Source organism: Trichoplusia ni, chromosome 14 (genome assembly GCF_003590095.1).
Source record: "Trichoplusia ni isolate ovarian cell line Hi5 chromosome 14, tn1, whole genome shotgun sequence".
Classification (NCBI taxonomy): domain Eukaryota; kingdom Metazoa; phylum Arthropoda; class Insecta; order Lepidoptera; family Noctuidae; genus Trichoplusia; species Trichoplusia ni.
Window position 1 is genome coordinate 8,825,925 of NC_039491.1, and position 72,089 is coordinate 8,898,013.

General features: G+C 33.7%; 2 protein-coding genes across 2 annotated transcripts; one reads left to right on the plus strand and one right to left on the minus strand.

Moving 5' to 3' along the window:
- Positions 1–3,057: 3,057 nt before the first annotated feature.
- Positions 3,058–60,426, minus strand: LOC113500612 (tachykinin-like peptides receptor 86C). Its single transcript, XM_026881465.1, has 10 exons — positions 60,196–60,426; positions 57,449–57,560; positions 42,155–42,256; positions 36,798–36,932; positions 31,422–31,499; positions 22,426–22,576; positions 17,263–17,459; positions 11,665–11,805; positions 5,885–6,028; positions 3,058–3,701 (listed from the first exon to the last, which is right to left on the minus strand). Exons 1-9 carry the CDS (start codon positions 60,368–60,370, stop codon positions 5,920–5,922), a joined length of 1,200 nt encoding a protein of 399 aa, XP_026737266.1. The 5' UTR covers positions 60,371–60,426; the 3' UTR covers positions 3,058–3,701; positions 5,885–5,919.
- LOC113500611 (lactosylceramide 4-alpha-galactosyltransferase-like) lies at positions 39,325–40,362 on the plus strand. Its single transcript, XM_026881464.1, has 2 exons — positions 39,325–40,137; positions 40,205–40,362. Exons 1-2 carry the CDS (start codon positions 39,431–39,433, stop codon positions 40,344–40,346), a joined length of 849 nt encoding a protein of 282 aa, XP_026737265.1. The 5' UTR covers positions 39,325–39,430; the 3' UTR covers positions 40,347–40,362.
- Positions 60,427–72,089: the final 11,663 nt, after the last annotated feature.

The window sequence follows — 72,089 nt, forward strand, 5'->3', positions numbered from 1 at the left end:
AGGTTTCACATTAATTATTTATTTATTATCTATTTCTGATAGATTACTGTACATTTTTTCTTGTTTCACTAGTATCTTAGTACAGCTACTAAAAATATGTTGACGTTTGTCTAGACTCAGTTTTATGAATGCGTTATTTCAAACTATTTTTACTAGTTTTGAATTCGCTTACAGAACGTTTTTGTGAATAACAGTATTTGCGAACTTTATTGTAAAATACAGAGTATATTTAGGCGAAATTTCTTAGCGTTTTGACTTTGAATATTAATCACGTTAATGCACTAACTACTTCAAAAATATGACCACACTCTGTTTTGTAGGATAATTAAATTGAATTATATGAAGACAGGTAGGATAATTTTTCACGTTCTTTTATATGTAAATACATACACATATTAATTAACATGAATACTTAATGAAGAGATTCGCTTGAACTATCAAATATGAAAATAATGATTTACAATCGACATTTTGTATTTAAAATACAATATCAACGATCAACAATTTCAATCTTATATCTAATTACTATCTATATACATTTATTAATAAATATGTAATATCATATAATAATTGAACATCAAAAATGTAATACTGAGCTCATAATTTCTTAAGTCTAATGGGTATTTTATGATAGAATATATTTTCTCGGGATTCTCTGAAATGAAATATTACAATATATGATAAAATTTCAGTAAATGAGACATCATCATCAATATATAGAAGGAGATAGAGATAGCTAGATATGTTTTAAATACATTTTCTTTCTTTGTCGTTATTTGACACGTTTATTACCGGTACAATTTGACGCAGAATCACAATACTTATCTTTTGCTTATTTCTATTTTTGTTTCGTTTTGCAATAACTGTCACTAGGTTGATTCCTCGTTGAAATAATTGATTAGTTTTTCATTTGTGTATTACAAATGAGTCTTTAATACAGATTCTTTCGAATATTAAAAAAAAAAGCTTATTCAAAATTAAATTCATTACAAATACCTGATATTAATAATTTAAATAATTCTTTAGATGACGTGACATTATACGTAAACACTCGATAAGCTTTCATCATTATTTCAAATATTTTTCAATAGCTATCAAGATTGCGTGGGCGGTAAGCAAATTGACCACTTAACTGGAGATTTATGGGAAACGGGGAGGGAGGAGAGGGGGCTTTCCTTTCAGAGGGTCTACTAAGATTTCTTAAAGAAAGTCAGATGTGATTGTGGGAGCGAGAGAGCGATCTACAAGCTGCAGAGTTGCATCTTTCTCCCACAACTTTAAGAAGTGGTAATAGGCGTTGATTGAAGCCTATGTAATCTGTTTCTATTGAAAATGTTTTTCTTATTAGTTGACTTTAACAATGTAAAATGTTTTGTTTTTCTTCGGTTGAATAACTATTACGACTGTTTTTTTTGTTTAAGTTTTTTTCATCACCATTCAAATTAGTATAAAAAAGAATATTCTTTATTTCACATTACATTATAACAGGGTTCGACAAACACAGGCAACAGGCAACAAGGCAGTATTATCGCTAAGAACAATCAAAGTTGCTTTAAAATAACTAACTGCGTCGATATCCAGTGTGAACATCAATAAGGTATAATGAAATAGTTTTACACTATTTGAAGCAACTTACAGCATAAAAGTGTAATAAAAATATATCAAAACGATCCAAAAGATATTTTTTCTTTTAAAATATTACATCTGCTACGTCAACCCTTCTTGACACATCATTTAAATAACGAATTGCGTCTAACGTGCCAGTAACCTAAACGTCTAGTCTGATGCGATACGAAAAAATAAATTGACACTGTCAAAGGCAGGATTCGAATTCTAAAAATGTTAATAATTACGTCATATTCGCTATTAATTCAAGTGTAATAGAATGTTAAAATAATGCTAATAAGATTTATTATTGAGAAAATAATTCATAGATATTTGTACGTGCGATTTATTAAAATCTGTTTGAATTGATTGAAACGAAATTATGTTTTTAATCACGTTGTAAGACCAGACATTTAAAAAGTAAACATTGATGAAAAGTAAATAAAATTCTGAATATTTTTTTAAAATTCAAACTGTTTGATTTTCAGAAGTAAATAATCTGATTGAAGTAATTTAATTTTGTTTGATTTTTTTTTTCAATCGTATTATCGAAAGGTGGGACATTCGAGTACAGTTTTCAAAGCTTTTTAAAACTATTACTTCATCAATATCTTAATACATTAAAAAGTGTAACACAATCTCATCTATTACTGTTCATATCACTTACAGAAGAATGCACTAAAATCCAACTCTCAAACTATGACATGAGATTGCACTTTGTTGAAAAACAAAAAGACGGACATGAATAGTTTTCTTGGGGGCATACAACCTCCTCTTACAGCGAGGAAAAATCCTACATGAGAAGAAGAGATAGCGCTTTACATCATATAGCACCCCCTCTCGCTTCAACAACTACCACAGTAAATTAAAAAATGGTGGTACCCTTGTATACACTCCGGGTAGGAATGGAATCTTCAAGACAAAACAATTGAAGGGGAACTCCGCTATATAAGCGTCGGGTCGGTTGTTCTTACAAATTACATCTTGAATTGAGCACTTTTACGGTCCAAAACAATTGCCGGTCGCCTTATTTGCCCCAGTTATTATATCTCAACAAGTTTTTGAGTGCTTTAGTTGGCTGTAAACATATTTTGTGGGTATGAATGGAGATCCTTCAAAAGCTGTCCTCCTCCAAAAAGTTATCCTCCTCTATCCTTAAAAAATTACGTAGTTTTTGACTGTTTTGAGATGAATAAACCTTTAATCTAGTGATAATTTGTGTTATTGTTCTACTAAAAATCCACAGTTTTAAGGTAATATTTTTGCTGTTATGAAAGTGGCGTGGCTCCGTGGTCGAGTGCCGTACGCACCGGTTTCAAGGTTGCTTGCTAGCTCTGAGGTCCCGGGTTCGATCCCCGGTCGCGTCAATGTAAAAATTCACGTTTCTACATTGTCTCTGGTGTGGGTGTTTGTGGTACCTTCGTTGTATCTGAATTCCATAACACAAGTGCTTTAGCAACTTACTTTGGGTTCGGAACAATGTATATGATGTTGTCCGCATTTATATAAAAAAAGCGTGATAGTGTACGGCACGGTTTAGACGCAAGACCAACGCAGCGCTTTTCCACAACAAGATGAGATCTCTCTATTCCGTTCACAGGTACAGTCGATAGTAAAATGTTGATAATCCAATTTACGAAACAAAATAGTTTATTTAATGTTTTTGTCATAAAAAAAATTATAAGCTGAAAGAGACAAAAACTAAATTGGACAATATAAGAGTAAATTTTTAACATAAACTATTGTGTGACGGTGTGTTCATATTTCTTTGCAACTTTACATTGGACAAATATTTGACTGTTTCAAACATGTTACCACTATGAAACACAAAGATTTAAATATTATATTTGACTTAACATGCTTCTATTGAGCTTAATTTAACACATTGAAATGCAAAGAGTCACAGAAAGTCAGTCACAAAATATTAGTGACTTCAATCGATGCATAGTTTTACAACATATATCTTATGTTCTAAGTAATAGAGTTTATAATACACTGAACGTTCACTTACACTATGATCACTGTCGTTTACAATCGCTTGACGTTATTGTCAATGTAACAATGAGATATTTACACTTTCCTTCCGTGGATGTAGGCTGTAACAAAAAAAAATACAATAAATTATCTGTCATATAACAATAAACAGATGTCACTGTACACACAAACATTTCACAAAGCACACGTGGATCTCACGAATGCTTGTCCTATGCGGGGATCGAACCCGCGACATTACGTTATCTGAGGGTTTAGCGTGGTGTCTTCAACCATTCGGCTAGCAGATTGAATTCATTATAAAAAGCTCCTCCGATTCCCGTATACGTAAACTCCAATACTAAAATCGCATTTTTATTTCATAGTCACGTGACATCTGACTTCAACCTGTCACTTCTATGCATTTAACTTTCATCTATTCGACCAAAGTGAACGGTTGAACAAACGTTTCTGTTTTATTGGAATCGAAACATACACGATAGGACTTGAATAGGCTTTTTGAATTGAGAATATGAATATTTTGACGTGACAACGTCTTAAATTAGGTTGCGGCTGAGAGTCACTTATGAAAAAGTGTAACGCCCGGTAACGTTACGATGAGTCACCGAACGACTCACCACTCAACTATGATCGGTCATCGGTATTGAATCGGCGCTTACATGTACAATGTTTTAGTAAACAAAATATATTTCTATAGTTAAAATTTGTGCAATTCTTATTTTCATTCGATTCCTTGTTCCTATTGTGCAATTTAATTATATTCATATCAATAAATATTCTACCGAGAAAAAGACCTTGTCACGTAAAATCTTCGCCCGTAAAACCGACTTTACAGGCAACCATTTTTTTTTTATTCTAACTTCTTGACTTGGATTAAATGAGAAGTGTTTTCATATTTTAATGAATTAGGTTAATTAATAATATTGAAACAGATACAGACATTATGTCTTACCTATTGACGAAATATTAAAAGAAAATATATAATTATTTTTGCCTGCAAACACATTCAACCTACTTCAAACAGAAACTACTGAGCCAAAATTGATAAAACTTCTATGGGACAACAGACAGCCGGTTCAAGTAAATCGGTTCATCCAGTCAAATTCAGAGGTAACGAACATAAAAAAAAATCAGACGAATAGAGAACCTAATTCTATTTGAAGTCGGTTGAAAATAAAAGGAAAGTATCTTCTATCAGCGTTTTTAAATCGCCTCTGGAATGCGGAAACCTTTTTTCAAAGGTATTTCATGGATTTTATTGCGAATTCGTTTCAGGGGTTTATGAGAAAATCAATGTGAATTTGGAACCATCTGAAAAGTTACGGAGAACCCTGTGTCAGTATTTCCCGGTGTTAACTTTGGCTAACTTTAAATAAAAGTATGGATTTTTTTTTTCAATTTAAAACTACTTTTTGTAAAACGCAGCTTATTTACTTTAGACCTTTAAGAGTCTAAGACAAAAGTGTATGACTTAAATAATGAAGATATAAATAAATAATAAATATATTTTATTTTTCCAATTGATTGTTTATATGTATGTATGACAAGTTAAATCAAAAAAAGAAAGTGGAGCGTAAAAATCCACTTTATTCCCATGCATCAAGGTTGATTGTCGTTTAAATTTTATTCTTGACCGTACTTATAAGTTAAAGAGGGAACCTCTTTTATTACAATTTTCATTACAACACTAATATATTAAGCCTCTTCATTTGCATCCGTCCGATATTTGCGGTATTTAACAATGACGAATAGGTACATTTATTCTAGCTAAAGAAATTTACACTGTGATTTGATGTGTATAGAGTTCAATTTGTATTGTGCTTGGCTACCATTCCATTATCAAAATGACTTCAGGGTGACAAATGGGTATCATAAGTCTTGATATTAAAGGATTCGCATTATTGCCCTTTCTTGTCGCCACTTATGTGAGATATTAGGCTTATATATTAAGGCAACAAAGACAGTTTGACTGGTTTGATCAGTCGTCACAGAGAAAGCTCGGCCTTTCCATACCATGATCATAAATTGCCTTGTACAGTTCCAATTGTGACTTATGTGTATGCATTTGTGCGTATATAGCTTATTAGGCCCACTAAAGAGAAATTAGCAAAATTTTTAACAGTGACATATTTTTAAATCTAACTAACTTTGTACTTTGTTCTTTCTTCAGTTCGTATTTAGACAGGCGTTCGTCAGCATTCAATTCAGTGTCACAGTCACACAAACCGTCCATAAAAAAACAAGACCATCTACACGTTATTTACCATGAAGGTTGTATATCCCTTACCATCATAATAGGTCCTATGCGGGCACTTGGGGCAGCTAGCAAGCGAAAGCGGTCTCCGCAACGGGAGGTCGTTGTACGTCCGAAACGACGAGCGCGGCCATTCTGCCACTGCACTTCCTCTTGAATTTCTGAGTTCCTCGATACCTGTAGAGGCGAATACTTTAAGGGGATTATTTTTGTAGTTCATAGCATAAAAATACGATACAGAAAATATGCAATTTGTGCCTTAAATGAAGAAACCGTAAGTAGAAGTTTGTTTGTCTCGCTAAAATGTCGTCCTTTGAGCCAGAACGTAAGTTTCGTTTTTGGAATTCGCAGACACAAAAATTAAATACAATGTTTACTTCCATATAATTTCAATAAACTTATTCCCTCCTCTGCATCTTCCAGATTTAGTCTTTTCCACTCCATTCATTTCTGTTCATCCCGAGGTAGGTAATAATTTAGTGATTCCAGCCAGTTTTCTCAGGCTTAAGCCAAAACGTATGATGTCTTTGCCTGAGGCGCAAAATTCTAACTCACTGAGAATTTACTATTGAATATCAGTATATGTCGTGTGTTCTTAGGCGTATATCTAGACTAGATGGTATGTTTAATCGATGTTTCGAATATATTACAACATACATATTTTTTAAACCACTCCCACACTAAATATGTTAATAGTCGTGAGGGTTTCATAAATATTCTAGTCACATGCACAAGATACTCAGACTCAAAACAAGTATTCGTGGAATACACTAATACTTGCCCTCCGCGGGGATAGAAATCGCGATGCGTGGTGAATATTAGGTTTGGCGTGGTGACCTTTTACCGCTTGGCTGTACGGGTTCTAGTTAATCCAGTAACTACTTATCACATGTTACAGAGGGCACAGTTATTAACAAAAGTTTAGTGTAGTTTATACTACAAGTCTGCTACAACTAAGTATTCTATTTGACTGGCCTGTTGATACAGTGATTTTTGGCCCAGACTGCTGTACCGGAGGTTGTGGGTTTAACTCTCACCCAGGACAATTTTTTGTGTGATGAACACGATAATTTGTTGTATGAATATATGAGTGGGTGATATATATATTGTATGTTTATCAGTTGTGTAGTAGGTGCTCATAGTACCTACAAGCTTTGCTTTGAGACCAGGTGCCTTGTTTGAAATTTGTGAAATATATTATGTACGTATATTATATTACACTATGGGTACAAGTCATATGATAACTTTAATTTTTTTTATTTTGACACCGAGCTTAATATAATGTTAGGGAAAATATCGAGGGTCCCAAATTTACGATTCACGGTCGCCATAAAAATCGCAACGCTTGAATAAATATGCAATGATTTTCGTATGGGTTTTATTTTGTTATATCCGTAATATAAGAACAAGATTCTCATCGAAATATGGATGAGGTAAGCCCTTATAGTCGTCTTTGAAATTTTTTGAATATAATTATGTCGATATTGCCTTCTGAACAAGCATATTAATGACATAGAAAATAGTCTGAAATCGTGCAAAATTTATTAAGAACCATCCTACTAATATTATAAACGCAAACTTTGTAAGTATTGATGTTTGTACAGATAGTTTGTAACCTGGATTAACACTGAGGATAGGATTTTTATCCCGTGGGATCATTTTAAATTTGTAACGGGTGGGCCTTCGGACAACAGCTAGTAGTAAATATATAAAGAAAAACTGACAGTAAAAGAAAGAAATGGGTTTTTCAATAAACAAAGACCTATATAAATACAAACTCTCAAATACTCAAGAGATTAAAAAGGTATTATTTTAGTATTATTATTTTATATTCAGAGCGAAAATAAATCATTTTATCTGACCGGACGGACCCACGGGATTGTGCCTTTTATTATAAATTACAAATGTCGGAACGTGAGCTGTGGTTCAGACCTCACCTGGCTGATGTATCCCTAGGGATTTTGGGAGTGTTGGTTTTATAAGTTTCTTAGTAGGTGCTTTTTATTAGGGTGCCCTTTTTGAGGTTTTATACCCAAAGGGAAAAATTGTAACACTAGTACAGCGACCCTGCTACCTGTCTATTCTATCCGTTCTTACATCATCAATCTGTATCTCATTAACTGTTATAGACATACAGTTTTTACAGGTTAAGATCTGTGAGCACCTTATCCATAAACTTGTCACGAAACTTTTGTCTTTTTTATAAGCGGTTAATATTTGCAATTTAGAACATAATAATGAAAATGAAGAATGTTTTATGCAATAACATTGTTGGGTAAACAATATCGAGGTTGACGATGATCGACGTCGCTCTCCCTTAATTTGATTACATTATTTATCTAAATAACTTAATACTACCGGATACATGGCGGAGATGGATTCATACACAGGGGACTACCATATGATCACAAAGAATGACTATTACCGTCATGAAAAAGAGACGCCGCTCTTATTTATTTAATACTTAACAAGTATAATGGCCTTCTACATTCCAGAACATTTTAAATGTGCTATCACACTACCACAGTTTCACTACTTAAAAACTTTAAACCCGCCTTTGAATGGAACATATACATAGTTAGACTTGTTACTTTAAAAGGTAGTAAAGTAGAGGCAACAGGACATTGCCGCGTTCGGTGTATGATGTATTGCAATTTTTTGCCATACACCGACCTGACCAATGCCTGAAACATTGCACAATGCGGGCTATTTAGATTTCAGATTTACTCTGTAGAATGTCGACACTACCCGCTTTCTCTAAACTCTGTATCTATAAGAACTCGCGTGATCACCCTCGTATGACACTGTTCCTTTGTGTTTTGTGACCCGACTAATTTCCGGAGACGTGTTCCGAGTGAAATTAAGAGCGGAAAGCGACCGCGACGTCTTGAAATAAAGTCTCTACTCATTGTGGTGCTCTTGCTATATGTTCTTTGATTACGATGCGTACCGTGGAACATATATAAGTACTCGTAGTTAGTTAATGAACTTGTTACAAGAAAATATTTTTGCTTGATTGACATTTTCAAATGCTTACTTGTGATGATTTTATAATTTTAACTACCAGTAGCCCACTTGCCCGCCTCCTAAAAATAACAACAGTAACATAAAATCGGAATAAAAAATATTCAAAAGAGTAACAAACATCCATACATACAAACTTTCACGTTTATAATATTAGTAGGATAACAGTTTATTAGCACGTATTTATCAGGCTTGTTTTACTAGTTTCGGACCCAACCGGAGTCTTTAATCATAAGCTGATGAGGGGCGAACTTTGAACTTCGAACTGCGATCCGGCGTGGAGTGAACCTTCGGATTACGACCTCACTGGCCGTTATTAAATAAAAGTGTTGGAAACAAAAGTCTAGCTAGTAATTTTTTCTAGTACCTACCTACTTGAAACACGAATGTATAAAATTTTGGCGTTGTTTGCTTTAAATTTGCTTGAACTTGGCTTGACACGCTGCCGGCTGTCTAAATCAATAAAGGATACATTTTATATCTAGGCCAGAGTATAAGTAGTCAACGAAGCCTAGTCATAAACTGTAACAGACTCTCGGTTATATTCTAAGTCACCTGATCCACGAAGTAAGTGATTTTCACAGTCCATTTACTATAAAAACTCTTTGCAAGAAATATTAAGCTCACATATTTTATTTCTTGGAAAGAAGAATTACTTTTATCGTTTGTCATTTGTCAGGCATTTTAAAATAACTGGATTCTTTGTTGCTAGGCAGACAGTACACATATGATAAGAAATAGTTTCTTAGGGTTCCATACGCGAGGTGAATCGGACCATAACAAACACACACGTGATAGATTTGACTATTAACGCTTTTGAAAATGTGTTTCTGTTGCTACTATAAGGAGAACTAATAAAATAAAAATTAAAGAGAGCTTGATTAGAGAAAATAAAATTGATTAGTTTTTTTTTTTATTTACTTGCTACGGAATTTATCGTACGGGAGTTCAACTCGAACTTTGCCGGTTTTCTGTACTTGAATGGATTTAATCAGATTTGTCTAAGCTATCAAAGTGAGTGATGCAGAAAATATAAAGAAGTGATACTTAGTCGTAACTCACTGCACGATAAAAGATATTTTGATGTAAAAATGTGTGAAAAGATAAGGAATATATACGGGCCTTTTTTGACCAACTTTTTTTTGATAAATTGTATTAGTCATGTTTTAAGGATCAATTTTGTGTAGAAAAAATATTCTGAGAATTTATTTCAAAATTAAGTTTGTCCTCCCAGACTAATACTGAGACTAATAATGTGTTTGCCACCATATGTTTCATGAAACATGACAGCTAGACATTTGAATGTGTGACAGATATATTTCTGATGCCGCCATAACAAAAAATAGTAAAAATCGAGGATAAGGAAATTGAGTTGTTCATAGCCTTTATATTCGGTCAAGCCGCTTGGGCGTGAAGGCGTAACAAACAAACACACATACATACACAGACACACACATACAAACACACTCGCTCACTTTCTCATTAATATTATTAGAATTATTTGTGGGTCTCTTTATACAAGTTGTTTATAGAGTCTACGACATTTTCTCTATCTGTGAATTTCTTTCCAGTAATCTTTCAAGAAGTTTTTCAGAACCGTGCCGACTGCTAGCAAAACGCAAGATTGCTTCAAAGACATTCATTCCTCAGATAAAGTTTCCTTCATTTTTCTTTGCTTTGTTCCAGCTTGTAATTTTCATTAGTTGCGTTTCAAGATAAAGTTTTTGTGAAGCGTTAAATAAATGTTCAGTAGTAGTGCAAATATGTTGTTTTTATGATGTTAGCGAACAAGACTAAAGTCACTCGTAGTTTTTAAGTATTTTGGTATGGTTTTATGAGGTTTCAAATAAGTATCGTCTTTCAGGGTTAACTGTTGTACTAATCGATCAATATTTTTTTTCTATTAAAATATGAAGAAGATTTCGGATTTTAAGTGAAACTCATAATACGAAAATCGCCAAAACTGTTCACCTTAAAACGTATTTTTTTTCTAAGCTTCAAAGTTTAACATTCATTATTTCCCACCCATAAATATTTCACGAAGTATTTTATTAATCGCCGCGAAAACAAAAGAAAAATATTCCTATTATTTAATTTTAGAATAACTCGTCTGGCAACGGAATAGGGGGAACCCTTATCAAATTAATAAGACCGAGATATTAGCTGCTAAAGTCTTACATAGATGTATTAAATCATAATGTCAGATATTAATTTTAGGGCAATCTAGCTGAGACAAGATTGAGCTTTCTTTTGTTTCAGTAAGTAGAACTATAACAATAACTAATAAGAACACTATGAGAATGATTTGGTTGAATTTGAGGGTTGAAGATTTCGGCTATTTCTAGAATTAAGATAAAAATTACCTAGTACATACTTCAAATTATCAGATTTCTTTTTCCATGTTCTTGAATAGTTCTTAAAGTATGCCAGATGTGCAATTAGCGTGTTTTCTTTTCCGTAACTGCATTTATATCACTATCAGAGGTAGAGGTAGGCTCTTTGACCCCCTCTATAGTTAACTCAATAGTTCAGGCTAGAGATAAATATACTTTTTAAATATCTCTTATACTAAAATCAGTATTCAATCACGCAGTTATTTTGATGACCACAGCCACTCAGCTATTCTTTGATCGCTCCACTATGATTTAACTAAAATTGTAAATTATGACACAAACACATTTATACTGTAGGTTCCTCATTCGAGTGCACGTAACGACAGTCCACAAGAAACTGTCGATGAAAATGACGTATGTTCATAAATGATACCAAAGATCACTTTTAATAATTACGTTAACGAGTAAAAACCTGATCGGGATCGACTCCCGGACTGTGAGATGCAGTCCGGCGGCGACTCGGGCAGCGGGCGCTTGCGCCGGCGCAGGATGTCGCGCCACCGGCACAGGATCGCCGTGCGGAAGTATGTTCGGAACCTGCGAAAAAGAGAAAGAGATTATTTGCTCTTTCACATTGAGCACAGTTCTATTTGTATGCTAATAGAACTACTACGTGGATAACACAAGTTCTCCTGAGCAGGATCGACCTTGCGAACGGCATAAATAGGGATACCTTATTATTGAAGTATGAAATACGCTTAAGAAAGTAAAGTTTCTGCATAATCTGTTCGTGAATACGATTCAAATGATTTGAACTGAAATTGGAATTCATTTTTTAAACATTGTATATTATTAATGTATAAGATGTGTAAATCTATACTAATATATAAAGCTGAAGAGTTTGTTTGTTTGTTTGAACGCGCTAATCTCGGGAACCACTGGTTCGATTTGAAAAATTCTTTTTGTGTTGAATAGACCATTTATCGAGGAAGGCTATAGGCTATATAATAATCACGCTGCGACTAATAGGAGCGAAGATACAATGGAAAATGGGGAAAATTCTAACCACGTGGACGAAGTCGCGGGCAACAGCTAGTAAATAAATAAAAACAAAAGACATTTATTGAATACCAGTCCAATACAATTTAGATTTATCAAAATTGTATTTAGATGAAATGGAATTAGGGTTTAAGGTCTGTGTAATGAAACTGTACCTACACCTCTTTTTGTCCTTTTATAAGAATATAAATTAGATTAAGCCTTTCTTATAAGGCTGCTATTTTCATTGTAACGTTTTATTACTTTTGTCATTTAAAATACCTTTAATGCTAGATATTTTTAAACCTTTAATTTAATTTTCCGTATTATGGATTGTAGGCAGGGTATTTTTTTGAAACTTTTGTATTTATTTTGGTGCGTCGTGATTTCAAGTCATTCACTTACTAAAATGCTTGTTGATTTAATGTCATTCGTTTTACTTTCATGTCTCGATTTAGAATTTGTTTCAAAACACTTTTGATTACTTGACGTGCTGCAGTATGCGTAATAAACTTTTTAATTTCAAGTTTTAACTTGGCTTCGGAGAAATATCAAAGTCATTTTTGTTTAAAAGACTTGGAACTTTGTCACTCATTGCAGAACTTTTAAACTACAAGTTAAAGTTAAAGCAAAAGAAAAAAGATAAAATCTTGGCTAATTTAAGCTTGAAATTGAGATCTCAGGTAAGTAAGGGTTTGTACACGAGCCGCACCACGGTGAGCAAGGGAGTGAAGAACGGACGGACTCAATGCGCGTGTGCCAGCATCGACTATTAAAAATTACTATTTTAAGCGAATGTGCTAGAGAGGCTAGGCGAAGACAGGCCAGTACTTGTTTTAAGAACCGCGGCGGTTATTTTAACATGAGAAATAAATATTTTTTTTATTCTAATTATTTCACCGATAATTTTCACCAATTCCCTCACACCAATAACAGGTAAGTATTTAAAAAAAAATTGTACAGAAAAGCACTTGAAGCCATTCATGTTTGAGAATAAAAAAGACTTCGCCAAAACAAGTTAGGTTCTTAATAGTCTATACTATCTCTTCTTTACGGCTAAATGCATCGATTTCAAACACCCTGTATTTTTTGTCTATCTGAACAAACCCCGTATCTCGACTCGTTTTATTTAATTTGTATTGAAGAAGTTAAACATAAGTATTTTCATTAGGTACAGTTAAAGTCTAAACTGGTAACACAATATTTACGAGGTCAAAAGCCTGACAAAGACTAGATTATGTTTTTCAAAGATTCATAACAATCTTGGGAATATTCTTAATTGTGTCGTCTCAAAATTTGAATAAGAATTACTGGTTGTTATTAGTTGATACCCCATAAGGAGCTGTATCATTGTCTCAGAAGTGATTTTAAAACTTATTTTTAATAAAGGGTTTCTCAAAATTAATTATGCTTTTACGACCTCGGATAAGTAAAGGGCAAAAATTTTACGGTGCGTCGGTCTATGCGTGTGCCACCAGGCCGTATTTCGTGATCCGTGATAGCTAGACTAACTGTCGGCATTTTCGCAGATGATGGAAGTATTTTTTTCCGAAACATAATTTTAATTAAGGATTGGGACTCGTTGGAACCCAGTTCACAGTCAAATTCATTTTTCCAACCGATTTTTTTTAATTCTAAGCCATAACCTAACCGTATAGAACAATCAGTGTCGGAAATTCGACTTTTATTTGACAGTTTTTTATATATTAGGTAGCCTTCCACATCAACCGGATACCACATACGGCATAATGGCGATACCATATTGATATTGCATAAAACTTAAGAGATTAAAAATAACTCTTTCACTAATGGAATGCTACATTATCAGCCAGTGGTGCGCGCGAAGCGTATAGGTACTTTGCAATGGTATTGCGATGGGAATGATACTTAAATACAATCGGCTATTTCTCTGAACACAATCTTATTCCTCGTGAACAAGATAACTTAAAAAATATAAAAAGAGGCGACGAAAAAAAATTCACCTCTCGCATCTTTCAAATGGTAATTTTTTTAAAACATGTCTAAGTACACTCATATCTCACTCTCTGTCATTCCTCTTGAATAAAAAATAAACTAAATTGAAATTAATCAATCCGTGCAGGAGCTGCTGCTATGATACCACAAAAAGACGAATATACACGACAAATTTATAACACCCTTCTTTTGCGACGAGGGTTAATTAAATAAATATGGATGCCGTCGCCTCAAAACATTTCGTTCTCAAGTCATCAAAGGGAAAGAAGACCTAATAAAAACACTCCTAATGATTGTCTCATCTTACTATTATTCTCCTATTACTTATGATCACGAGGGACCTTTCTCAGAATTCCTTATTAGACCCCTGTACTTCAGTTTTCAAAAGGAATCTGTTCCATCGGAATATGATCTAAAAAGAACTTTCCGAATATTATTCATTTATAGACATTAAAACAAATACCTTTCTAGTAAATTGTTAACAATTTAATAAACAGTACAATTCATAAATTGTAAATTTGTGAGAAATTCTTCATTGTAAATAATTTACTAGGATCCTAAGACAATAAACGTTGTTAAGTAAATTTTTTCAGAAGCGTTTTTTTACATTTAGTTTCAATCTTTTTCACACCTATATTTATTTGTTTCTCACCAACAATTTTTATAATACCGGAACAACGGTTGCTCAACCTCGATTTTTAAATTCAGTTTTTTGTTTCGTTCAAGCAGCAAATCTCAATTGTTTACTAGTTCATGGAATATATATCCTGTTGGCAGACAGAGAGATAGGTAGAGGGACAGAGACAAGACATTAATATCGTTCCGTTTTAAAAAGTGTAACAATTTTTCTCTTGATTGTAAGCCATTAGTAATTGTGTATAACAGAAGGTTTAGTATCTTAACAGATTTACGAATTAGGCTGAACGTAGGCTTCAATTTTTCACCTCCCAATGGCTTTTCGCCAACCTTATCGATTCAATTTAACGATTCCTTTCGTAACTTCCATAATTATAATTGTGATATTCCAGCATCGAAAAACAATATAGAAAGAAATAAAATATTTATCTCGTAGTTGCTTCCAACGAAGCTGTAAACCAGTATGGCATACTCATTAATGCACTGTGAAGTAAAAGCGTGGGCAGTTTGCGGCAAACAATTTTAATCACGTACGCTCGAAAATACACAAAAATGAATGCATTTTATGTACTGATTGCCCGTTTAAGTATTTATGAGCATAATCAAGCAAATAATATTTCGTCCCTGTTTCGTTTGACTGATGAAAATATTAAAATTGATATAATTTCATATTTATTTGACTGAAATGAGTGAACTATTTAGTGATAATAACAAAAGATTGTTATTTTTCCAACATCAGGCCGTTAATGTCTCGTGCACGTCCCACCATAATTTTCATAAGCGGTTTAGGGTAATGCTAAAATAAATACGCTTCACAAACAGATTGTCATTATAACGAGGTTTAGCAAATAAGGTTTTCCTGGAATAGGATGAATAAACCCTTTAGGAAGCGCTCAGAGGACTCATATGACTTTCTGTTGTCTTTTATTGCAACTTAACTTTGTTTGACTTGCTTAATTAAAACTTGTCCTTATGCACTCGGTAATTAAGTTGTAATTGGTCAAAACTAGCGAAACGTGACGGTTGGAGCAAGGTAGTAAAAAAATGGTTGGCAAATGCAAGGAATGCTAAATTATGAAACGAGTAGTCCATACAAAAAAGGGATAAAAACCAAAGACACGAAGAACAACGCGCAGAGGAGAAGTTAAACAAAAGAAGTCTTATGCCAAGCAATGGGTTAGTCAAGGCTGATCATGATGATGAATTTAAAACTGTCACAATTGGATGTGTAGTATTACTCTAATTTGAACCACAGTATCTTTCTATCCTTAATAGGGATGTCGACTGGGTATAAAAATAAAAAATCTCATTAGTCCCTCAGTAAGACACGTATTTTTTCCTTTTTCAGAAAAACTAGAATTGACAAAGATTAACTGTTTTAAAGTTTAGGAGAGGGGGCTTGTGACGTAACGATATGGTAAAATTTATACACAATCGTGACGTCACGCGTAAGTTTCATTGACTGTAATTTGGTTAATTTATGTTTACGGGACAAATTAAAAAATACGTATCCATTATTATACAAAAAACTACAAGACGGACACTGCAAAAAAAATTGTCGTCATCCCTATTGTGTGGGCTTAAAGCTCTCGTGACGTCTCAATATAACAATGTTATACAAAATATAAATTAATGTTTGTTCAAGTTTACTCAAAACCAATTCGTATGTTTGCTTATTTTATACAATGTTATCTGTTTCCACGTTACTTGTTACATACATTATTAAAACAAAAGCCGTATTTGTTTTGTATCTCGTTATTATTTTGTGAATTAACTAGCATTGGTTGCAAAAAACACATTGGAAATTCAAAACATGTTGGAATTGTGATTTATTGATACGCGTTTTGTTCTGTTAATGAATGACCCTTTTACTGGAGGGTTAATTTGTAAATGGAAGTGTTAAATGTTGATGAATATATTCGATATATTCAGCAAATAATTAAATATGATTTTTATTTTTATTAAAAACAACAATACATGAATGATTTAAATACGTTATTTTCGTTTTTTAGCATAAGGTTTAAATTTCGTGTGACGTCACTTATCAGTACACTAATTGTTACCGACCTGTGACGGTATTCCTCTCCACTTTCATACAATTAATATTGATAGAAAGAAATAAAAATACGTCTATATATACGTCCATATAGAAAGTTACGTGTCGGACTTATTTAGTCAAATACTCAATTATTACGTTTATGTGGTTATATAAAGTCTCCCGATAGTCGTAACAGAAGAAAACAGAGGAATTTCAATGGTTTATTATTTTTAATTTAAAAGAGTCAGTAATAGAGTTAGAAAACCTATGAGTACATCCTGAAGCAGTTACAACTAAAGAAGACACTGCTTTATGTCATGTAATGTCTAACGTATTAAACAATATTAAAAAGTACTGTCAAAACTTACTTGGCATTCATCCAGTAGTAGATAATGGGGTTGACCATAGCGTTGGCCATGGCGAGCCAGTAGAAGCCGAGGTACACGTGCTGGACATACTTCATGTACAGTATGGAGGGGTTGAAGTGCGTGTAGATGAAGTACGTGTGGTACGGCAGCCAGCAGATCCCGAATATCACTATCACGAGGATGAACATTTTCACGACCTGATGACAAGGGATTTTAAGCTTTATTTATATTATTGGGTGTCTTGTGCTTTTGACTTGAATGATTGTAGAACTCCTGCGAAACAAGGAAATTCTTAGTTCGGAATTAGACTTTCTATAAAAAAAAAAAACTGTTATACAAGGCCGCGTCTGTGTAGATTTCAGTTTGTTTTTTCTGATGTATTGTCGTAGGTTAGTAACAGTGCATAAATAAAATAAAAAGCGTTTGCCTATTAAAAAATTCACGTAGAATTTTTTCTCCAAAGAGACATCTAAAAAATACTGCCTAAAGTAACTTTTTAATACCAACGAATTGGCTTAGCTAGTATTTAATACAATCAGAGTAAATAGTTGAGATTGAAAACGTGCTAATGCTTTAACTCTAAAAGTACTTTTCCTTTAAAGAAACTCAAACTGCCAACTGCCCCGTTAGCACACTGTCTAAAAGACAGAAAGAGAACGCAGAGCAAATTTACTTTGTTCATATTTGAGATGCTATTTTTGGTAGTTCACATGATACGCGCACCTTTATTGCATGTGTCATTGCGAATTCCAATTTCAGATGTTACGTGAATATTTTCGGAAAGAAACGCGTGATTTAAATCTTTTACCAAAAGAAGCATTATAAAAAGCGTTACAGTATTACCTACTGTAAGAATTGTTTGTCTGAGAACAGCGATACGATTTTTATATAAAGGTTTTTATACATTTCAAAGATCTAGTCCAGGAAACAATAAGTCACTGTTTAAGTTTTGAATTAAATCAGATCCTCTCATCAAATAAAAAAAAAATATGATCTTGAAACGGTTCAACGGATTTTCATGAAACATGGTTAAGAAGTCTCGGGATAATATTACCTAAAAAGCAAAAGCGACTAATGGATTTTCGGTACATCATTTTGGTACTAAGCTATGACACCATTCACAGATACACAGATACATTAGCATACGCGTGAAACGATGTAACACCCCTTTCTTTTTGCAGTAAAAGTTGAAAAGGAAAACCGGCCTGGCAAAATTATGTTTTAGAATATAACTGAGTCTTAACACGAACTTCTGATTTCCAGCTGGATTTAAATAACAGACAATATATATTAATCAGAGCGAATTATAACCTTGTTTTACAAAGCAAGGTAAAGGAAACTTTAATCGGCTTCCTACTAATGTGACAAATCACGTGTTAAGTGCGACACGTGAGGTTTAGCACGTTTATATGTAAGAGGACTTCTGATAATCTACTTAAGAATAAGCAAATCAATTATATACAAGAGCCAATAACTAGTATATACTTTAACCTAGTTATCAAAATGAACTTAGATTTAAGATAGAGTGTACAATTGTTGTTAGTACTACATAATTATTTTTTTCAACCGTGGATCCCGTTGGAAGCATGTTCAGTACGGCTTAAGTAATAACTTATTTCAAGACAGAAGTGGGTTTCAAGATATCGCGTTTTTCGGACACCATAGGAGCTGGGAGAGCAGAGAGAAAAATTAGAAGAAGGAGTACTTACAAAAAATAAATTACTAAATTAAATACTAAAAACTTAAGGTAGAATGAGCTTAGCCGTAGGAGTATTGTCAGTTGTAATGATAATTCCAGAAAATGAACAGTTGTCTGCCGGAATTTCGAATATCAGAAGTTCTGCAAAAGAGCAGCAAAAAAAAAACAAAACTAAAACCTGTCTCCAACAGCAATATAAGCAAGCTTTATATAACAGTAACATTGCCAACAAAATGCTTAGCCTATACATGAACGTTTCAGAAAACGGAAATTGAAATTTCACCTGCAATTTCCAGTTTATACCCGGTGTAGAGTACTCAGAACCATCGAAATCTAGATACTCCGAGCCATAGGAGTGAGGTTTAAACTACTGTTACTGGTCTACATTTGTAGGAGGAGCTGTAACTTAGACAATTATAACCTTACCAAGACTAGTAGAACTGAGTGTTAACTCTGAGACAACTGATAATCGGAGGTTGAAAAGATTGAGAGAAAATCTCCAAACTCCAGATATTGGAATCGAAAATTACTAATTCATGAAGTACCTAGTACGAATTTCTTTTTAGGGCATTAAAGGGTGATGGATATTTTGCTTTCTGCTGGGGTACGTGATAATACAAAGCATTACACTTTTAAGAAGAACCGTTTTGCCTTAAAATATTATAGAATAGAATACATAAAAAAATGATATTCTTTTTCTTGAAAGATTTAGATGTAGAGAATGAATAACAGAGAGCTATCGAAATAAATCGATTTAGGTTTTGATCGAAATTAAGTTCGTAAAGGAAACCCTGAAAGCATTTTTCCAAAAAAGACCAGGTCTGTTCATATTCTGTTATCCCGTGAATAAAAAAAACTAATAGTTTTAAAAATCGGGAGTAAATTATGATTAAATTTTGTCTTTAATTTTCCCAATTTAATTATTGAATGTAATGGAATTGTGAAACTGTTTTCGAAGTCAAATTAGAGTTTACGTATTAGCTAATCAATTAAACTCTGGAACTTAGTCTGTTGAATGTAACATAAACAAATAAATAGGCCCAAAATCTAAGTCTCAGAATAAAACGTAGTTATACATCAACAAGTTTGCTATCTTGCTTACAAAATGGTAACTAGCTGCTAAAACAAGCATTTACTAGATGTTCTTTTTATTCTCCGCAATCGGAAACAAAAGCTAGATGATACAGACCAATTGTTTTGTTTTTATTTTAAAACAAATAACTCTTAGGCCATCTATTCGCGACATCTCCCAATTCTACCTCTTGGCGAATTTCCAAGGAAGTTCCGCTTTCTTTTCCTCCACTACATTCTATTGCACAACACTCTAATATCAAAATCGACCTTATCACGACGCAATAAGGTTGGTAGTAGTGAAGCGGTTTTACTTCGTCCACTCGTTTTCGGGTACAAAGTATCAAAATTGAATAAAACATTGGTTTCGTGTGTATGCTGCAGTAAAGATGTGGACTATTGAAAATCTGTGAAGATATTGCAGAAACGTGTTTATTTCATTTTATATGACAACGATTTTTTGTAGTTTATTTCTTATTATTGAGTATTGTTTTAGACCTATTTTTTTATGGTTGATGTACGACCTGGTGTCAAAGTTTTAATTGCCTGTAGGCTTCTGACGTGGCTTAAAATACCTCGGCTAATCACGATGTTTTCTTTCGCCGTTTTTTGCAATTACTTTGTATTACGCATGAAATCCAAAAATACGTGGGATTTGAACCTACGTGCTTAGACTTTGCCTCACTGTTGTACCACAAGGCTATGACTGGCTAAAATGTTTATAGAATACACACAATTATTGCCTGACTAATACAGACATTTTAGTTCGATGTTTTTGTGCTAATAATATATTTTCTTCGAATTAGTCTCCTAGAATTATATTATTTGCTATAATTGGATGTTTACTATTTCTATCGGATTATATAAATATCGAAATAATATTATTCGTTACATAGACAAAAACAATCACCTTTGAATAGCATTTATTTTACAAATACTTATAATTACTTAAATGTTTTAGTTAGATAATTTATTAACAAAGTCGACTTAAATGTACGCCCTTTGAAACCTTTGTGAAACCTCTCCGCGACATAAGGACTAAATTCATAAATGCGGGGGTTGTTTTTAAAAATAAAAACTAAATAAAAAAGTACCCTTATAATTACTATTTGTATCGCTTTCGACCAAGTACAGTCACGAAATATAGACTAGTATTGTGCAGGGCACAGAACTCTCATAAAGTCACTGTAAGCTGTTTCAAGTTCTTTAGTAATTAAAATATAACCTCCATATATTAACGTATGGAGGTTGACATGACATGGGCCCTATATTGCCACCATGGCTTAATCCACAAAACTCAACAAACACTTACAAAAAGTTTGAATAAAATCTGTCCTTAAGCTTAGATTTCCCTCCTGAAAGCTTCAGGAAGGGTCCGGAAGAGAAATAATTGCCTTCAATCCGTGACGAGCCTTCTAAGACGATCAACGTTCCTCAGAAATAGAGCCTTGAGAGTTACGATAATGTATCATGAAAAACGTAGCTTAGGGTCTACACACACGATTTATTTTCAGGACTGACGTAAAGTACCTACGTAGCGCTTATGGATAGCATTTGTTTTTGAATAGTCGTTTGAGCAATGTTGAAGCGTTAACATCTGGTCAGTTGATATGCTTCACTTATTCAGTGTCCTGTGATTAAATACCTGTCTAAAAAGTAGCATAAATATCATTGTTCAAGATACTAACCTTTAAAAAATTTCCGTAGATATTTAGCTAATTGTATAAATTACATCGTACACAAAAGGTGCTTCTGGCTTTTATAGTTTGAACATATTAAAATGCTGATTAAAATGAAATAAAGTAAATTATCAGCAAAAACAAATTTCACAATTGACGAATAAATTGCAAGGTAGCCACATGAAGAAACTAATTTTCAATAAAGCGTGTGACAAACAATACAAAATGAATATCAATTTAAATATTAAATTGTGTTCACCTGTTCTTTGTCAATTGAAATATCATTATCATCGCAATTAAATTTAAAACAAAAGCGTTTTTCACATTTTTAATTTTGGTAAAATTTCCACAAAAGGAAAGACTGTTTAATAAAAATAAATGTATATATCAGAGAAAGTAATTTTTGGTTGCCTATATTAATCAAAAATATTTAAAATCTTTTTGATTTCGACTTATAATTTTGACCGCAACATGTGTATTGTGTTTGTCAATGTCATTGTACTGCTGAAAAGGGTGAACACAATTAAATAACGTTACTTTAACCTCGACACAAGTCACTGAGGCTTTTCAATTCATTCGTATTATATTGAACTATGTAAATATTGACATTTGTTTGAAGTATAATTTGATAAATATAAGATTACTAGAAATAATGTACGTAGAACTCTATTAATAGTATAAGCTAGCAGAACTTCATAAACGCATTGGACATACCTTCCGTTTCGACCTAATGGAGTCAACCTGGCGCTGTGTCAGCTCGCCAATGGATCCTGAACCCCATAGAACTTTCCCCATGGCCGAGTAGAAGAATGTCATTCCCAGCATGGGAATGGCGTATGTCACCACGAAGAACAGCACCTGATACCTGCCATAAACAAAACACCATTATTTAATTACTAGCTGTTGCCCGCGACTTCGTCCGCGTGGTTAGAAGATATAAGTTATGATTTATACCTGCCCTATTTTTTTCAAATTTTACTTTGTATCTTCGCTCCTATTAGTCGCAGCGTGATAGTATATAGCCTATAACCTTCCTCGATGAATGGTCTATTCAACACAAAAATATTTTTTCAATTTGGACCCGTAGTTCCTGAGATTAGCGCGTTCAAACAAACAAACAAACAAACTCTTCAGCTTTATATATTAGTATATAGATAAAAAACAGACATAGAGCTAAGTCTGAACAGTCTGTTGGATACAGAAATTATTTTTCTACGCGAAGATCCCGCTCGCGGTAAGTTCTGTGCCGTGTTCAGTCGTCTAGTCAAATCTAGTGACATATAGGTTCAATTGGCTTTCATAGGACGTTTTATGAAAGGATCTATTGTTTTCTAACAGGCGTATATTAGATGCCATGCTTTAGAGTTTTTCAGAATACGCTTGGTTTCGACAATACACAAACACATCCACATAAACAACGTAGTAGTAACATCTTGATGAACAAGGCATTTACTGCAATTTATTTCAAAAGAAACTTCGTCCAAAACCATTTAGTCATAAGAAAGGACATTACATTATAACTAGTAATATCGATTACCGTCTAATCTACTTATTTTTTATCTGAACTAAGAACCCTTAATATCAAAGCATTAGTTTTGTCTGCATTTAGGAAAAATGCAATGACAGATTATTGAAGAAATAAATAAATACCGAGAACCTAGCTTGAGCCTCAAAGGATTTTCTCCAAGATCTAAAATCAAGGTAAAATTTGGTAATCTAGAGCCTTCCCAAAAACTCCAATAAAAGGCAATCTGTAGTGGTACGTACTAGTAAGCGGTGGAGTAGTACTTCGGACAAGCTGGGTTCCAATTTGGCTGGGAGCTGTAAGCCACAAAATGGCAACTACCATCGCATTCGATGACAAAGCCTTCTTGCTACATTTGAAGTAACCAGACAAAATTTTAGTAAGAAGAAAATTACCCAATTTTCCTCAATCGTTATTCTTGTATACCTATAACCTTTAAGTTTTACAATATTAATTTGGCACATAGCAACACAATGTGTTCAGTTTAAGCAGTAAATTAATTTAACAAACTTTGTATTATCCAAACTTGTATAGGGAAATTAAAATTTATGTTACGTAAACTACAAAGGCAAAATATGTGTATCAAAAATTACGAATAAACTGGCGCATTGTGCAAAGTTGAAATTAATTAAAGAATATAAGATCACTGTGGGTCTATTTTAAAATATCGTGGATTTATTTAAATAAAATACGCTGATATTCAGATTTCTGTTTTGCTTTTTAATCTTTCAATCTCTTTTAACTTGAATTCGACAACATCATAAAATAAGGCTTACCAAGATTCTGGCAGTGAACCAACATTTTAATAAATCATAAGGTTTGCATATTATTCAAGACTGTTAGAGCTGCGGTAAAAGTAATAAATGTTAAAATAACCCAGTTTGTGCTTTAAGAATTTATCTCATATAAAGGAAAATCATTGACTGAATACATATCCAAAAATATAATGACAATGCTAAATGAATTAATAGCATTTACTTCCAGTAAACTTAAAAATAAAAGTTCTATTTAATTCACAATTTATTCAGACTTTTGTGGCATTTTTAATTAGTACTTGTTTATTTACAAATGCCTGATAATTTTCTTTTATCTCAACTATTGGTCGTCTAACTACTGTACAACGGTTCCCATTAGACTAATTTTGATAATAAAAGTTGTTTTTTTTTTACTTTATCTGAAAACTATTGATCCATATGGCCTCTCCTAATATGTGAACATTTCTAATGTTCAAACAAAATACATTATTAGGCTTAAGGTTAGACGAGCAGTATGTTTTTTTACGTGTTAAGCAACACCACATAAAATCCACATGAAAAACAAGTTGTGACCTAAAATCAAACCAAAAATTAAAGTTGGAACGTGACTTTTTGCTAACTAAAATAGTGAAATTAATGTACACCATTTATTATTCCCGAAATTTAATTTCAGGCGACGGAGAATTTATGGTAAACGGTGCAGTTTTTGGAAATAAATAGTTGTGAAGGCATTTATATAGTTTAAATTTAATTTTTAACTAGTACTATAGGTTGAGCGTATTTTAGTATATGAGAGGACATTTGACTGTCCATTCTCGATAACTAGAAATCAAGTGATACGCAGTGCGCAACGCCGTCACGATTAAGTAAATACAGTTCCATATTTTAAGCACTTCTACCATTACCACCATCTGGTTTCCGTTTTGAATCTTTGGGTACAGAACCCTAATAAGCCTCTTCTAAATAAACGTGCCTTTCTGTGTAACGTGTAAGGATCGCACGAGTGTTTAATCTCATCGCTTGTTCAGATTTCTGAGAGATCAAGACTCACAATGGGTTTCGAAGTAAGTACAAGTAAAAAATAAAATTAAATGAATTTCGATTTTCATATAGTTCTCTTAAGATGCTATAAATATATCCATTGCAATCGATGTTATAAGAAAGGGGAAGATAATCAAAGGAAAACACCGCAGGAAAGAAAATAACAATTCCATCGCTCAATAAAATTGCAACACAACGCGAATTGAATTGCAACGGTTACTCTCTCTCTGATGTTAAATTGCCGGGAAATTGTGAAGCGGAAATTCGAAACGAGATTCTATAATTCTTCTACAGCATACCTCAAAGCATATTACGGAAATGAATAAGGACAATAATTCCAACTGGGCACAGGCCTCTTCATATTTAGGTAAATATTGGACGTATATTACCATGGCTTTTCCAATATTTGGAATCCAGGTCGTCTTAAAATAATTCACAAAATACATGTAACTTGGCAGTTTGTTTTCTTTCTTGCCAGAATGAGCATCAAACTGGCACCTCGTGCATACAAATCTCTTTCAAAGATCAACAAGGCCACCATTGAAAATTTTGGAAAGAGACAAAGTTAACTACTGATAAACCACTGCTTCTCTGACATCCTCAACCCAGTTAACAACACAACGCAATAACCCTAAGTAAGACTGGTTTTCAGACTTTCTAGCTTTTTAGTACTCGTATCATCCATCTAAGATGTATACATAATGTTCACAACAGTAATAGGAATCTACAATTTACGGTGCCTTTCGAATTACGGAGTAACTCGCTATAATGTAGATGGTCACCCTTCACGGGAAGAACGGATCATGCTTACAACTTTTGTACTTGTAGATTATCCATGAGCTCCTTGTGATGCAAAGTTAACACATATTGTGTATGTTTCAGGTACCAACTGAAAATATGAATATTAACAGCAAAGTACAGCCCTGTCCTAAAATCTCAAGGGCAGAGGTTTAAAATGATAAATAACTGTTTTTCTGAGAATCGAAATGAAAAAATGTAAGTTCGTGTGCAAGAGAAATTGAAGGAACCTTTTGCTTCTCGAGGAAGGCGTGAACTGAATAATATATCTTACAAGCCTTTTCATTTCAAAAACGTGAGCAAGACGCTTAATGATTAGTTGGTCCAGTAAAAAATAAAAATATCTTGAATCACGAGTCGCAAACCACTGCTTTGACCGAAAACGTGTTGTTTTGGCAAAAAAAAAACGAAAAAGTATTTTCGTGTTAAACGTTTACGAGCGCTAGTTTTTTTGTTTGTGCTCCATTAAAATTTTCCGTTGCTTTTCATCTTAAGTGAAATTTTAGACTGATTACGTTTTGGTGTAAATAAGACTTTTTACACAAGCTAAGTATAAGAAAAGGTGTTAATTAAAATTTCGCATATTTTATAAGTTGAAAGATATTTTATAAGTATTTAAGACTTACTACGGTGAAACATGACTATAATGAGTCATCTCTAAGGGGCAAGTGAACCCTTATATCGCGGGTCGCCATAAATATCATATTAAGTCTAGACATCATTGTAATACTAGCTTTAATGGTTAGGTAAATAACACGTGGGTGACAGTCTTTGTTCTCTTCGTTGTTCCGATATCTTTCATAATAATTTAAATATAGTGAACAAAAGAAGGTTCTTATCATCAAAAGGTTGTTCACTTAAATTTTGTATGTTAAAATATATTATTTTAATCTTTTGTTTTTGGTAACTTCTATGATGTTTACACATAAATGATATTTTTTAATTTTCCATCCAAGGTTTTGTTGAATAGACGAAAAACATTCCCTATTTAAATAAAAAAACTGGTAAAGTATGAGTGGGACTTGTGACTCTGCGGGTTCCATAAACACAAGTTCAAGAAAATGTTTACGCTTCAAATTCGTCTCCGTAGCAATGGCTGTTTAAACTTCAACGGCTTCACAATAACATCATCAGTGAATATTTTAAAAATTTAGTTATCACGGTACATGAGTTACAATGGTTACTGACAGGAGGAAAGACGGACAGACATCGGAGCTTCAGTAACAGGGTTCGGGTTTCACCTGTGGGTACGAAACCGAAAATGAATGTTCAATTTTATTTCCAACTAATGTCCTATAATATTATTACTAGTGTCAAAAAATAACCGCTTAAATTCTAATTTAACTAATTCCGAGATAAATGTATGTTTAGAACGATCATGATTTAATACAAAACCAAAAGCTGCATCTAGTTCCAAATGATCCGTTTAGTCATCAAAAGCTTCTGAAACTACAATTAGTAAACTAAATCAATTCAATCCGATTTCCAGAGCAATCCTAATTGAACGGCATACATAGATAATAATAGTGGAGAACTCAATGGAACAGCCAATGCTAACTATTCCGTATGTGGCGAGAGAGCGAGCATTATGGTAAAACTTGGTAGTAGCCTCCGTTCAAAAGTCGATCGAGTTAGGCTTAGGTAATGCACATGAGCGTTGGACTAGTATACATATATATTACGTTATTTTAACGCTCATTTTTCCTTGGCCCCAAAAATAATATCAACATAATCTTCTGGGATTTTTTTTATTAAAAATTTGGTCACTATCATTCTTGGTTTTGGCAATTTCCAGAAAACCTGCCAAGTCTTAGAAATGTTCGCTATACTGAAAAAGATAAATGAATTGTTTTATGTTTATTTTTTGTTCAGCTAGCTTAGCTTTAGTTTATGACCGTAATCACCATTGCCTAATTTTGATCTTTATTTCTGGCAGCAGCAAAATAAAATACATGAGATACAGCCTGTTGATGACGGGTGGACAGACAGACGCACAACGGAAACTCAGTAAAAGGTTCAGAGACAAATCATAAATCACGTGAATTACCGAATACGAATGTAATTTCCAAACCGCTTTTAGAAATATCATTAGTTTAGGGGTTTGTATTCGATCTTACTCAGTAGTGACATCATTAATCAGGCCTATATAGGCCCATCGTCTTGAAACGAATCGGTCTCCCTTCCCGATACACACAAAGTCCCCTTAATCAACCCATTTCCAAATTTTGGCAAAAACATTTTCAAACAATAGGGACATATCTTCGAAAGTCCAACATTTCCTGTACAATTGGGTAAACCACTATTATGTTTAAATAATGGTAGTTTGTCATGTATAGTAACGTAGTTGCCTACCAAGTGAAGTGAAAGGTATTGATAAAGTATTACAAAGGGCTCAATTGAAAACAAAGCCAAGCCTTAGCAGTTTGCTCAATAGCTGTGATATCTCAACTTACAATGGTTTATGTTTAAGATATCCTCCATTTACTACTAGATTTGATATCGAGTTTCAATAATGTGGATACGAGATCTTCACTATGAAATAAATAATAATGATTTGGTTTTATACTTGATTTGAATATTTAGAGTTAATATCTTGAATTCTGATTAGATTAGAGAAATGACTTCTTAGTCGTATAAGGGGATTATGGCTCTGTTTCAGTAGGAACATGACATGGATTTTAATGAGAAACTAGTATTCAACCGCGACTTTACTGAAATATAAAGATAATCAGTTTATTGCCTTTCTAGATTTTTCTTCGTAATTTTTGCAAAACACTGCCGTGCTAAATATTTAAATCATTTTGTCGCAGGAGATTCATAAACGTTCAAGACACATGAACAAAAAATCTAGACTCAGATCAAGCATTTGTGGATCATATGCGGAGGTTGAAATAGCACTACGTCGTAAAACGTGGGATGGACCACTCGGTTATCCGTGCAATCAAATGAACAGAGTAAGTATGAAATATAGCAAGACTTTGGTATCGAATGCAAAAGTAGCAGACAAATTATTGCTCTCAGTAAAGAAACAACAAATGAAGTGTAACCATCCGTGCATTCATCATTAAGTTAATGTTGTTTATTCTATAGCTTTTCTTGTCAACAATTTTAAAATCAGTAAAGAAACACAATAAACAATATTCAATCACTGCAGCCAGACCGAGATACTTAAGCAGTATCTATACTTAAATCCCTGGTTTAATTGTCTGAAGTAATTTACTAGTCAGAATTTCAAATGTAGAATGGTCATTCCCTTTGTCAGTTGAAGATAACATTAAACTAATTTAATTTAGCGCAGCATTTGAAAGTCATTGACGACCGAAGCTTTCAGTTACCTTTCGGAATATCAATTCAGGTGTCTAATAGAATTATCCACCCTGCTTGTACCGCTCGGGTTTAGCGTGCAAAATTTGCATGACGTACGGTCTGATGAGCTTTGTATGAGGATCTGGAAAATCGTTTGTCTGTTTTCAGAATTCGGTATTCATTTTGCCGCCATGGATCTCTTCATGGCAAAAGGTCGAAATTTTTACATTTTTTAACTTTATGTGTAAAGTTCTTTCTACTGCCACTCCTTCGCCCGAATTGAATAGCTTCTTTTTAATATTCTGATTTTTCTTACTTTTTTATTTTTTCAATCTTGATGTATTTTAATTGTATTATAGTTTTAAGAAAAATGAAGATAAACTATTCCTTCATTAAGATAAACACTCTCCAAATAATTGTTCGTAAAGTTTCGCAAAATGTCCACAAACTTGATCGACTTTGTAACATCTTTCAGAACTAGATGGATAAAACTTTTTTGATGAAAGTCAACCTTAAAAAAATACCTTTACGTTATGGATATTTAAGTCGTGACATTTTCAGATTTTTTGTTGCTTTTAGTCAAATTAACAAAAAAAACTTTTCTGAAATATTTTTTGTGAATCATAATTTAAGTTTTTATTTCTGGGTCATTAATATGTACATAATCAATTACTAAGCTTACGCACCTACGCAGAGTAATCCATTCTCTGGAAACCAGTGGTTCTGAAGATCAGGAAATGTTCCTTAAAACTATAGCACGTTATATTAAGTTTCATGAACATGCGGAACTGGGAAGTTTAGGAACAAATTATTCGGTAGATTGACTTTGCTATGAAATTGTTGTCTTACTAATTCGGACAGCTGCCAAAATAATCCGCCTACAAGATGACTATAGTTGAAAGCTTCACTATAATCTATTTATGTAATAGGGAGTGATTTGGCTAAGCTAACAAGTGGAAGGAACATTTCTTGCTTATTAACACGGTCTCTGAAGAAAAAATGAAAGTTTCCGGATACTCTTGGTAAAAACTCACTGTAAACGTGCAAAAAAGCTTCCTTGCCGCTTTGCACGTTTACAGTAGGTTTTTTTTAGACATAAAGTACCCAGACGCAGACACATATAATGGATCATCATCAGAATCAGATTATAATTGCTTATAATAAATAATACGTGGGGATTGAACTTGCGGCTGATCAGAAGAATTCATCTGATCCAATAAGCCTAGAAGCTATATAGTCTAGACAAAGAATTAGGTTCTGAAGCCATTTTCTGAAGTTAGAACATGCGATCTCGATCTCACGACTCCGGCAAAGGCGAAGACGGGACCGGAATTTTTTAGTCGGTAAGAGTCTGAGACATATAGCAGCCTTCCTTACCCACGGTAGGGGTTGAAGCTATTCAAGCCAATAAAAGGCGAATAACTGATTCATATTTATTGCTTCCGAACTCGGCAAAATTTTGAACCGTTCAACACAATTTTCGTCTAACAAATTTCTGTAGCAGAGAATGAATTCCCTTAACTTACATACGGTGTGACAGAATCCGCACAATGATCAACAGTTAAGGGTATTTGTTGCTAAGTCCATAGGTACATCCACGTGAAAATGTTTTAATTCTCAATTGTTTAGGTTAGGCTCAATCCTCATTATGTCGGCTTACATAATGTGTTATTCTTGGGTTTCACCCTCACCTTTGTTATGAGAACAATACATCGTGAATCAACAAAAATATAAACAAAATATGCTTTTTACAATCATGGCATTAATTTCATTACCTTGCGGTTTTTGTTTTATATTATGGTTTTATTTGTTCTATTAAGTTTTCTATTGTTTACCGTATTTATTGAAGGTGTGACACATTTTAAATGTCAGCACTTCTAAGTGTAGAGCTAATGAAAACTTGTATACAAAGCCGGGATTATATTATATCTGAAAAGAATACCGCGGCCTCGTCACACGAGAGGCAAATAATGGAACTGAGTGGGTTGTAGCCAGTAACCGTCTGAAACTCTTAGTCAACCCAAAGTGGGAGGAATCTACTTGATGATTTTTTTTACGAGAAAAAGAGAGGTCGTGCCAACATGTTAAGAATTTGTTTAAAGATATCTGATTATTATGATTCTGTTTACCACTTTATCATTAATAATCCTATTAATGTCATTTGTCATTCACCAAAACGTTATTAAATCTAACATGTAATGCTCAGTAGTTCAGCTCATGGGTGGCCCTCACCAAATCCGAACTAAGGAGGCCATAATACATTATAAGCTTTTGGAAATACTTACACAAAGTCCATGTATGATACGTCGGGGAGACCATCAGGCCAGGATAGCAAGCACGCCGTCTTCAGTGTTCCTTTGGACCTGTGAGTAAAGAAAAAGGAGTTATGAGTAAGGAACGAAATCCTACTCAGCTTAGTAAAATTTATAACGTGCATGTGATTAAACAAATATCCGTTACGTCATCCCGCTAAAACGTATTACATAGTCCACTAATCTTCAAACTAAGCAAAGCTCTGATTATGAGTTTTAGATAGCTGATAAACATATTTGAATGGAACTCGCAACCTCCAGTATAGGAGTGACAACTACTGGACTAACATTCAAGTCATTTTCTTCCTGCATCGGCTTAACATTCACGATCTACAAATGCATTTTCAAAGCCCAAGTTTTTTGTATCAAACAAAATTCAAGACTTATGAAATCCACTCGGTTGAAAACAAAACACCGTGTCGTGTTATAGAATAAATCTTCATTATATCTTTTGTACGGTAAGTGCACTAAAGACCTTCAAAATTGTTTACCTATAATCCAAGTTTTCCGAGTGATTAGAGTTACAGTAACATGTATAATAACGTTAATGATGACGTCACATAAGCCAAAGATCTTAAGATCTGATTATGGTATAATCTGCTTGCTTATACCAATACCAGAGTACTGAACCACCATGCTTCTGAGTATCAGATAATTATAACTAAATTGGCTAAACGCAAGAATATTAAGCTTTAAGCAGCGTAAATTGGAATTGGAGTACCACTCAATACGTTCAAAGCGTTCACGATTTCTTCAAAACAGTTTCATTTACGAATTTTTCAGTTTACAAAGTTTTTTTTTTATTATTTGTTTACTTCGAACACAAATGATTCAAATAACGGTTGGTAACGGTTTGGTTGGTAAAAAAATTCGACCTCAAACTAAGTAAACCAAGTCTAGGACTCTATTTTAGGAAATATATGTATGCTTTCTCTTCTCCGCAGAAGATATAAAATGTCAATGCCTACATTGAAATCCAATACAACCTAGTGCAGTTGTAAAAGGATTCTAGAAAGTCTCACAAAGGTACATATCACGTCAATAAAGGCTGCGTGAGTGCCTCCGACAACAAACTCAAAAGGGTTTTAGTCTCAAAATCATTTTATATTTACACTTAGGTTAATTTTGAAATATTGCCAGTCCTGTACTGACTGATCTGTTGGCCTAGTGGTTTGTGGCCCTGACTGCTTTATAAAAGGTCGTTTGTTCGATTTTCAACCAGGATAAATGTTTGTGTGATGACCACGACCATTTGTTCTATGTCAGGGTGTAATTTATCTATATTATGTATGTATTTAGAATTATTTAGATATGTTTATCAGTTTTTTTGTACTCATAATACATTATGACACTAGAGGGCGTTGTCTGAAAGGTTGAAGAATAATACATTTTTTTCGACACCAAATATAATAGGGCAATTTCGGCGTTTCATATTCTTGTATGAAAAACTAATTGAGCGTTTTATCTTACAAACGCAGCTGTGTCGAGACGACAGTTTAAAAGACCGTGAATAATGGGTGTTTCATTTAATACAAGTGCGTTTTCAGTTTTTTTTCTAGACAGTGTAGTGGTTAATGAACACACAAATCATGTTTTAACGTGTTTCGCAGTTCATGCTGTTATTTGAATATATTTTTTTACTACTGTTGTAAATGTAAATTTTATAGTTTTTAACTTAACAAGGGATTGGTTTTTGTCTTATTTATTGTCGTATTTCGTATAATTATGTATAGTTGCAACAGAGTAAAGTCATTCAACAACTGTTTTCTCAGATTTCAATAAACCCTATTTTTTTTCTAAATTAAAGGATTTTTTAAGTAACTACAAAAACAGTTTATGTCGAACTACATATTTTTCAATTTCCACCCATGCTATTTAACGACACCATAACATAAATCACGCTTACTAAAAGCTTTTAAGCAAGAGGTTTGTGGAAGGGAGATGGCGCTCTACATTCTGATAGCCGCATCTCATGTCCAAACTGGCGAAAATCCTTGTTATACGACCTTATAGTAGAGGGATATATCATCCATCAATCCTTCATTTTTTGGCTCACGTCCAGATTTCCGCGAAGATTGGGAGCAAACCGTTTTGGGCTAATAGCGTCAAGTCATTGCCGACAGCTTTCACAGCGTTATTGGTGATACATTAATGAAAACAAATCAATTTGACGACCTCCGTGGTCGAGTGGCGTACGCACCGGTTTCAAGGTGTCGCTAGCTCTGAGGTCCCGGGTTCGATTCCCGGTCGAGTCAATGTAAAAATTCACATTTCTACATTGTCTCTGGTCTGGGTGTTTGTGGTACCTTCGTTGTTTCTGAATTCCATACCACAAGTGCTTTAGCAACTTACTTTGGGTTCAGAACAATGTATGTGAGGTTGTCCGCATTTACTTATTTATTTTATTTATTATTTAATATGCTAAATGGATAGAAATACATACATGTACCTTATTTCTCTTTTTACTGATTTTGATTCTTAAATTTAAATTATTGTACGAAATTAGTATGGCTATATATACTATGGGTTTAGCGCACATAACCGGGAAGTAGATATGACCAATTTAATTCCAAGACAAATTTAGTTTTTTTTTTATATCGGATGTTCGGATATGTCACGGCAATTACCAGTAGGTATTACCGTACAGCGGTTTCGAACTTTGCATTATATTTTGCGTGATCTACAAAAATGCTTGCTCATAGTCTGAGTAATAGTTTACTTATTTAATTAAGCTTGATATAATTAATCCTTCTAAACGAACTTTTAATTTTATTTTAGTTACAAACTTTACATGGTTGAAATCTTCCTTTTTCACCTCGACATTTAATCATGTATTTGTGCTAGTTAACTTTGCCCGTAAAAGATTTCCCGTCATTATTTATTTAGGACGTAACTTCAAACGCGTACGAGAAATTATTTAACTTCGGAAATCGTAGGATGACAAACACCAAATGGCTTTGTGAGTTTTAATACAAAGGATGCTTAACTACGAGAGGTCGGTTTTATTTTCGAGGAATGAAGGATAAATACTATACATAAATATGCTTTATTTATTTACTTTGATCTTTTATAAATATATTTTGAATACAACTATTCTATACTTTTCTGATCATTAAAATTATTATCTATACTAATATATAAAGCCGAAGACCTTGTTTTTTTGAACGTGCTAATCTCAGAAACTACTGGTTCAAATTGAAAAATCCTTTTTGTATTGAATGGACCATTCATCAAGGAAAGTTTTATCCTAAATACCATCACGCTGCAACTAATAGGAGCGAAGATACAATGGAAAATCTGGAAAAACCAGGGCAGGTAAAAATCATAACTTTATCTTCTAGCCACGCGGACGAAGTTGCGGGCAACAGCTAGTATTTATATAAAGAAGGTCTCTTTCAGTTTATCACTCTTCAAGTTTTAAAACCGAACTTTCATTTTGTACAGACAACAGTCGCTCTAGTAGAAAGCATAATGAGATAGGAGGTGGCCTAAATGGAATCCAACTTTGCACGGAACAGCCAAAGCAACTCTTGTGAACCGAAGCATTGTCAAAAACAACAACTTGCATCTTGCACTGAGCTTTGTCATGCCAAGCAAACCGGTCAAGTACGAGTCGGAATCACGACACCGAGGGTCCCATGTCAATAGTTGGGAAAAGGCTAGGCCGATGAGCATGATATAGCGGCAGTCGAAATGCGTCATGCATTCAAGCTATCATGGTTCATGAGATACAGCCTGATGATGTTTAGACGGACGCACAGACAGAAGGAGGGACAACGAACCCTCATTAATAGTGTTCCGTTTGACCTTTTGGTACGGAATCCTAAAAGTTTTCGGGTACCTACTCCGACCGTTCCTGCGACCTATTTCTATTTTAACCGAGCGTCTTCTGTATTGTATGTATTAAGAATCACTGCTGTAATTCCATGGTGTACAATAAAGAATATTCTAATCTAATCTAATCTAATCTTCCAGTACATAATATTTCTCAACTTTTTGAAAAAGTTCTTCAGTGGTCCCTTCAGTAGTCCTTTAGTCTTCAAGTGACTCTTCGCCTGGTTTGAGATATTTTGTTTACAAAATATTGTTTTTTAAACAGATTTTCCCTTAACAAATGAAATCACATTTACGATGTTTAGACACCACCTGGTTTTGCTACTAAACTAAAAAGGTACTTAAATTGATTCAATTTTTTTAAGATTCTATGCAGATAAAATAATATAATGTTACACAATGATTTCAATATATTTAAGAACATAAACAATTAATACATTGAAAAAAATACCCATGTTTTTAACTTTTCACTCTACTCAAGTTTTACCAAAACCGGGCCAGCCGTCTTTATAGTTGTCAATTGAATTGTCATTGAGTTTGTAGCTACCCTAAAAATTTTAGCCTGGTAGCTTATCGGGAAGTGCCTCAAAATTGAGTAACAAAAATACAATCGGAACGACAAACACAGAAGTATGTTTCTTTGAAAGAGTGTATTAAAACGTGGGAAAACCATAAAAAAACTTGCTATAAACTATTTATCAGTAACCAAGCAAAAAAGACAAAACGACAGTGGTTTGCCGATCCATCCGACGGTCCAACGGTAATCCGTTAAGAATTCCTGACTGAACTTCCCAAGCAAATTAGTCCTCGAAGTTGAAGCCTCAGAAAACAAAGGAAACCCTTGGAAACAGGTCAAATAGACCATCAATGACTTGTTGAAGTTGTTCTAGTCTAAATGACCAGAAATAAAGGGGTACCGAAGTTTTTAATTACTTCCCAGAGGAATGGGGTTGAGCAGCAATACTTTTTATCCATAAATAAATCTCTTGATGGATAAACTTCTACTTCAATGATATAACTAGGAGTTCCACTGCTCAAAATTACGTCAGAGGTTAGTTTAAAATATAAAATTGTCCACAAAGTACCAGAAACTCCAAGTGGATTTCTATTTCAAACTTCTCATTTGCGAACTCAGCTATCGGCAAAAAACGAAAAACAAGTTAGTATTTTTATATTTGTGGAAGGATATATTTCACCAAAATTCAATTTTATACTCACATCCCACTAATAATTATACACGTTAGAATGTATGGATGTTTCTCCGTCTTTCACGCAAACTTGCTACGAGTAAGAAAGTTTATAACCAGGATTATCACAGGTTTTTGGGATCATCAATTCGTAGTGGGTGGGTGACAGCTACAAAGCACATAACTGCGAACTATGTATTAATGTCGGAACTTTTTAATAGCATTTTCATCTGGTTCCTACCAATGAGAACCCAAGACTTGTCAACCAGCATTTTCCTTCAAATTCGCTTAATAGCTCCAAAAAAAATCAGCTCAAAAAATAACTTACCTGTATTCCTTTGTCGTAGAGTACAGCAGACAAGGTATTGCGAGCAGCATGCCGCTGATCCAGATGCATGCAATCATGATGAGGGAACAAGTCTTCGACATCCTCGGACGCATCGGACGCACGATCGCTTGGTACCTGCACGAAAAACAACACGCTGTAGATTACTTGAGTGAAAAAAAGCAATACATAGTCCTACAAAGGTTAAAGAAATGGGAGTTAGCAAACTGATCACCCATCATATTAATTACTGATCCACTTAACCTCAAGTTCATATTACCATTGAATATTATTACTGAACAGGTATCACGTTTTATGAGATGATGATGAGGCTTTAATTAACAGGATTTCGTTTTTACCCTTTGCGTACGAGAACGTAATTATAAATAGATTATAGAAACATTAGTCACATTACATTTTCTACTTTACATCTGTCTGTCGGTCCATCCATCACAAGGTTGTGTCTCGTGAATCCTGGTAAGTAGGCAGTTGAAATTTTCACGGTTGTTGTTCCGTGTACTTGTACTTTTGTTGGCCAAATAAAGTACCAAAAATTCGTTAATTTATTTGTCATCTGTTCGTAAATCACTTCATTCGTTTCTATTCTAATGTCTTATAACATTATTTCACCGCTCACTATATAAATGTTTAACAAAAATTAGCAATTTAAAAAGAAGTAATTAATACTCCTTAAAATTGCACTTTTTATGTATGAAATGCAGCTTCATTTTACACCAGGATACTGGCTGCTAAGTTTTATTAAGATTAATTGACTTTGTACAAGACCGCGTCGTGTCACGATGCGGTTTCTCTTTATCAGCTGAAAATTTAATTAGAAAACAAGTGAATGAAAATACGAAGAAGTCTCTTAATAAGTCCTACCAACTCTCGGTTTAATATATTTGCTTTTACAAAGTGGGATTAAATTTAGCGTCGTTTTGATGGTTATGTTTGAAAAGAAAATAAAATAGTCGATAACTGAATTAATAGAATAATCAACTTTGAAGAGTCACCAGGATATGGAAAAAAATCATTTGTCTTTCAAGTTGCGTTATTTAAAAAACTTTATTGTTGAAATAGTAATCAGCAAATACATAGATCATAACAATACACTTCATAGTAAAGGCACTGATGTATATGAAATCTAAATTAACCTTTTACGCCTATTTTCCAAAGCAACAACCGTACAATTTTGCAAATCCACACTCATGTGTATGCAGAGTAAATCTGTCGGTCCGTTACAAATTCACGAATACATTACAGTACAGATTTCTGATTTTTTTAGATCTTTGACCTGATTTTTCAAATGCTAAAGGTATTGACGATTTGGGTATCAAATACCTATTATTATATTATAAATGCTGCAGTGCATGTGGGTATGTTTGGGTGTGTGTGTATTATTGTTGCCCCTCCAAGTCATATTGGCTAGATCGATTTTTCAAAATTTGATAAGGGCACCATAGACTTTTATCCGAATTTATTAAATATGGGCAATGTATCCAAAGCTATATTTGTAGTTTTAATTAATATCCTGTAATGATACTACCAATAAACAATTGTTTTCATTCTTATTAATCTATACTAATATATAAAGCTGAAGAGTTTGTTTGTTTGTTTGTTTGTTTGAACGCGCTAATCTCGGGAACCACTGGTTCGATTTGAAAAATTCTTTTTGTGTTGAATAGACCTTTTATCGAGGAAGGCTATAGGCTATATAACATCACGCTGCGACTAATAGGAGCGAAGATACAATGGAAAATGGGAAAAATTCTAACCACGTGGACGAAGTCGCGGGCAACAGCTAGTGTGTTATATTTACACAAAAGTAAAAGCAATGAAAACCGGTAAAAATACATCTCAAGTAACCGATACATCCTATAACCGAGTCACAATACTTAGGCCGAGACTACATTAGTGCGCGAAGCGAGTAGAGCGTCAGCGAAACGTGACAGAGCAATAAATCGTAGAGCGGCATCTCTCTCACCCGCAATTATATTATAATAAATAATAAATGCGGACAACATCACATACATTGTTCTGAACCCAAAGTAAGTTGCTAAAGCACTTGTGTTATGGAATTCAGATACAACGAAGGTACCACATACACCCAGACCCGAGACAATGTAGAAATGTGATTTTTTACATTGACCCGACCGGGGATCGAACCCGGGACCTCAGAGCTAGCGGCACCTTGAAACCGGTGCGTACGCCACTCGACCACGGAGGTCGTCATATTACTTCAAGACTTGGTGAAAGACGTGAAAGGCCCTCTGAGCTACATGCGAATACATGTGCATGTGTCTTGTGCAAAAATGTTGGTGTCGCTTTTAATGTGGTCCTACCATATTTAGTCATTACGCTCATCGAGTCACGTCGCAAATCGTTGACCAGTGTAGCCTAGGCCTTAAAAAAGAAAGTCTATATCTCTGTTGATGTTTTATTTTCCTCTCTTTATTTACTTAAAAACAGTACCACGGCTCATCATTTTTTTACTGTGATATATGTTAAACAAGTCACAAGTGGTTTTTATTTGAAGTTTATTATAATTATCATTTGATTTAACAATATTGTGGAATATAGAGAGCAGAAAATTAAGCCGTTTTAGTACAAATGTGAAGATATTCCTTATAATAAATATGCAGTCTTTAAAACATCGACTATGTGTGAACTCGATGTACTTAATTGTCGTTTTAGGCTGTGTTATGGCTGGATTCTTTTTAGTGTTTATATTTATAACTGAAGAGGAATTGGTAAAAGAAAGTGTCAAGTCACAAGTCTTAAAAGTTCCAAGTGTTAAACCAGAAACAATATATAATTTATCCTGCTTTTACGATATGCCAAAGTCAGATGATACGTTTGCGCCAATTGACGATAGATCAATTTTCTTTTTTGAGGCTTCATGTATTGGCAATTTGACCATGTTAAAAGCTTGCGCAGTTGAATCTGCTGCTAGGTGTCACCCTAAAAGGCATATATACGTGCTATTCAGTTCAGGAGTGTTAAATATCACAACGAAAAGCTTCATTGGAGAATTGCTCCAATATAAAAACGTAAAAGTTGCTCGTTTGCCTGTACGTGAATATTTAAACGACGCGCTCTTAGAATCAGTTTTGATGAATGATTCGAGGAAAAATATACGCCCTGAAGACTTCTCGAATATACTAAGAATGGTGATTCTGAACAAATGGGGAGGTATTTTTATTGAAGACGACATGATAGTGTTTCGATCCTTTGAATCTCTACCTCAGAATTGGGTCGCTAAACAAGATGTTGGAGTATCACCAAAGATCCTAGCATTTGGTACAGATGAAATTGGACGGAATATAACCAGTGAAATAATTAAGTAAGTTAAATAAATTTCCAGCAAATTAATTTGATAGAAGTTAAAATAAATTGTTATTTATTTGCAGAGATATTTCTAAATCATATGCTTCTGTAACTGAACAATATACTTTGTCAGATACTATTACCAAGGTTTTGAAAAAGATGTGTCCTCAAGAGTTTTCCAACAAAAGCATTATAACTTGTAAAGGTAAGAAATATGTTGAATGAATAGACTTATAACTTCGATTCCTTAGATTTGAATCTGAACTGGGATCTATTCAGCACAGTAATATCCACGAGCTGATAATATCCACCTTCGTAATCCTATTCAAATATCAAGAAAAGCTTTTCGATCCCTTAATATAAGTAATGGTGAAAATTGTTTGTTTTCCAATATTTCAGGTATAACAATATATTCAAGAGATTTGTTCTATCCAATAAAGTATTCAGATGACGTTTTTTACATCGATGACTCAGATGTAGACGTTGGGAACAAAAAAATTCCGTTCACTTATCACCACTTGATGAAAGTAGGTGATTATAATAGTATTGAAGAAACCGAACATCAGCCAGTACTAGATCTGGCTAGTAAATTTTGTCCATACGTTTACCAGAGGTACGAGTATACACATACGGAACCAGTAGAACATACCTTGATGTAGGAAGAGCAAATATCCTAAGAGCATTTATCAAGTATGGTCGTTACCGGGGTGATGGCAAAAAAATTGACATTGCGGCATCGGTGATATATATGGCAAAGGCGGTAGACTAAAATCCCAGATACTAGTTTGAAAAGGTTATATACCTGATGCCTTTACCGGATAATCTCGTGAGAAAACCGTCACATTTGAGAATTTTTGAAGACTTTTGTCATCAGATAGGCTTTTCAACTGAAAGAAGAAATATAAGAAGACCTCATGGTTGGTTGCTAGGATAGAATAATTCTGTAATTTAGTAAACATAATTTGTCAACAGATCAATTAGACAGACCTGTTAGTTAATTCATTTTTTAAATATTTCGAATATATTCTTTTGAGTAGGTAAGTGAATAGATTTAAGGTCCTTTACTTTTATTAAAACTGCCCATGAGTTCAGTTTAAAACATTTCGAATAGATTATGAATAAGTGATAGATTTAAGTAATGTACTACATTTATTAAAAACTCCTTTTAACGTAAAAGCTAAGTTCGAAGTCCGATGGAAATCAAATAATATTTTTCTATACTTCCACTATTCAGTGTTTTATATCGTTTTTATACAGAATCGTTTATCAATGTACCGGAAAATCTTGAAATTTTCCATTTCGCAAAGCGTTTTGAACGACTCGTCATGAATTACAATTTTACGTTTAGATTTGACATTCCTTTGAAGTAGTTTGCAATGTGTCTGAATCGTTTTATGAATACCTAAGAGATTGATTTAAATTTTTGTGTTTATGAATAAGTAAAGTTACTCAAATGTACTCAAGTTTTTTTTTTCTGACTGATGTATTTATCTATTGTCTCCTATCATTGTTAGTCAAAAAACTTTAAATGGTTTAGGTATTGTTCGGTATTCTTATTCATCACAAAAATGTTCTTAATATTAAACGCTAAATATTCAACATTCATTCAAATAGTATTTTTTTTTTAAGACACCTCCCGCACTAAGGAATTTAATTCTTGTATCGCAAGGGGTTTTCACAAACATACAAATCACATGCACTACACCCAGACTCAGAACAAGCATCCGTGGATTGCACAAATGCTTGTCCTACGCGGGGATCGAACCTGCGACACGACGCGCCGAGTGAGTTTGGCTTGGTGACCTCAACCGCTCGGCTATCCTTGCAGTCGAATAGATAAAAGTGCCAATTTCAAGAGGTGATAAAGGCGCTATTTACATTTGGCCAATATGATAACAAAATTTGTATAAAACCTTTTTAATAATAGGTTCTACTGAAGCCATAGTGCTGCCATCTATTTTTCTTTTCTCGAGGCTAAATATGACCGCTTAGCTATAATTAAATAACAATAAACAAAAAAAAACTTTATTTACCTATCAAAAGAGATTCCGGTAAGAGTAAACACGCTGGCCGCGACCGTCACATTCGCTATGAAGTTGCTCAGCTGACAGTAACGAACGCCGAACACCCAGTCACTGAAACAAAAGAACATATTAGGCTAGTACATGGAAGACAGACAAAGTAGAAGGGAAATGCTATTCCCTGCTGAAACATTATGGCTTGAAATAAAAAGCAAAGGTTCCATGTGCTTGAAAAGTATCTCTCATTTGGTGAATAGTTTGTCACATAATTAAAATCAGACAAGTAGTCTCTATTAGGTGTTTTATCATATATAATTGATTTTACCAACTATGTCGGAAGTTATTTTAAAAAATAATCTGTACTCTATACTAATATAAATAGCTGAAGAGTTTGTTTGCTTGTTTATTTGTTTGAACGCGCTAATCTCAAGAACTACTCGTTCAAATTGAAAAATTATTCTTGTGTTCAATAGACCATTGTTCGAGGAAGGTTTTAAGATATATAACACCATGCTGCAACTAATAGGAGCGAAGATACGATGAAAAATGTGGAAAATGTGGCAAAAACGGGGCAAAATATTCATCTTCGAGGGCTTCCGTTCAAAAATTCCTAACTTATCTCTACTAACCACGCGGGCGAAGTCGCGGGCAACAGCTAGTAAATAATATTTTAATTTCTGATTATTAAATGGCACTCATAATCAACAGTAATACGCTGTTAAATTAATCTCGCTTTAGCACGAAAGCTTTATGTCTCGAAAGTAAATACAATATGGAGATGACCGGTTGAAGTCACGTGACTCAGTCAGTCAGAGTCGGTATTACATGACGTTTCCGATTGTAGTTAAATGTCTAGAGACGGTTTGAGAATTTAATAAAAAAAGATTTAAATATTTTCTTCTTGTACAGATTGCAATTTTTTTTTGGCAACCGTTTCGGTAAGAGCATGGAGATTATCGTCTGTAGCTGAACTAGTTATCAGGGACCGGCCGGATACTCATTGAAAGGGTTTTTGAAGGGGTTTTTTTAAGCGCTTCAAGAAAAAACCCTATGACATATGTTACACCTTCGAACGGATTACTGGAACCCTGTTCTGAACAGGTTACCCTTTCACTACCCTGTAACACTGTAACAGGGTAACCACTCCAACCTAAGACAATGTAATATGCACTCTTTATCATAGACATTAGTTTGAAAATAGTATAACCACGAGCGCACGTGGCATCTTACCGCCCAGCTGCGCCATTGTTGCATTTACCGAGCGACTTGTAAACATGGAATAAAAATCATTGTGGATATGATCTTACAGTTTAATTTTGCTTGTCGCACATTTCAAACGTTGTGATATATATTTTTCGTGTCTATACTTGTAGACCAGGGTCGATAATTTTTAAAACCAAAAAAAATAATAGTAGGATGAAACCCATTAGAAAAGGAGGGGAATATTATAAAAATGAAAGGAAAAATAATTTACGGGCGATCTGAGGTCGGTGAAGGGGGTGGGAGTGACGTTTGAAGAGTAAAAAAAGGTTTTTCTCGATTTCCGGCAAAACTAAAATTCGTATCGAAATAAGTCAAATGGCAAAGTTGTAGAAAATAAAAAGATCTAAAACTTTTGTGTTTACATTTTTTTCACATAACCTCAAAATTTATGTGAAAAATCCAAAAAACCAAGATTGTGGTTTTTTATTTTTATCTTTTACAAAAATTTATTTTTGTAACCAAATTTGGTGAAATCTTACTTTTTTGGGTCCCAAATACGCTGTAATTTATTTGATTAAAAATATTTATTTTTTCACCTTATTTTGAATTAATATAAAAAAACACTCTAATTTTCAATCGAAACTTCACCCGTCAAATCTTCTCAGAAAATGCAAAAAATGAAAAAATACTTGTATTCGATTTTTATTTAAATTATTATAAATAATTTCATCTAAAAAATTTGATCTCATTTTATGTTCAATAGACCAATAATCGAGGAAGGTTTAAGGCTAGGTATATAAAATTACGCTGCAACTAATAGGAGCGAAGATTTAACGGAAAATGTGGCAAACACGGGGAAAAATATTAATCTTCGAGGGCTTTCGTTCAAAAATTCCTAACTTATATCTTCTAACCACGCGGACGAAGTCGCGAGCAACAGCTAGTTACCTATATGGCTGGTTTTCTTATCATGCTTACATGACGCGACGTTTCGCGCGTAGGTAGTTTGTCCGAGAGGCGCGACGCCTCGGCGATAGAAGAAAATCAGTAGTAGTCTTAGTAAAGCAATGAGGGGCCGCTAGGGTGCAAGTATGCAGCTCAAGTTTAGTGGGTAATTCAGGGTAACACGAATAAAAGCCTTTCGTGAAGGTAACCACTTCAAAGGGTTAAGTTATTGAAGGGGTTAACCCCTTCACGTGGTTACCATAATGAAGGTGTTAACCATTTCGCTGGGTTTCGAGGATGTAACTCGAACAAAAGGTAACACTGCGATATGAGTTACCCCGTGTACGGGTTACCCTGTCAAACGGCTTAACTCTAAAGTGGGGTTGTCCGGTCCCTGCTAGTTATATTCGAACGTTAGCGGTTGTGGAACTGTCATTCGGAAAAGGCAGTTAGTATTTCTAAGAAAAAAGAATACTATTTAGCTACCAGTAAATCAATATTGCCCGATACATATGACACATTTATAATTCACTGAACAAAAGCTATGTATTCAACTGTCAATCATGATTCATGTTCTAATAACATTTGAAATGTTATTAAAGTCAGAATGTAACACGGTTTATTTATTATTAAATGATGTAACGGTTTACTCACGCGTATTTATCGGGGGTTCCCGACTAGTTTCGGACCCAACCGGAGTCCTTTATCATGAGCTGACGCGGCGGGATCGCGTTCGACTCGCGATCCCGCCGCGACAGCTCATGATTAGGGAATCAGCTCATTTAATAATGAATCATTCTCACGATAGTTATTATAAAAATACGGTTTATTTATGCCTACAAATCAATAATTTATCTATTTCAATGTAATTTGTGGTCGTGTATTTAATGTAATTATAATAAAGGTTTTGTGACGTAGGTAATTGATGTTCTATCAATAAACGATCGTTATCTTTTCAGTACTCGACTTCCGCATAGTCTTTTTAGGTTTTTTTAAGGGTTTCTTAGGTTCTAAGACATATTTTTCCTTAGCCCATTTGAACATAAGTTTTTTTTTGTATTAATGTTATTGGGCTAGTCACGAAAAAGAATCAACTTTTAGACGGTTTCACCGTTTTTTATCAAACATGTCTAAGAACACTCATACGTAATTGACCTTAATTATAAAACAAATTAAAATAACAAACACATTTTATTAATAAATCTCATCAGCCCGTATTCGTCCACTGCTGGAGATAGGCCTCCCCAATTGCACGTCATAGAGATCTATCCAGGTCATGCTAGTCATCTTGCGCAGATCATCACTCCTCCGTGTCTGAGGACGCGGTCTCCACTCAAGAACTTGTTTTCCCCAACGGTTATTGGCTTTGCGAGTAATACGAGTACCTATGGCCAGCCCATTGCCACTTTAGCTTGCTGATTCGGTGGGCTATATCCATTCCGTCCAAGGTACTCTGCTGTATCACCTCATTTCTGATTCGGTCCCACAGAAAAATGCCAAGCATAGGCCTTTCATGGGAAAGTTAAAACGATGGTTATTATTTACTTATCGCGAAAAATTAAACAAACAACTCATTATACTCGTATTATAAATATTAATTTCCTGATTCATAATAAATCGGACATCAGATGTAATGGACGTTTCATAAATCATTTACGAAACCAAATGTTCGTACAACTGTATTGGCCGCACCTGGGCTGTGATGTGATCCGATAAATCCGACCGACACGGCTTTGTATTATTCCGTAACATGAGTTTCACATTACGCCTAATATCTGGCGATTATGATAGGGAGTATTAGAGAAATTAGGGAGTGAGGATGGAATAGCAATTATTTGTATACATAATGTGGTATTGGTTAAAATAATATAGATATTCCTTCAGCAGGATTTATGACTGATTAATGACGACAAATGAGTTTTTAACTGACTACATCGTTTTCATCTACTCAAAACGCAATAAAAGAAAGAATACGTTTTCACACGCTCTTTTTGTTGTTTTCTTGTGGTTTTCTAACAATTTCTATAGAGTAAATGTACAATAGTGCGAATGTAAGTCCTTGGTGAATCCAATACCAAGAATTAAAGCCACTGAATGTAATGAATTTGAGTATTGAATATTTCTATTAGTATGTTAACAAGACTCTTTCGATGAATAGGTCAAACTAACCTAGATAGTCAAAAATAATTTTGAATGTCAAAATACATTACTTAACCTAATTACAAAGCTGTGTTAAAATATGGTCAAGTGCGAGCTAGAATTATGTCACTAAATATTCCATACAGATTGCCAAAAAAAGATATGATGCAGTAAGAAATAGTCACAGATGACAGACCAACAGCGTAGCCCAAGTAAAAAAGGCTTTCATTTTTAACCTTCGGCTATGAAACTTTAAAAAGAACAAAATTATAGGGGGTAAAGAAAGATTTCCATTAACTACTTCTACAAACAACATAACCAAAAATATAATACTACTACGATTGATACACAATATACGTCCCATTAGATAAAAATGAATATTATGTCGTGTCACACGCATATAAAACAGATCCGTATTTAACCCCATAAATCATTGTCTTGTACCTAATAACAGATCGAAATATGGCACTTACGGATATTACTGAACGGTAAAATACTAGGTAGTACTGTGATATCGTATTCTATTCTGATATTAGGATAAATTCTATACTCATCATGTGCATTTATGTACTACCTATTGGGCGCTTTTTCTCGAAGAGGATTACGATAATTGATTGAAGGATTAAGTCGGGTATCCTTATCTGTCTATTGTCCAGTCGTAGGGACTAGAAAATGATAACATGATATAGAAAACTTGAATAAAAACAAAATGTGAAGTTTATTATTTCAATTAGGCAGTTTTCCAGGCACTTTTAAACGTGACTCTCGGTGCACGTATCGCAATGACTTGTAAGCCGAATTTACATCAAGTGTAACTTATGAGACCCAGTTCAGGCAAATCATTCAAGGATCACAGAAATGCGTGTTCTACGCGAAGATCGGAATTGAGACACGTCGGGCTCAGAGGGTTTCTCGTGGTGACGTCAACAACTCAGCTATCCGTCTCAGATTGGCTTTGGATTACAAAAAAAAACGTAGTAGTGTGATTCTTATTTCAATACATGAGTAATTCAATGAGGAAGGACTCGGAGACACGTAACTTATGGGTCAGATAGACAGATAGACGAAAAGCATAAATAATAAGATGGTTGCTTGTTTGTAAAAACATGAAATTAACCAGAACTTGTTTTAAGATGCGATTTAAAATTTTCAGTAAGCTAAAAATAACCATAGCGATCATTTTGCTTTTCCCGCAGATATGTTGTGAGTGTTGTTGCTTTTCCCTCAGATATGTTGTGACTAACCCCTGTCCATATTTTATTGTGTGAAACATGGCATTCGTTTTGACACCAGAACTGACGTCAAAGCTGAAAAGAGATAAATAAGCTTTTCTGTTTTTCAGTCAGCATGGTTCATTATATAATGTCGAGTACAGATTAATTTTCAGTTATATTTTAAAACAATGCTTGACTCTTTCTTATACAAGAAGAGGCCTGTGTCCAGCAGGCAGAGGGACTTATATGGGCCGTTATTTTTTATGTATTCTGAATACCGTGCTGCATGAATATGAATGCAACACTCCACTTCTTCAAATTACAATCAGCTATTTTAATAAATTTCTTACTGCAAAATCGTCTCTAAAAGTCATTATTTCATTTTATAAGCCAACTAAAAGCCCATTTAACACAATACAGCTTCAACGCCAACACAAAGACGATCCTAATAATGCACAGAACTTTTAAATTTGCACTCTAAATTCAACTTACTAAAGCCCATTTTTGCAAGACATGCAAATCGAAGATTTTCCGCAGAAATTTCGCAAGTACAACCGAATGTCTCACAAATTGTTTCTATAACAATAATCGTGTACAAACTGTACTTAGAAATGTAGGTTAGAATGTTCTGGAACGTTGTACGTAAGTACTTGTCTGTTAGTTCCTATGCGGTATTTGGAAGTTGCGGCTTTACGCTATATCTGGTAACTAGCGGTTCCCGCGACTTCGTCCCCGTGGGTAGAAGATATAAGTTATGATTTATACCTGCCCTGTTTTTTTTCGCATTTTCCATTGTATCTTCGCTCCTATTAGTCGCAGCGTGATGGTTTATAGCCTAAAGCCTTCCTCGATGAATGGTCTATTCAACACAAAAAGATTTTTTTCAATTTGGACCAGTAGTTACTGAGATAAGCGCGTTCAAACAAATAAACAAACAAACTCTTCAGCTTTATATATTAGTATAGATTCAATAAACGAGGACAAACATTGTTCTACATAGTTATATTAACTGTTAGTTTTAATAGTAAAGTTTTAAATTAAATTTTGTTCTTGTTTGCGATTATCGAACACTTTTTTTACGTTACTTAATAATTCTGGTGCAGTATTTTGTGACGAAATATGTTTTATTTTTATTTATTGATAAATTAAGTATTATTCTACTCGTTACTTTGTGGAATGCTGATAAAGCTCTTATGAGAAAGGAGCTTTAGTTATTAAGGGTAAAATGGAACAAGTAAAGGATTGTTCTGGTCGGGTAGGTTTTACGAGAATAGTATTGAGTGTGATAAATAAATATCATGTTTATTAAAAAAATATTCATCACGGCTATGCAAGAAAAAAAATTAAAATACGACTCTAAGAAGGTTCATTAAGATTAAAATTATATCGTGATCGATCAAGACGCGCCATTCCAAAAGGGTGTTTAATAAAATCATTTAAAAAAACAATAAATTTCCTTTCACCTTCAGCTAATATAATTTATTTAAAGGCCTGAAAATTGCTTAAAGAAATTCGAGGAATTAGCTTCTACTAAATCAATTCTTTGAAAATGTGCTTTGTTTACGTAATTTTATTGCCTTTCTTTTGTTTTCTTTTTATTTATTGTAACAAGGTGTAATGTAAAAGGTGTTACTAATTTACCGATCAAATTTATTTTAATTGTTGGTTTATTGAGAATTTCACAGATCTCGGAGTAGGCTTTAATATTATTAAATGATGTAATGGTTTACTCGCGCGTATTTCTCGTATTTATCTGTTCGACTCTCGATCCCACCGCGTCTGCTCATGATTAAGGACACCGGTTTTGTCCGAAACTAGTCGGGCTACCCCGATAAATACGCGTTAGTAAACCGTTACATTATTTAATATGGAATCATTCTCACGATAGTTACTTTCAAAATGTAGACTATAATAATATGGACCTCAAAGATGTATTTATCAAGCATGGTAACTACACATATAGTTATTGATATCATTAATTATATCTATTCATATACCTATTTGGACATAAAAAGACGGCGTCCTGGCAAAGGCGCTTTGGAAGCGGTAAAGGGTGGGCAAATCTGAGTGTTGGTCATTGTAATTAAGTTACTAAAGAAGTGCTACTTTAATCACCACGTTATTCTGGTGATGTTTTATAAGTCATACTAATCATAATTGAATTATTAATTAGTTTGTTGATGTTGTTACTGTTGTTCGTTGTTTTGCAAAGTTAACCGCTCATATAGTGTTAATCCCTTTGTAGTTATTCCGATCACGGCGCTCTGCGGTGTATATTCCAACGAATATAAACGTCCAGTTATTTATAGAGCGGGGCCTATTGCAGAGTTTAAACTTTATCTAGGTAGAGTTACTTTGACGAAGTTAAAGGGATGAGCCAATAGAATTTTACTTTGAAGTTCAAAAAAAAAAACACGAAAAGTGTCATAACTTTTCAATAGTATAAGAAACACACTTCGTAGATTTAACTGCCTCTAAGTCATTTATCAATACATGTGTTATTCATAGGTCCTATAGTATTTATTTACCAGTAAACAAGAGTACGCGTTAAAGGCTTAATCCCGTGCAAACCTCGCCTTATATCTAAGGAAGCAGGAGTGATTGAAAGCCAGCTTAGTGACTGTGGCGTATTCGACTCAGGACATCATTAGCTAAGCCACAACTCTTTAAAGTATAATTATTTTTAGCTAGAACTTTTTTTGTTACACAAGTATTTTTGGTGATATACCGGTAGTAATTTAAGTTTCAATTAATGTATTATTTTATTAATTCATTCATTTAGGCTTAATTCATAATTTACCCATGTATGGGACAGGTCAAAATTCACTACTTTTTAGATAAATATGGTATCTCATTGCCGTGAAAAGGCCTCCCCCTAATCCCCCCACGGTTCTCTATCATGGGCCACTTAGAACCAGCCCACGCGGTTATTATTAGATCTTTCCGCCAACACTTCACCCGACTAGCTGTACTCCCATCAATTTTATCTTTTCCTAAATCGTTTGTACCTACCCAGATGAAAAATGATATATAATGAAGTATGACTCGATTTAATATTAATATTACATCAATTAATGAGATTTTTTGTGATAGTTGATTACATTTTTATAATAACTATCGTGAGACTGATTCATTATTAAATGATGTAACGGTTTACTCACGCGTATTTATCGGGGTAGCCCGACTAGTTTCGGACCCAACCGGAGTCCTTAATCATGAGCAGACGCGGCGGGATCGCGAGTCGAACTCAGTCAGTCAGTTCGACTCGCGATCCCGCCGCGTCTGCTCATGATTAAGGACTCCGGTTGGGTCCGAAACTAGTCGGGCTACCCCGATAAATACGCGTGAGTAAACCGTTACATCATTTAATAGTTAATTACGTTACAATAAAAATAAAAAGGGGGCTTTACAAAAGCCTTCTTAGTATTCCTTGACCTACTTGGCGGAAGTAATATTTCTGATGAAAGGCTACAGCATAATGAAAGTGAAAAGAGGCATCTTCAACAAAATAAAACAGAATAAGACCTCTTTTATTTATGACTTTATCTTCATAAAACGCAGCAACAAATTCAAGGACCAAACATAAAGTTGTTTTAGGGTTCAATAGCGGGATGGAAACAACTGATAAAAAACTTTCAATTTGCAAAAAAACAGCTGCCTGAATAAAACAAATAGTGCTTTCCTAAGAACCCTGTATATAACATATATATATAAAATATGATATGAAAAACATAAAAGAATACTTTTTAATGTTCCCGATCCAAAATTTGAATGAAATATTTACAAATGTTTTTTATATAAGCACATTTTTAGACAAAAAAATAATAATAATTTTTCTTTATCTTTTAAACAAAGTCTGAGAAAACCAAATTTAGCTACGGGACTCTTCAGCCTTATTCAAACTTGACCTTTTTAGCTTTTTAATTTTAACCGTTGAATATCTTGTATACCGCAGAATTTGAAGATCCTGTTAAATACTAAATCTAGGACAACGTCATAAAAAAGTACTATTGTCTGATTTATTCGTATTTCCACTTTTCCCTGCTTCTTTTTCTTTTGAATATTTCATACTAGATTTTCATGAACCTCAATTTTTTTTTTGGAATCAATAATATAAGTATAACGTGCGTCTTTGGAGATGAAAGGACATGCAAATATTCAAACACATTTCAACGAGTCTGCATAATTCAATGCTTCGAGAATTGTATTCTATATTTATAACTTTAAAATATATTGAAAGCAATACATTTAAAACATGTCAATTAGATTCTGGTCATGTTTAGCATTCAATCAGAGGAGGCTTCAAGCTGTCAATTTTCATATTGTGTTTGTGTGTTGAATTTTCATATTTTCATATGTTAGCGACCCGTCTCGCTCCAAAGGGTATTAGGATAAAACTGTATTATGTTAAATCTATATCTATGCTAATATATGAAGCTGAAGAGTTCGTTTGCTTTTTTTTTGTTTGAACGCGCTAATCTCAGGAACTACTGTTTCAAATTGAAAAGAATATTTTTGTGTTGAATAGACCATTCATTGAGAAAGGCTTTTTTTAGACCATTTACCATCACGGTGCAACTAATACTAGCGAAGACACAATGGAAAATGTGTCAAAAACAGGGAAAAATATTCATCTTCGAGGGCTTCCGTTAAAAAATTCCCAACTTATATCTTCTAACCACGCGGACGAAGTCGCGGGCAACAGCTAGTCTTTAAATATAATAAAAATGAAATAATATATCTACGAATAGAATTGATGTTATCACTTTTTTTTCAAGCAAAGTTTACGATTGAAGAGATGAGATTTTCTAACTGGTTACCCTGAGAGGAAATGTCAACGAAGAAAATCAACCTCGTATCCCACAGCTGAGCTCCATTGTTTCTACCATCATTTATTTATGTCATATCTAGGCAAAAGCCGGCTTTAGTTGACGCCGTTTTTTTCTATCTTTGATCTAAGTCAGTAAATTAAAATCAGGTTGAATGTAAGAAAAATCCATTGTATTTAATTACAAGTAAATTCTTAGACAGTAAACTCAAGAGATTAAAACTGTTATTACCCCAAAATTTAATAAACACCTACCCTTACTTTTAATTATCATTTTTTTCCTTGGCACGTTTCAATGTATTAAGCAAGATTTTAATGTCGGGGATTTGTATTTTTTAATTTATTTTATCTTTCATATCACTAAAGTTCTCGTGCTTTTCTAATCTGGCTGATCATTGACTGATATATTGACTGTATATTAAATATATTAAGTTCTAGACACTAAATCTAATTCTTATAAGCTCTTATGGAACAAATTAATCACATCCTAAAAAGGTATTAAATAAAATCGAGCATTAAACGCCATCTGGCGGACACTTGGGCCATAAATCTCTAAATAGGTTTTATGTTCACTAATTAATGTAGGATTAAGTAGTCTGCCCTACTTAGACCCAGGCTTACATACAAATTGGGTATTTAAAAAAGTTTTGCTTTCATATGGGGAATTAAACTTAGGTATGTAAAGTAGAAAAACATTTTTTTTTCTTTTTATTTTGGTGAGAAAATGCTTTTGTGAAAATGATTACTATGATTGATAACTGCGTATCGAAACTCATCTAACAAACAATTAATTTTCCGATTAACACAACCTTCGCTTCTACTTGAATCGCCCATTAATTACACGAATAGAACTTTAGACTTCAACTAAATTACACTTGAATTTCTAAATTAACGATACAATACATTATATTAGATTTTCAACGATTTTTCACTTGGATTTTCAAATCAATGATACTATAAATTTTACTGTATGCAACTGATTAAATAATAATTATATAGACTAAAAACTTCTCACGATTTGCTTCAAAATCGAATTTTGTATCAAAAGTATTCAAATTACAGGATTATTTGATCATTCACAGCCGTCGGTAATAAAATTTAATGTTTTATTACGATATAATTCGTTTGTAACTTGTGCAATGAATTTTGAGTACCCTTGATAATTCGATTTTGTGGTTATGTCTTATTCGGTTTTGACAGCCATCTTATTGCCTGTACTATAGACTTTAAGATGTTTGTTGGCGTTGTTAAAGCGAGATGGAGATATGCGTAGTTTAGGGCGCCATCTTGGTCCTACAATGCCAAAAGCCGTGCTTCCAAACTCATAGTAGAAGTACATAGCTTGACGGCTCAGTGAATCAAAAACTTTTAGGATTTTCATTAAAATGAATGTGGTGTGTTAATTTACTTTTGAATAAAAATATGGTTATATAGTATCTTAATGTAACGTAGTTGTGTAAATATAGATAGATGATACAAAAAGGTGTCTATATTATTTGATTATATTTAGTGGTCCAGCCTATTTGGTGAATAAGCACGGACAGTCTTCAAACTTAACTAAATAAGATTCAGTTCTTGCAAATAAAGTTGAGAGTTTCAGTACGATTTACTTTAATTTATATAACTAATGCCAATAATGCTATGTACTTTCGTTCACCTGAAGTTATGTGCTGTACCCGACTAGGTCCATAATTGTGACTAAATTATATTTATACCAACAACCTGTATAAATTATGGTACGCAATAAAGATTTGAGAATTGAAAATTAATGTATGGAGTGTAAATAGAGACTAATTCGTAATTTTTAGTCGGAAACACAAATGGAATTAATGTCAGATCAACTGACCAAATGATAATTTGCATAGTATCATTATTATGCGAATGGTAATTTGGGCCGTTAAAGGGGCTAAATTTATGTACCTACTTTTATTGCTACGTTTTTTTTTTCTTGTTTATTCGTCGTTCTGGTTGGATGTCAGTTTGCGACGCAACTTTGAGGTAATTTTTGAAAAGCTAGCGGGCTAAAATTTTCTGGGTAGCTTCAAACTTGATGACAATGCATTAACAACTATAAAAACGGCTACATCGATTTTGATAAAATTTGAATGGTGTGACATTTAAAAACGTGGATTTTTAGATGTTTTAATTATTAAAATACGTACTATACACCATGTTTGATAGACACATTCCGGTTATTATAGTTTCCGAACAGATTATTTAATGCTTTAAGTTAATTATAGTTAACTTTATGTGTCATTTGCAAACTTGCAGTTGTAAGTTACAAACCTTTTAAAAAATAATAGAATAGTCTTAGGTTCAAGTAAGATTAGATAACTTTGCCTCTACGAATACTTTTTAAGTTTTAAACTTAGTTTAAAAAAAATATAATTAAAGTTTGTCAAAGAAACTGATTATGACGTTGTTATTCTCAAAAAAAAAAAAAAATTCTTGGTTATAGCGGCTAGAAATGTCATGCGTTCGTAGCTATATGAAGTGACCTGTAAACCAAAGGTCCTATAGAATATTTCAGTACTGAAATCTGGCCAATCCGATGATGATATAGTGAGTTTTTTATCTCAATTGACGTCATTAAGCAGAAAACTTTTATTGGCTAGTAACATTACTATTGCACTGTTTATACTAAGCCTCCACTTTTATACGCTAACTTTGATGCTTTAAAAAATATTATGTAGTGTTTAATTAGTACCTAAATCGAATCAAAAATAATATAAGCAATCCTTCGTTACTTTGATTGACTAAATTATTTCAAAAGTACCTACGTATTAAATTTGGAAATCTATGTGATGGATTAATACGATTATTTTTAGCCCAAAACTTCATTTATCCATTCTCCAAGTATCAATAATTATCAGGCAATCATAGTCTCTTACAGACACATTAACAGCCGTTAGACACAATATTACTTCGTCTCGGTAACCAGATAATTATCCATCCATCCAATGTGACGTGTTGCGTGACTTTGTCATGTCAAGACCAAATTTGACAAGAATGAATTTCGTTAATATTTAAGCCTACGTGCTACCACATAATATTCAGAGCGTATATTAATGATTTAGTAAACCTAGAAGTACTTCAAGGGTAAATGTCAGGCTCTCAGTTGTTATTATTACAATAATTAATCAAAAATAATAGCTGAGCTATGAGGATAAGCTTACGTTGCTGACGTTATTAAGATGGTGTAATTGAATGTCATATAACACCGTTGAATGTATAAAGAAGTATTTTTTTGTTATTCAAGAAAATATGTTGAGATGTGAGAAAATATCTCTACATATTTTGTCTTGATTGTCGTTTTTAATACGTGATTGTGATACAAAATCTATACTTCAATAATTACTTTTAAATTCAAAAATCGTCTACTGCACTAAGAAATTTAATCCTTACGTCGCGGAGGGTTTCAAAAACGTAACATTGAAGTCACATGCACAATGACATCTAGACTCAGAACAAGCATTCGTGGCTCACACAAATACTTGTGACACGTCCCGGATAGTGGGCTAAGCGTTGCCTTACCATTCGGCTGTTCGTGCAGAAATATTTTAGTTCTTCTTTTGTTTCCCATATTCAGTTTTGTAAGTTTTAAAATGGGTAGTTTTTCTTTTCGACAACTCAAATCAACAACATTAGGTTACAAATATTCTAAAACATTAGGTTGAAAACTTAGACCTAATTTCTCTCTCTTCATAGAACAAAAAGCAACGAAGTGTTAACTTAGTGAGATTATGTCGAGTGTAAATTATGTAAGCGTTGAGCTTAACTTATCAAATTAACGGACAAATGAACGCTAGACCGGATTACAGCCGAGACTTTATTGGCATAATAAAGTTGTTCACTGCTGATAATTGATAGTTGAGGACTTTTTAATTTATTTATTTAAGTTAAGATTGTTTTCTTGGATTTGCTTGGATTGAACGTTGTTTTCTTCATAAAGGAATAGGTTTATACAAATATATATTTGAATATAATATGTGATATAGGAGATATATTGGAAGGCCAAGGGAGGCCATTTGCCATTTGTATTAGTAACGGTAAATAATCTTAAGTCTTTACGTAACTTACATATTTCTTTGGTAGGTATATATTTGCATAGAGAAATAAACGTTTGGTTCATTTCAGTCGTATATTTGATTTGATTATCTAAGTTTATGTTGATTTTGATTTGTAATTTATTATTAAACGAAGTTTTAGACAAGAGGACACTCTAAGGTTGAATGTTTTTTTTTTAAGTACCTACTAACCTATCTAAATGGAAACACTCCATTTAGATAGGTTAGTAGGTACTTTTTTTGGACCAAATGGTGTCAAAAATTTAGGATTACCTTTAAATTTAAAAGTTTGAGTAACTTATATAAAAAAAGACATACCCATTATTCCTTACATAGCCATGAGGCTTACTACTCAACGAGTAGCATAATATGTTGTTTTTCATGCGCGGTTAATACCATGGAATAAAAAAAAAACACTTTGGTCATTGTAAATACTGTTTCCTCGGTAAAAAATGTTTCGCTTTAAGGAACTGCAAATTTATTACCAGGATTATTTAATTGTAAGCCGACAAGTCTGGCCCGAAAGCCACTCATTAGGGGCGGGAGGTTTATGTTAATCTAAAACAGAGCAGTACTGCGAGCTCTTAAATAAGGACATTAAGTACAATCGTACGACAGAGATGCCCATATCCGCAATGTAGTGCCATTTCCTTTACACAACAGCATCTTCTACTTAGGAGTTGAAGTTTAGAAATAAAGAACGCGACGTAAGTTTATAAAGGTTTATCAACTTTTAATAATTTAAGTGAATAGCCATTGTTTTTAATTTATTAAATGAAATACCTACAATGACTGATAAAATTCTCACTGTTGTTAAATTGATTGTGTCAATGCCGTATAAACATAAACGTTACGTAATTAAACCCGGGGGCGTTGGTACAAATTGGTACAAAAATGGAGTTTTACTAACCTGTGTAACATGTAGATAAAGTTGAAGAGACAGTTAAGGGATGCCATCATCAGATCAGCAAATGACAAGTTGACGAGAAAGTAGTTCGTGACTGTACGCATCCGACGATGTGCTGTAACAAATAAAAAGCATTAAGGATAGCTTTATTAATGAGTAGAAAATAAATTACAACGCTCACCGGTTTTAGGTATCATGAAAAATAATTTTAAATAAAATTTCCTCGCAAAAAATGCTGAAGGAAAACAACCTGGTATGGTTGTTTTCCTTCACTAGTTTTAGCGAGGTACATCTAGTTTTTTTCAAGGGACTGGTCAGGATCGGACTGGACTGCCAACACAGTCCAGTCTGATGCTTATTGCTTCAAATTTTGACACCAGCTTATACATCGATCAAAAAAAAGCAAGTAGATTGGAAGAATCATTTAGTAAAAGAATTTTCTCCCAACCTACCTCAATCTTTATCAACTTAGTCTCGACCATACCCTAACACACGAACAATAACGTACTCTATACGCTCAGAGTTAAGCCACATTGACTCGTTTAAACTTTTATTGCACCTAAACTTAGTCCACAATACATTGAACGTCGTGGAGTACACTTATGTGAGCTGAACGTGGTCACAATTTGTCACCCAATTAGTTAAACGACCGCATTTGAGCAGAGTGCGTCGTATCTGGAAGCCTTTTTGTGCTAACGATGTGGCGCCATCTAGTTTAGAGACGGCTGAAAAAAGTATTGGTGTGACCTTGAGTTGTTTAAACTGATTTTTGTATGAGTTTGTAGGGAGAGAGGCCAAGTTGTAATTGTAACAGGTCTTTGACAAGGTCCGTCTGCCTATCCGTCTTTTAGCCACCAGGCTGTCTCAAGAACCGTTTAATGTAAACAGTTGCATGTTTCATGATGTGTTTCTTCCATTAAAACAAAACATACTAAAACTAAAGATTGGTGACCAAACAAATTTATTTGTCACGTAACCAATCTATTTTTCTGAAGCTTATCTTTACAGAACTCTCAGTGACTTTTTTTTTAGTCATTTTTCTTCAAACTCGAAGAATAAAAAGACCACACGATTGATTTTCTGAAAACCTTTTCTACAAATCACAAATATTATGCCTGTCGCGAGATACCTTTAACTTCATATTACGTTTTATATAATGCATTATTATTCCGCAGTATAATGACTAGTCTCAAAGCAAATAGTCTTTGTTTGCGAATCCTCTCATTATTTTATAAAAATCTCTCTCGCTCCACATTCGCATACTTGTGTTACACGGTCGGAATCTCTTTCCCGAAAATAACATAATGATTTTTATTGCTTGCTTTTCTAAGCTTTATAAAAATAATTTTCCACAAGCGAATATATGAAAACCGCTTGCTATGCTTGTTATTTTTGCTTGCTTTTTAGGGTTTTATGCCCAAAATATAAAACGGATCGCTATTAACAAGGCGTCGATATCTGTACGTCTGTCACCATGTCCATCTCTCGACCTGCGATAGCATGACATTTAAATTTCCACAGACGATAACAATTGTCGCTACAACAACAAACCGTGTCTCCTCAACCTATTTGTACAGAACCCTCAGTGCTTAGAGTCTAATTCACGCTTGACCAGTTTTGTTTAGATATGCAATATTAATTATTCTGTCCGGAATTTCTCGGGAATACGGAAAATGTTTCAATACCCTAGAAAATATGTATTTATACAAATCGAATGCTAACATGTAGTGTGTGTAGTAATTGTTCAAGTTTCTCTAGAAATAACGTCGTACGTGTTAAAACTGTGTAAGGAACCTTTTTATTTTTATTCCTGGCACATAATATTCCAAATGGCGGGAAAAAAAAACTAGATTTTGAATTCGGAATATTAAACTCTAACCGGGACGTGATTTTTCTCTGTATGGAAGAAAAGTAGTGAAACGTTTTATGTAGTGTTAGGCGGAGTTCCTAAAATGATCTCAATGCTTTACTATTTAAGATAGTTTTTAAGATGTAATTATTGAATTTCATTTTGAAAAGTATGTTTGTTGCTCTTCCACACAAAAACCACTGAACGTGTTAAAACCAAACTTGGTACTCAGGTACCAAATAGGATAGTTTTTATGTTCCCGTGGTATCTCTTTCGACTTTTAGCAGGCCCGTGAGCAACGGTTAGTAGTGATTTTTTATTGAATTAAATTAAACGGTTTTCCATTTATATGGCTGGCTAACTAATGAATTTAAATACCACGAGAAAAGTAGCAAATCGTTATTTGAATCGTTTAAATTACCTACTTTTACTTTTAATAACAAGGCTATTTACAGAAGTTTTTGTGAAAGTAACTGCTTATTACAACACTGGATGACATAAATAAAATAAAGTACTAAATTATAAGGTATTAATTGTAGGTAACAAATTGGTTTGAATTCGCTTATTAACAAACAAATAAATGTTAATAGCACCGTAGATGTATCTACGGTGGTGTTAAGCGCCCAAATTATGGTGTTATTTAGAAATTACATATGTTATGGTTTATGTTGAAATCAAATGCTTATTAAGTAGAAAAGTATATTCGTTTGAGGGACTAAATAACCATTAAATAAAATATCTACCGTTTACGTTAACTGTAGCCGCTTTAAGTTTATCAATCATTTTAAATATTTTTTTCACAACTTGCTGATTAGCGCGCCGATGCAAATGACCTTCATTAATGTACCACAAAACTCTCTAATTCTAAAAACTATAATTACTTATAACTCCATTCACTTACCCGTAACAATCCATATAACAATAACATTTCCTCCTATAGCTACCACCAGCATGGCGGTGAACAGGCACACCCAGGAGTTGTGTGCCCAGGTCGGCATACTGCTCGCACTTGGTGAAGCAGTAGCCTTGGGCACAAGGATTGTGGCCGCCGATAATAAACTGCGGTTGAAGTCCATCTTCCATGTGTAAACCACCTGGGTAACAAAAGAACTATAAATTAATAGATGTAAAAAACCTACGTTTTTAGGTGTCACTCTGTGCACCTTTATCAAAATCGGTTCTGTCGTTTTTTATAGTTGTAAATTGCAATTTTACAGCTACCCTGAAAATTTCAGCCTGCTACCTTAACGGGAAGTAAGTCAAAAATGGTTGCGAAATTAAAATCGGAACGACACACAAACATGAAAAGTGAGTGTATAAAACGGGGGAGTAAATTTAAGTAGAAATTTAAAAAAAATCTATAATAATAAATAAATAATAAGACATATTAAGAGTGCAGCAAGGAGGTTGTCTGCAAACTTGTTCTTATTGCATGGATGATATACAATCTGCTGTCAGAGTTTTAAGCTCGAGGGACTCTGGTATGTTCCTTGGTAGCTGGCAATAAGCTAAAAAATGTTGAGTCGTTACAAGAAGGTTTAAATTCGCTTGGCAACCTTATTTATTGGGAAAATTAAGTTGCTTCATTTGATATTCGGAGACTAATAGGATAATTTGGTAATTTAAATTTTAAACTTAAAGCCATCCGGACATGATTGAATATTACTTCTTAAGGTTAAATAAGAAAGAAAACATTTGTACTTCGTTGCTACTATTGCAAATAATGAGTAACGTCTAAATAAAATAAAAAAGTGTTACCAAAAAAGGAATGTAACGGGTCTTTTTTTTTCTTTTTTCCTAACCCACCTAACCTAACCTAACCCACGAAGAAACTCAGCATTTTTCATTTCATTACTCAAAACTTCTATACGGAAATGTAGATAATAGATATTGTATAAGGATAATTAATGCACATATGATTAGTGACATTATACATCTGCATTCATCTGTACCGGAATCGTAACAGTTACGGAATTCAGCATAACAGGCTGTACATGTAAAACTATATTTGATTGGCATGCAGAAATTGCATTGACGTACCAAGCCTTTTTGAAACTTAACAACATAATAGATACCTTACATAACATAACATTAGAATTAAACTTGAATCTATTTAAAAAACCACTCCTGTGCCAAGGAATTTAATCTCATTTATTCTCTCAGAATAAGCTCTTGTGTGCCCTCGGAATGTCGCTCACAATAGATTTCTAGTGGTGAGCACTTAGCTATCGATGCTGTCATGTACCAAACTTAATTTTCAGAGGGTTAATAATTTACAGCTAATACTATGTATCATGATGTAAAAAAAATAATATCAAAGGCTACACATGAATACAGGTCCATATAAAAAGCTTCGAACACTGGAATGAAACCAAATATAATACTTCAGAATATCACAAAATTGACAACCTGTCCGAAGTCCATACAATACGAAATCATTCTTCAAAGGGTGATATCAAAGGGTATTTCGTTTCGGACGCTCTTTGTCTGCAGATGTGAATTGACATATTAATCCAAGATGGCTACGAAATCGACAAAATATTAATACAATGTAAAATTTTGGGAATGTTGCGGTTTTGATGAACAATACGAGTGTTATTTTTGGAACAAGGGAATTTAATATAAATTTAATGTTAAAAATGTATGTTATGCTGTTGGTATACTTAATAAATAAATAAGTACATCTTTTAAAAAAACTTAGAAACATATGCAATGATATCAAAAGTTGTATAATATTTTGACAAAAACGTTGCTCAACATAGGAAGGTCAGTGAAAGTGGTGTATCCATTCCATATCAAAGTGAGTTGACTGTGCGTGTAATTCATCGTGTCATGCGGGGCTATGCGATAATGTAAAGTCTGTGAAAACTCAAATATTCTATCTGAAATTTTAACCCAGAGACATGTTGTAACGGATTTTTGCCACTCAAAGGGATGCTGACCTTATTTTGTTTTAACACGTAAGCCATAAACTTTATGATGTAATTATAAAAAGTTATACCTACAAATGAATTTGTAGAATATTTACAACTAGCTGTTGTCCGCGACTTCGTCCGCGTGGTTAGAGATATAAGTTATGATTTATACCCGCCCTGTCGTTTTCCATTGTATCTTTGCTCCCATTAGTCGCAGCGTGATGGTATATAGCCTAAAACCTTCCTCGATGAATGGTCTATTCAACACAAAAATATTTTTTTGATTCGAACCTGTAGGTCCTGAGATTGAGATTTGCGCGTCAAACAAACAAATAAACTCTTCAGCTTAATATATTAGTATAGATTACTTAATAACTCAATGCACAATGCAATTAATTGCAAGTACAATAGAAAGTAGTTCTTTTTAAAATAATTATTTAAAACTGAACAAGAGCAGACGATACTATAATCAAATTCTTTAAATAGAACCATGAAAATAATGTTGCAAATAGTAATAAAAAACACCTCCTGCTTTAATATAAAACGTATCAAATATTGATGAGGTTGTAAGCACCTATTTACAAGTAGTCAACAAAGGGGATCAGTCTTAAGCACTTAAAATGCAAATCTCGCAGACTGCAGCCAATATGTTGCAAAATATAATAATGAAGCGCAGCTGAGACTTGTACGTCATAAACTTAGTCATAAACTCGACTTATGAGCTGTATTTTGTAAAGAGAAAACTTTAAGGGAGTTTCAACGACGCGTTATTATTTTTTATTTTGTGAGATTTTCTTTTGCGACACTGTTATTTGATAGTGGGATGTAAATTGTGAGTTGTTAAAAAGTAGTGTCGCTGCATGTGTAGGAATTACATTTTACTTTAATATGCTTAGCGTAAATTTATCACAGCTGAGTCAGGAAAATGTTTAACACACCTGCCTCAAAAACAGTCATGAAAGAAAATGCCGCACATTGACGCATACTGCTATTGAGTATAAACCTTCTTGTTATATTTTTTCCGTTAAAACGAGGCAGAAGTAACTAATCACCATATTTATGGTACATCAAATATACGTATTATGAATTTGGGTCACTGATTTAACAACAAAAAATGGTTAACATGACAGGGGAACTTCTAAATAACATTGAACGCATATCAAAGAATCTAAAAGCGATGAGGCTATGCGTGAAATCCTTTATGTCAAGTATCAAGACAGTTTGTATAGCTGTTGAGAAGTTTTTATGATGGCACTCGAGCGTACCCAACCGTTTCTTAGGCTGCGTTCGAACGGAATGTGCAGCCAAGTGCGTAATATGAACTCTAAAGCAAATTTAAAACTTGACGGTATTTTTTTGAGTGAGAGTTAAGAAAAACATATCAACGTAATATTTACGTTCATATGTTTTTCTCTCACTCAATAAAAAACAAAATTACCAAGTACATTTCGAAAGATGCAAAATACTACTTGTGATAGTCCATATTTCCCCCCTTTCAACGCTTCCGAAGTGCTCTAGCTGTGGACAGCTCCGCAGCACAGACAAACAAACGAATAGTAGAAATAATAAGTTATCAAGAGACCGCACCTTAATAAACAACTGTACGTACGATGCAGTGTTAGTGAAAGTTAAACGGCTTTAGACCAAGGTCACCAGTACGACCAGTCACCACAAGCAGCACGCTTTTACGAGTATGACACTAGCTAGCCATATTAGAGGCAAGGGGTGACCCGACAAAAGACGCACAAGTAGTGACATTTAAGGGAGCATGACGTATATGCTGCAGCTTTAGGAATAGAAAATACAATAATACCTTCGACGCTGGCTCATGGTGCTGTTCCTTGACAATATAAATAATAATAATAATAAACATATCAGATTAAATGAAATAAACAAAATAGGTATGTATTTAATTTAAATGAAAAACTTAACTGTATGTCAATCATAATGACTGATGACATAATGACAATGCTCCCGCTTTTAGTACATTCACGGTAAATAAATCATCATTTCATATCATTCCATTTCATTTCTGTGGCTGTTTATACGTTTGGTGTGAACGCGGCCTTAAGCCAGGATTAAAATAATAATATTCGGATTATAATCGCTATTCAGCATGATGTGTTTCGGTGTAGCGTTAAAATTATGTTTTAGTCTCGCATTTCTATTTTCGATGAATATTTTAAGAAGGATTTATATTTAAGAAACAAATGCCTTACTTTGACAAGTCACTTCATTTATGCTCAATAATCTCTCCCCCAGTGGAAGAAACGAACAGGATATAAGACGACTTGTTTTTGTTTTTAACTTATACGTCTAGTTTTCATCCTGTAAGTATCAACTCCATCAACTTTTAAAACAAAACTTTCCTTTGTGTACAACCACTACATGAGATAAATCGGTATCTTGCTTCCACATCCACAATAGTTCTTCATCAAGAGGAGTTGGTAGACCTCCTGTCTGCCAAGAATCCTTTGAGACATATACCAATTTAAGAAGAGTCCTTGACCCTAAGCTAATCCTATTAGGAGTCGTAGATAAATCGCATTAGAACTTTACGTTTGCTTGTGAGATGATCAGAATTCTCCGTCTGAAAGATTATCTCTGTCAGTGTACCCTTGAAGGAATCCTTTTCAAAATGTGTATACAATAAATTCTACATGTATAATACGGTAATGCGTCAGTGTAGACATCGACAAGCTCCGTTAAAGCTTGGTTAAAAAAGAACAATCAACAAGCAAACTAATGATTAGATCGGCGTGTTTCCTTAAAAAAAACTTGGTTAATGGCATTTTTTTTATAAATATACTTTTTTTTATAATATTTGGTTCGCGTATAAGCGAATAACCTATCAATTAACATTTTTTTAGAAATCTTACTCTACTGTCATTATTATCACATGTGTCTGAATATAATTTGATCTAAAATACAATTTGATAACACAAAAATTAACGTGTCACTTTACAGCTCAAAAATTCTGATTAATGGGACCACTGGTCAAAAGGGCCAGTTTAATGACTTTCCATTCAAGCCGCTTTATGAAAGTCCTGTATAGAATACATTAACACGAAAAACATGTTTCCTTTTTATAACTTCATTTTTCAAAGTAAATTTATTGACCAAATTTGCTGGAGAACTTAAAATCTTGTTTCGATTTCAGAGTTTCGTAGCCGAATGGCAAATATGTAAGACTATTGGTACATTTTAGGAGCTCCTCGTATTCAGAACTAAAACGCTTTTCTAAGAAACGCCTCCCTATACGTGTGGGGTATCTATGAGTTTCACAATATTATTTTTTCTTAAAAGAGAGACACTCCAAAAGTTGTTAATTGTCTCCCCCCTGTTACAGGGGATAACTTATTTATTTTACGTCCAAGTTACAAATATTGTTATAGAACGAGACATATAATGTTGCTTTTCTTTAAGAATTAAAAAATGTACCTACTCATCTTTTTCATAGAATATGGTAAAAAGGCCTAAGTAAGAGTCCAAAACAAATGATAGTTATCAAAGTGATGAAATTAACGTCTACATCCTTGTACATAAATCATCAACCTCTCAATAAGTAATCATGAAATTAAAGTTTGTTCTTGTCTTTTAAGGTAATAAGTATTTGTATTCAACCAATAGCATGTAAGTTTTGTTTGAAATGATCAAAGTAATATTTCAAGACACAAATCCGCAAAATATACATTTTGAAATGAGAACTTCCTAATTGGAATCATTTATGTAGAATAATACTCGTATTTCTGGATATGTGAAAAATTTGGAAAGTTTTATTGGCGAATTTATCCGAGAAATACGAATCGGAACCATTTTTGAAATCAGAAAATCGACAAATTGAACCGACAACGATGTCATAACTTGGAATATCGCCAAAAAACTTGTAGCGTATGCTCATTAAAACTCGCCTTTCGCAACTCTTGAAATTTTAGCCTAACTACTCTGACCTTATGGCCTTGGGGAATACTACCAACTCTCAAAGCAGGAACAGTGGTCCTGCATGCAAAAATAGTATATAGTAGTAGGAGGGTAAATAGAATGATTGTTTTTTATTATTAAACCCACAATCTATGACACTGAATCGATGTATGTTTACTATAACGATTTTCACGTACCGTTAATTAAACAAACGTTTACGTCAGCAACGAATAAAAGCGAGAACCATCTATTAAAAAAATAACCTGTTAAAAATAGCTCGTTCTATATTTATATCGATCGAACTACTTATATATCGATTGAAAGGTAAATATTGAGGTCCCCTTCCGTATAGAACCTTATTTTCTGTCAAGACATAAAAAGCTAATTCCAGTAAAGTAAGAAATATTTATACAAAGTGGTTTACTACCGAAATATAACAGCCAACACTGCCCAGTCATAACCTTTATAAGATGTTTATAAGTACCACAACTTTATTTACTCGTGTATTTCTACTAGTTACGTCAATTTTATTCATGAGGTGCTTACGCAATGGGGTCGCGAACCAAACTACCTGTCATGATTACTAAGAAAACCGCTGAAATGTGGTGACGTAGCGGAGCGTACAGCCGTAGCCGTAGCAAAACTCGTAGCGAAGGTGTAGCGAAGTACGTAATTGTGAAGCGAAATCGAATTTGTTGAGTGTATGTAGAACTATAACTCGAGCAATTCCGCATGTTGCTTTGCTTTGAATTTATGTTATCGTATAGAGCATTTAATTATTTAAGTTTTTAATGCAATGGTTGTGGTCTACTAAACTTTTTATAAATAACCTCTTTTAGATCCCACTGCTGGGCAAAGGTCTCGTCCTTTTTTCTTCTTGACGTCTCTATCTTTTTTTTATTTCTGGTCACGTGCCGTGCGCCCCGCATTTAATAATCTATTCGAATACTGAACTTTAGGCAAGAGCTTCTTAGTCAGAATAATTATAATTTCTCGTTGTTGAAATAAGTCTCAAATTTAAACTACAAAATAACCAAGTTATAACCGTATGATATCGATTATTGTGTAATATTTAATAATAGAATTGTCATTCGAAACGTCTGCCAGTAGTCCGAGGTGCATGCAAGTTTAAACAGCTGTTTCTTGGTAATAGTAAAACTATATTTAGGTTAATCTATCTTGTTTAGAATTACTTGACAGTTTTGTATTGTGTACGGCCGCCATATAGGAATACATTTTAAAATGGAAGTTTGAACTTGTTTTGTTCGGTTGATACATACATGAAGGAATTCTTTTATGAATTCTATCAATGTACTGATTTCCCTCAATTGGATATAGTCATTTAGATTTTTGTGAAATTAAGTGTTTATGTACTTTAATATTTATGTTGTTAAGTGAAGGTTTCCTAAACGGATCATAATATAAGCTGCTTATAACTCTACGGGTGAACATAAATAAATAATAAGTACTTTCGTAAAACCGGATCTTGTAAATATCACATATCGAAGAGACAAAATAAATCTATATCTAAATGTATATTTCTGTCTACATTAACTTTGAACATTCTACTTATAAGTACGTAATAATATAACAACATCCCTTACAAAAACTTTGTGAAATCTATTCAAAATATCCATTTCCAAAGTACACATTAAAAAAAAACATTAAAAAAAAACAAACTTACATCCAAGTCCTCAGGGACGTTGTTGATGTTCTGTGAGGCGTAAAACTTTTGTCTTTCCAAACTTATGTTAAACATGGCTTCCTTTAAAGAACACTTTAAGTACCTCCATCGTAACAACACTATTCAAGAGTTTGAAACAAATGGTTCTTTATATGGTTCTTTATACTCAAGATATCACTGTATGTCCACATGGTAGAGATGATTTTTGTACCTGTAACAAAAAAAAATTGTTCTTAAACATATTTTCTAATTAACACGTATTAATTATAATATTTATTAGCTTATAAACCTAAATTGTAGCTATAAACTGGTTAGACATCAAAACCTTTTTTCCAATTCAAAATCATTTATTCACTTTCATTTGGGGACCACGATTTTTAATTAATTCCGTCCTCTCTGATATCACAAACATTCTTGCTTCAACACCTTTCACAGTAAACGCCCAGAAGAAAAAATATATTTCCAAAACCAATCGAACGTGTCTCGTAAAAACAAAAACACAATGTAACACTTTCCCATAGTTACGATTAGTGGCGTTACGTGAAAGTAACGAGATATTTATGTAGAGTCCGGCTTTGGCTTACATTGGGTAATGAGAGCCCCCGACCTCCTGTAATTTCGGAGAAAATTGACGTGTAAACGAATACTCGCCTCGCACTTGCCGAATAGGATACAAACTGAATTTTCTGATATAATGGTCACCCAATTTATTACTGGTCAGCATAAATAATTGGGTATAATGGCTTATTTATGCTGAAAAGTGAATATGATTTTGACAAAAAAATACCAGAGTAGTCCGTCAGGTAAGTGTTGAAGCTTTTGATTTTTCCTATCAGTTTAAAATTACGTATCTAGATAAAATCTATCAAACATGATGAAACAGGAGTGGAGACCCGTAAGGTAACTGAATACTACTGAACAAAAGTTGATGAAATTTTTATGCATCCAGATAACAGCTATTTCACGTTAACTGAAAAATTAATCAACCAAAAATATAATGTTAACAACCTTATTTAAACTTTTTATACATTTTTAAAGGATACTGGGATAATTATCCTATAACACTGCACATAAAAACGTTTGAATAAAACAAAACCAATGTCGCTGATAAAATTTTAAGGTATTTATTTTTTTAACAGTTATACTTATAATCCGTATCGCAAAATATTAAGCATGTGCTAGCCGCTAGGTAAAGGTTACGCAGTATATGCATCTATCATTTTAGGTAGTATCATGGAAGACTGACAAATCGAAACCTTCAAGTATTTTCCGAAGAATGTCGGTTTAAATGGTGTTTTTATCTAAGAAAGTTTTATTTCACTTTACGTCTCTAAATAAAGGAAATGGAAAACTTTTATTTCGTCAATCGGAAAAGGATAAGAGGTCTTTAGATCCAACGTCTTGCCTTCACACTAACATTTTCTGAAAGCCTTGTAGATTGGTAAAGGCACTTTGACGCAAAATATACCCCTGGACACCTATTGTTTAACTTAGATCATTTTAACAAAATATAAGGTAATATTCAAAAGTTTTAGCTTCCATTTCCGTAAGAAACATTCCGCAGAACAAAGTTTTAAGGTAAAAGTTGCTTCAATTTATTCGAAATGATTTATTCGCATTAAAATTAATGGGCGACGGAAAATAACGCCTAATTCTGCATCTTACTTTAAGTACCTAGATTTAACAGATCTTAGCTGGTGAAATTGATGGGAGGCAAAGATAAGTAAAAATGATTTGAAATTGAAATTAGAACCATGTCTAAATGATCTGGTTAGTATTTTAAAATCAATTTCTATTTGGGATTGCTGCGAAACACGCGATGTTTGAATCGTAAAAATATTTTCATGATCATTTTTGTGGACAGATGTGACATTACTTGCGTAAGCTATGTTCTTTACATAAACGTCTGCTTAGACTAAACAAAAGGCTTCGAAATGAATATTTAGGTTGCCGTTCAAATCTGAACAAATAACTGATAAGCTTGCAGAAAATATTTTTGGAAGAATTTATTGCTTTAAATTGATATTCATAAGCATTGCTGATGCTACACGAAACAGTACAGTTTAGCATACGACCTTTACGTGTTCAAACTGATGGTGGTTAAAATTTGATTTAAAAAAATGAATAGCGTGATTAATATGTGAATTTAGACTGAAAGTATACTTCAGAGCTTGAAAACTTCTTCAATACAAGTGGACGTTCTGGCCTATGGAGTCGCAAAAGTGGACAAGAGCAAAAGCTGGGTAAATCTGCGCCTGACTTGCAACATTGATGGTTCCGTCCCCTTCCATAAATAGGTCTGAGGAAAACTATTTACAATAAAAACTGGTTACGAGGAACATTTGTGACTGTACTCGACGTTACTTAGCCTTCTTTTTTTTTTAAGTATTTGTAATAATTTAAGCTTTCTAAATAACACGGTTTATGAATTAAAGCTTGGTGACAAACGCACGATCAGACAAAAGATAGAAAAGCATTAACGTCTTAGTGTTCCACTTTTTATACCTATTTGGTACATTATTTTAAATGTAAAAATGCACAATTACTGTGTACCACTTCCCGAGGAATCCCAACGACATTATTCTAACGGTATATCCTCTTCGCAAGCTTTAACTCATAAATATGAAGTATTAGGGACTTGACACTTACGCGTTACGGTCTTAATTCAACATCTAAGTTTAAGTACTTTATTTTACTTGGTAAATTATGTTATAAAAGTATTCTCTTCAATTTGATTCGTTATTTAACTTAAAAAACAAATGAGTCCTCCACTTAGATTTCTTAAAAATATTGCGTAATTTTTGTATTTTAGTAAATACATTTAACAATTCGAAGATAAGTATATATAAGATGCTGGAACGTGTGGAGGTGACTTCAGAATTATTTTAGATTAAGGAAAAAAAGCTTAGCCTTAAGATACTGTTTGTACCTAATATTAATTCATATTTAAATAGGCTTATTTCATAAAATTCTGTAATATTTCTATACTTTTTTAATCTACGACGAGTTTCGGATTATTGTACTCAAGGGATTCATTTAAGTTTTATTCAGGCATGTTAACGTTTTACTAGTTGTTCACAAAGCTCGTAAAAATACAATGTTTAATTCATATTTGATGTAGGAAAATTGGCCAAGTAGGTTGTTAGTGGGTACGGTGTGAAATTTTGGTTCTTTTTTTGGGAAGTAGAGGAATTTCTTTTCCATATCCGCCTATATCTAAACTGGCATGCTAAGTCGGTCGCATTTTGGTATCAGTGCATGACAATACGTTGCAATTCGTCATCTACCAACTACGGGCTTCGGTCGGCCAATAAAAGATCGCGTGAAGTGTGGGTTCGACGTCTAAAGACCGTCGTCCTCACCTTATACTGGGACAACAACCATAGCAATGAATGTCATTATATTATTTATTATGTGATATTATATGACTCCGCTTATTTTAGTACTAAAAGAGACATTATACATGCTTTCAATAGTTGAGACCGCTAAAGCCAACGATAATCCAACTGCATTTACCAGCTAAACAGGGACATAACAAGGTTCTTGTCAAAGTTTGTCATCGCGGTTCAGTTATGGCGGATATTTAGCGAAGTTTCCGCAACCCGGCTGATGCTAATGACGATCCTTTTGTTATTAACCTCAAAATGAGATCGGCTATCTGGAATGAGCTGTCACGCTTTGCGGATTACTTTTTGTTTAAGCTGATGGTTTTTTGTTTGTTAAATAAAATTGGTAGAGGTCTCTGGATTCTGTAATAGGTAAAACCAAACTCAAAGCCATCGAGGAGTTTTGGGTATAAAACGTAAAAAGAAAAACAAAAGTAGTCACGGAATTTGAATCGAGCAGGATAGGGTAAGACAGATTGTCATGCGTGACGTCACTTTTGATAATGTGTCTGGATAAGGTGACAAGAAAATTATGGCAAACAAATGATGATCTTTTCAACAAACAAGGAAGCACAAAGACGCACACGCAGTCTTCTGTCCAGTAAAGGACCCAAAGTCGTTGCATGAAGAGTTGCAAAGCATTTTCTTAAGGTTCAGTCACTAAGAGTCTGTGACTTCTCGCTTCTTCCCCTGATACGAGGATATACCACACACTACAAAAAAATAAGAATATCTAGAAGTAATTTTTATTCCAAATTATATGTATCGTGAACAATATTAAATGTTCATCATAAAATGAGTACTCAAAACAAAACTTCAAAATTCATTATTGACTTGCAAAGGGACAGCAAAACTGTAATTAAAAGTCAAAATCAAATATCAAGGAACC

Coding starts and splice junctions, on each gene's coding strand:
- LOC113500611 (XM_026881464.1), top strand. CDS start 39,431: ATGCAGTCTTTAAAACATCGACTATGTGTGAACTCGATGTACTTAATT. Junction 40,138..40,204: donor ATAACCAGTGAAATAATTAA/GTAAGTTAAATA, acceptor ATTTATTTGCAG/AGATATTTCTAAATCATATG.
- LOC113500612 (XM_026881465.1), bottom strand. CDS start 60,370: ATGGACTTCAACCGCAGTTTATTATCGGCGGCCACAATCCTTGTGCCC. Junction 42,257..57,448: donor TTTATCTACATGTTACACAG/GTTAGTAAAACT, acceptor CTTTTGTTTCAG/TGACTGGGTGTTCGGCGTTC. Junction 31,500..36,797: donor TCTACGACAAAGGAATACAG/GTAAGTTATTTT, acceptor CTTTACTCACAG/GTCCAAAGGAACACTGAAGA.